Here is a 72,089-nt window from a genome sequence, read left to right as displayed (position 1 = left end):
GTTTGTCACGACCCAAACCAGGTTGCGACTGGCACCCACACTTACCCTCCTATGTGAGCGAACCAACCAATCTAAACCTTAACATTTCAATGTAATAACAGCAGAAAATAATGCGGAAGACTTAACTCATTAATAAAATCAATTCAATAACTATCAATATTCAACATCTATTATTCCCAAAACCTGAAAGTCATCAACACAAGAACATCTACGATCAAATGACTAAACTAAGAGTATTCTAAAAGCTAAAAGTACATAAGAAGCTAGTCCATGCCGGAAGTTCAAGGCATCAAGACTTGAAGAAGAAGATCCAGTCCAAGCTAGAAGCATTAGCTCACCCTGAATTTCCGATGTAGTAAGACTGGCTTGAATTACTGTTGAGTTGAAGACGATGGCACGTTTGCTGCACTCCACAAATAAATAAGAAGAAAACATAAAAGTAGGGGTCAGTACAAAACACGGGTACTGAGTAGATATCATCGGCCAACTCAAAATAGAAATCAATATATACCGAGTAATATCATAAAATCAACTATGATACTCAACATGTAGCAACAACAAATACTATATCATTAACAATAACCGTCAAGTTCACACATGAGGACTCAAGCCCCAATACCATACTCATTTGGGAATCATGTTCGATAGATTGAGTATATTAACATCTTTCAAGATTCATTATCTTTATTTCTCTTGTGTCGGTACGTGACACTCCGCTCCCTCATATTCATTATTCCTCTTGTGTCGGTACGTGACACTCCGATCCCCTAAATCTACGTGTCAGTTCGTGACACTCGATCCCCTAATTCTATGTGTCGGTTCGTGACACCCGATCCCCTAATTCTACGTGTCGGTTCGTGACACCCGATCCCCTAATTCTACGTGTCGGTTCATGACACCTGATCCCCTAATTCTACGTGTCGGTTCGTGACACCCGATCCCTTAATTCTATGTGTCGGTTCGTGACACCCGATCCCCTAATTCTACATGTCGGTTCGTGACACCCGATCCCCTACATGTGTCGGTACGTGACACTCCGATCCACTAATATCATTCTGTAAATCATCAAGCCTTCTCTTTTCCAAGGCATCCTCAATCCCATTACTTTAATTCATCAAGCCTTCTTCTATACCAAGGCATCATCATTAATAATGTATATTAAAGTTTCTTTTCAAGATTTGGGATTCAATATTTTCATCATGCTTATCTTATCACAATCACATAATCATATTCATGCAAACATACAATTAAGCATATAGTAGGGTTTACAATACTACCAATACATATCATTCTCTATTAAGAGTTCACTACGAAAGCATGAAAAACCGTAACCTACCTCCACCAAAGAATTGAAATCAAGCAAGTTAATCCTCAAAGCTTGGTGTTTTCCTCCTCTTCTCGATCGTTTCTCTCTCTCCCTTCTTGTTCTTTATATTTTCTTATTCAAACCCTCTTTCTTTTACCCTAATTAGTATATAATTAAGAATAAAAGATGGCAATAATACCCCACTAATTAACTTAGGGTGACCTCTTTTAACCCCCAAGAATTTGAGTTATTAATATAAACCCACGAACTTTATAATTAAGGCAAGAACAGTCAAAAACGTCCCTTAAAACTTAACCAGAAATCCGATTCTGCCTGGGATTTGTGCAACCTGTGACGGGCCGTCATGCCTGCGACGGTCCGTCCTGCAGGTCGTCGCAGAGTTCAGAGACCCAATATTTCCACCAAGGGTCTGTGACGGTCCGTCACACCTGTGACGGTCCGTCCTGCCATTCCGTCACAAAGTTCAGAGAGTCGATTTTCAGTACCCAATTTCAGATTTCCTAAGTGCTTTGAAACGAGACCCTGCGACGGTCCGTCGTGCCCATGACATTCCGTCGTAGGGTCCGTCGCTTCTGCCAGTTTTTCCAGAATTGAAGTCAGTTGCTCAAAACGACTAAACGGGTCGTTACATTAAACCACTAGGGTGACTTAGTAAATTCCTTTAAGAGGTTTCAGAAATAAAATCTGAAGTTGAGTCCAGCAAAGTCTGCATTTGGGGCACCCGCGGTAAAGCTATTGGGATTCTTGTTAGCAGGAAAGAAATAGAGTTGGATCAATTGAAGATAAAGGCAATCCAAGAGCTACCTTCACCCAAGACTAGGGAAGATGTGATGAGATTCTTGGAAATTTTGAATTACATCAGTCGGTTCATAAATTAATCCACAGTGATCTGTGAACCCATATTCAAATTACTGAAGAACGATGTTTCCACAAAATGGACAGAGGAATGCCAAAAAGCTTTCGATAAAATCAAAGAGTACTTGTCCAACCTAGCAGTGTTGGTCCCACCAGAACCTATAAAATCTTTGTTATTGAATTTATCTATCATAGATAATGCGTTTGGATGTGTATTGGGCAACATGATTAGATAGGTAGAAGAGAGCAAGCCATTTACTATCTGAGAAAGAAATTCACACCACACTAGGCGAGATACACCTTATTGGAACGAACTTGTTGCGCTTTGACTTGGATTGCACAAAAATTTAGGCATTCATTGTCTACATACACTACGTACTTGATCTGAAGAATGGATCCACTCAAGTACATTTTCCAAAAACCAATGCTTACAGAAAATTTTGTTGAGCGAGTTTGATATCGTGTACGTGACACAGAACGGCATCAAAGGACGATCCCTTTTTTATAACCTCGAATAAAACCCGATGGACAAGGATTACAAGCCACTCACAACCTACTTTCCCGATGAAGAGGTGTTGTTTGTAGGAGAAGACATATCACAATCATATGATGGATGAAGGATGTTCTTTCATGGAGCATCAAACTTTGTTGGAGTTGGAGTAGGAGTAGTCTTAGCTTCAGAAACAGTCCAGTATTATCAAATCTCAGCAAAGATTAGTTTCTATTGTATTAACAATATGGCGGAATATGTATCGTGTATTCTCGGACTCAGGATGGCTATTAACATGAACATCAAAGAACTCTTGGTGATAGGAGATTCTGACTTGTTGGTTGATCAAGTGCAAGAATAATGGACCACTAAAAATTTAAAAATCCTTCCTTATTTGCATTACATAAAGTAGTTGAGTAGAAGGTTCAAATAGATTGAGTTCAAGCATGTCCCTCGCGCTCAAAATGAGTTTGCCGATGCTTTTGCAACATTGTCCTCTATGATTCAGCATCCATACAAGAGTTACATTGACCCTATCGATGTAGAGATACATGATCAACATGCATACTATTTTCATGTAGACGAGGAATTGGATAGAAAACCCTGGTACTCTGACATTTTAAAATTGATAGAAGCAAAAGAATATCCTGAAAATGCCACAAGAAAGCATAAACAGACTTTGAGGAGGATGGACAATCATTTCTTCCATAATAGAGAAATCCTATATAGGAGAACTTCATATTTAGGATTGTTGCGGTGTGTTGATGCCGCAGAAGCGACAAGGCTTTTGGAAAAAATATATGCAGGAACATGTGGACCTCACATGAACGGGTCATCCGTGACTAAGAAGATTTAAGAGTCAAATATTTTTGGTTGACCATGGAGAGATAGCATCCGCTATGTCCAAAAGTGTCATCAATGTCAAGTGCATGCAGATTTTATAGGGGTTCCTCCAAATGAACTAAATGTGATGGGCTCCCTTGGCCATTCGCCGCTTATATATATATATATAAATATATATATATATATATATATATATATATATATATATATATATATATTAGAGAGGCCAAAACTAAAATAAAAATAAAAATTAGACAGGCCATTTCTAAACGAACCTGAATCCAATTGGAATAAATTAATTTGGTAATATACACATTCCCCTTATTACTAAATTGTACAGATCTACATGGTAATTCCAAAATAGAATAATAAGATGCATTTTTTTACCAAAAAAGTGAAGGATTCAATTTTTCGCATATATAATTACAAAAAGAAAATCTCCACAAATTTATTTATTTTTTGTCTTCTAGCATAAGAATATGAAGTTTTCAACATTATTCTAAGTTTGTCACATAGAACATTTTCTTAATCCGTATAATTAAAAGATCTGTGTAGTTGGTTGAAGTACTTAATAAGTATATCATTAACTATATAGAACCATTATACTAGTAGTAATGAATTTCACCTGTTATTACCGATTACATTTGCTTATTTTAATATTAATTACAACCAATAACATTTTTTGTATATAAATCACTTATTAAAATTAATTTTATAAGAAGGATAGATTAATCTGTTGCGTAAAAGACATGATTTAAAGATTATAAATTTATAATTATAGAATGCTTTTGTATTTGTACTTATTAAATGAATCTTTTTAGACACTAATAAATGACTTGAAACCAATCTACTCGTATAAGATATTTCCTTGATTTCTTCATGTGTGATTACTTTTCCCTTAGTTAGTGAAAATCCCAACTTTGCGATATGAAGTAGAAATAAATTAATTTCATTTTTTTTGTATATGCAGGCTGGTAAGTCTACAATAGTTTATGAAGCAGTGAATCACATCATAAAGCTCCAGAATACTTTCGAAAAAGATGAAAATCAAAAGCTACAAAGGCTAAAAGAATATAGCATAAGGTTGATGGGTCCACAAAAAGTTGGTAATAGTTGGGAGAAGTATGTGGGTGATCAAGGATCAACATGTAATTCTAAAGCTATCACACCAACGAATCCTGGTGCTAGTCCCCTTATTTCAACAAGTTTTTAGACATGGAGTTCACCAAATGTTATACTAAACGTATGTGGTGAAGATGCACAGATTAGAGTGTGTTGTCCTAAGAAGCAAGGGCTATTTTCCATCATTTGTTATATTTTGGAGAAACATAAAATGGACATTGTGTCTGCTGAAATATTGTCTGATAATTTCAGAAGCATGTTCATGATCCAAGTTCATGTAAGTCCTTTCATTTTCTTCAAAATAATATATGATCATTTGAACATTGTGAACTACGGTTTTTGGTTATCACACTCTTCAATTTATTTTAGGTGTCTTTGTTTGATTGATCAAGATATTGAAGAATGACAAATGTTAATATATTCTTTTGAATAGGGTGTTTGAGAACTATATAATTGTTTATTTTTTTATAATATTTATCGTCACATGAAATGGAAGTAAAGTAAAGGAATATATGTCTATCTTTTTTTAGAAATGCATCCTCCCACCTATTCTCACCATGATGTTGAAATTCTCTATTGTCTACTACACATAGTTTAGTCATAAATTATGTTTAGAAATTATTTATATTGATTTAGCTAGTAATTGTTTAGCATAAATATATAGTTTTTCTAATTTTACAAGATCATATGGATAACGTGTTTACATATATATTTAGTTAGTATATTATTACTTCTTGGTTATAAAAACATGTTTGATCGATGTATATTCAGGCAAAAGGTGGAAGTGACGTAACTCAATTCTCGGAAGCATTCGTAGTGGAAGAAAGGTTTAAGCAAACTGTAATTGATATAATGTCCTTGACAACCCCTAAATGAACAATTGAGTTTCAAGCTAATTAAAGTTCAACTAGTTATAGGGGATAGACGGCTGTTGCCGTAAAGGCTATATAGTTCATCCTGTGGAGTATGAAAGGTTGTGACCATAAAGGATATTTTATTTACTTTTGCATTTCTTTTGTGTATCGCCGTTGAGGCATTCTCTATTTACTTTATATTTCATCCGGTAAGAATGAATAATTGTAATCGTAAAGGATATTTTATTTTCTTTTATATTTTGTGATGAATGAATATCTCTGTATCGGAAGAATTAAAACTATGTAAAGTTTATTCCAACAATATTTATAAATTTAACAGCAAAAATATTGATTTATGTGTTTGCTTTAAGGGTGTGTTTGATATGGATGTGTAACACCCAGAAAAACTTTGAACTAAGACTTAAGTCATTCATCGTAGTGAGTGAGATTTTATATAGGAATCAAAAATTTCTATAGTATTAAGGTCAGTTCACTAGATTTAGCACCTTCAGTTTCAAAAAAAAATTAAATTGGAAAAAGGCAAAATCCGAAATTTGGAGAGTTAAGTATGAGTTTTTGGTCAACTTAAAATGATCACAACTTCTAGTACAAGATGAGTTAGGTGTGCTAAAGATACCATAGAAAAGATCCTTGAATTATCTTTCTAACGCCACCGAGTTTGCTAATTTTTGAGTTCGGATGAGTGAGATATGACCTTTTGAAGTTAGGTTGTCAAGTTAAGGAAAGTTAGCCTAAAATATTAGCGGTATTTTGGTCCTTTCCTTACCCAATCAGATTTAATTAATTTTTACTAATATTTTAATGGTCTAATCCTTTTAGATTCAGTTTTATAATCCTAATATATACCTACAGTTTTAGTTTAGAGTTCAAGAAGAGAAAAAAAAAGAAAAGAAGAGAAAAAGGAAGAAAAGAGGAAAGGATGAAGGTGTTCATCGACGTTCTTGATTTTAGTTGTGGATTTTCACCACGGGTTTAATACAAAAGAGGGATGTCAGCTTCCATTGTGTTGGATTTTTTCACCCACATTCCAAACATGTTATTTTCAATATATTTTCATTCTTAAAAAGTTGAACGATTTATGTTCTTGATAGGTGTTCTTGAGGTACATTGCAAACCTTGTCTTGTTGGAGTTTTGATAATTTTTTGGGATGAAAGTGATTGTTTGGAGAGTTTTTTTTGAGTATATTAGTGTGTACTTATGTTGTTTAATTGAATCTAAGTAAATTTTGATAAAAGAAATAGATTAAAAGCGATTTAGGGTCAGAAAACGAGAGGTCAAATTCGTCAAACGCTTGCCTGGGGAGATGCTGGCGCGGCATGCCCCAGATTCGCGCAATGGGCTGGGGAAGTGCGCCTGCAGTGCGCCCGAATTCAGACTCTGATGTTAGGGGCTGGACCACCGCGATCGTTACACGCCAGGGTTGCTTGGCCCCACATTTTTTTTGTCTGTTGTCCTTTTTGAGCTCATTTAAAGTGTATCGTAGTTCTTTTTATTTTAATAACTTTAAAATACTTCTTAAAACTTACAAATCATTCATAACATGAATCATAACCTTAGAACAATAATTAATATTCTACGTAAAGTTATGATTAAGTTTTGAGAGTTCTTTGAACATTTTGAGAGTGTCCCTTTGAGTCCTTTTGAAGAGTCTTCTACAACTTCTAATAACTTTTTTCAAGTCTCAAGTATGTGAGAATGAGAGTGATGAGAATGTATTCATTATTTTACAGTATCACCTAGATCTTTCATATCATGAACCATAACTCTTGAATTCATAATTCACATTTAAGAGAGAGTTAGGAGTAGAGTTCAAGAAAGCCTTTGAGTTTAATTGTGAATTCTTTGAGATCCATCATTGACTTGAACTACGTTTTGAGGAAGTAAATAATAGAATGACAAGAGTCATGTACATGAGTTCCAGGTAGTATGTAGACCTTTGAGTCGAGTTTTTCATGACCATAAATTCCGTATGGACTTCACAAATTGAGTATCTTTGAGAGAAGTATTATCATTAAGTTCTAAGTCTTGAGTAATAAGTTTCTAACACCTTTTAAATTTTATTTTTAATCATGGAACTATTGCATATTACCCATGAAGTCCTTGATTTGAATTGTTCATGCCTATTATTTCGCATGAAACCTATAAGTACAACAGTCTGAGATAAGGAGTTTGAGTTCTCGAGTGGAGTAGTTCATGCTCATAATTCTGCATCAACCCTCCAAGTATAAAATCATGAAATCACTAATCATGATCTTTAATTCAATAAATGTTAAGAATCAAGTTAAAGTAAAGTTTTCAAAGGTTTCAAGTGTCTTATTTATACGTTTTAATTTCATTTTAAGGCTCAAGTTTCGAGTTGAAGTAAGAGTAAAAGTTGAAGTCCTTCCTTCATGAAATATAAGGTAGCTAAGTATTATCTAAGAGTTGATTTAAGATCAAAAGTTTCAAGTTAAACAAATAGTAAAGAGTTGAGTTCATTTCTCAAAAGTTATGAGGGAACTAAGTATTCCAACAGAGACTTTGGCTAGTTTTTAGTAAAGAGGAAACTATGATTTCCAAGTGATCTTTTAAAGCTATGTTTGAGTAATTACCTCAAACTAGAGAAGAAGCTGTTTTAAAAATATATGAATTAAATATTTTGGGGGTAGTATTGAGCACCGATATGGGGGCGCAAGTTCATATTAACCCAAACCCCCATAAACGATGTAGTCAGCATGGACAGAAGAATGGTCATACTTTTTAGATGATTCCTTAGTACTTTTTTTTAGCATAGACTAGTGGATCAACTTAGTATTTCAGGTTCTATACTGACAGTCTTCTTGTAACATGAGGTAAGACGTTGTACCATCTCTTAGGCTCATAGTGATAGTTGTTGGCTAGAGATTCTCCCACAGAAACTGTATTACTTTTTAATATAAGTAAAGTTGAGTTTGTTATTGCATTTTCTTTAACTAACTAAGTTACTTTTAATGTTTTATAAAGATTTTTCTTTATATATAGCATGTGTATTATTGCTTTATATTTAGTTGAGTATACATAGTCGAGTATCTAATCTTTAATTTGAGCAGTTTTGAGTATACTTGAGTGTTTTGAGTATTCCTTTAGTTACAAGTTTCTAAATGAGGTAAGTATGTTTTTCTTTTTATTAAGCTCAATCCTATGTTTTATATAACTAATAATAAGCTAATAAACCAAGAATAATTATTTTTTGAAATAAGTGGAGAAATCTGGAAAATTTCCCAAGTATAAGAGTGAGTTTTTGGTCATTTTCAAATAGTCATAACTCCCAGCTCAGGAGGAGTTAGTGTGAATTATTTATATGGTTGAAAATCCTTGGGAAGCTCTTTCAAATGGCGCCGAGTTTTCGCATTTTCTATGTTGTATGAGGGAGATATACCTTTCAAAAGTTGATCTGTTGAACTGAGAAAAGTCCAATACGCATTTTAGTACGGTTAAAGTAGTCTTTTTACCCTAGTATTTTCTAATCCGTTTGGAGGGTTTATTAGGAGTAAAAACAAGTCCCAATTTTGTTTTAGAAAAGTTGAGAACGCTTACGGATTGGGAGAAAAGAGAATATAAGAGGAAGACCAAGATTTCTTCATGAACGCTAAGGTTTCACTAGTGGAATTCATCGGGGTTGAACTCTATCAAGGTATATGAGATCTTTTTGTGTTGGGTTCGTTCACCCACACACCAACATGTTTAAAGTAGCATGTTTTTTATTGATTGAATGATAATTCTTGAAGTTCTTGATGAACAATTATTGAATCCTTGTTGGTAGAGTTGTAGTGTACCTTTAATGGTTTTGATTCGTTTTTCCGGGTTATTTTACGAGTCTAAACTATTGCGTATTGAGTATACTAGTGATCCTAAGTGTTGGGGGGAAATCCATGGAAGTTTGGGAGGTTTATAAATTAAAATCGGATAAGAAAAGTTGGAAAACCTTTGTGATAGGACCTGGGGTGCCGCACCTACAAAAGTCCCTCAGGACAGACTCTATCCGTCAGGCTCGGGCGCCCCGCGCCTCTTAGAGCGCCAGGGTCACCTAGAGTTCCGATTTCTCCTCCATCTTTTTGTACTAGTTCCTATGTGATCTACCTATTATTCCTAGTTGACTTCAACACTCTAAATTACATCTAAACACCATTGAATCATCCATAAACATGAGATCATGATCCTTGAATTCATCATCCAATTCAAGGAACGTTAATATCAAAATCAAAGAAGCTAAGAGTCAAGTCTACAAGTCAAGAAGCGAGTCAAAGTGAGTCCTTAATGTTTCCAAGAGTCTTCAACAAACCTTTTTAACTTTGTTTAAAGACTCAAGTTACAAGTTAAGCGAGAGTAAAAAGTTGAGTTCATTATCAAAAGTTGTAAGGGGACTAAGTAATCCCTAAGAGTTACAAACTTTTTCACATTTAACAAGTAAAGAGCCATCGGGCTAGTTTTAAGACAGAAGTAATAGTTTTATGAAATGAAACAAGCAGGGAAACTATGATTTTCAAGAGAGCTTTTTAAAGCTATGTTTTGAGCACTAATATCAAATCACAGAATCAGTATGTTTTAAAAACATAAGAGCCAGTATTTATTTTGGGAGTAGTATTAAGCACTGTTTTAGTGATGTGAGTTCATAGTAACTCAAGTCTCCATGTAAACCATGTAGCATCATGGTTAGAATAGGTTCATACTTTTAGATGAACACTTTTCATAGTATACTAGTTGATTCATTAGGAAGTTAAGGTCCTATACTCTGACAAGGTTAGGATGGCCGGACAGTGTGGGCTAATGTTGTATCATCACTATAGCTCTTAAGTGATTGTTGTCAGTTAGAGATGCTCCCACAAACGTATTGTATTTTCATATATATCAGTTATATGTATTTTTGCATACATCTCACATATTATTTGTATACTTGTATACATTAAAATTTTACAATATGTGACAGTCAGTTTTTCTTTATATTGTATTTACTTTTAAACTGCATTTATTGAATAAGAGTTACAAAATTGTAAGTTGAACATAGTCAAGTTAAGTTTTCTTTCTTACTCCTTTTCAAGTCTAAGTATCGTGTAGCATTCCGAAACGCATACTTGTAATTCAATGTACTGATGCCAATTGGCCTGCAACATATTATGATGCAGACACAAGTAACTAGGATTGACATCCAACGCACTGTTGATCCAGTTGAGCATCCCAGTGTCTATTGGTCAGCCTCCTTGATTCCAGAGGATCCATTTTATTGTTTTCTAGTTTATTTCATTAGGATGATGGGGGCCTATCCAAATATCCATCTCAGTTATTAGAGGCTTCATAGACAGATAGTCAGTCGATTGTTCAATTTAATGTCTCTTTTATCTTACATTTCAGATGTTTTTTTACTTTGAGATTCAAGTGACATTTGGATATGTTATTATAAATTGAGTATGTTTCCTTGAATATGTTCTTTATTGTTTATATTAAGTTATGTAAGTCTTTCGCTGAGTTAAGTAAGCCAGACAAAGGGTTCACTCGAGGCCATCAATGGTCACCGAGTGTTAGTCCTTCCCAGGGTGTAGGCTCGGGGCGTGAAACTTTATGCTTTAGATTTCCTCATACATGCTCATATATTCCACATACTGATCCAGTTGTCCTGCATCTTCTCATGATGTAGACACAAGTATTCAGGATCATCAATAGGAGCTTCACTGATACATGTGAGAGTTTGAGTTAGCTATAGTGAGCCTCCTCGCTTCCGGAGGATTTCATTTACTTTAAGTGTAGTCAGGATGTCGTGGGTATTGTCCCGACTTTCATCTTTATCAATTAGAGGCTTCATAGATAGTCAATTTAGTTAAGAAGTCTATATTATTCCTTTATTTTATCAAATATTTTAAAGACTTAAGTTACCTATTTTATGGCGAGTTCAATATATTATTTTATTCAGAGTTAATCTTTAAAGTTAAAGCTTTGTATTTGAGTTATTGATTTTATTTATTTTTAATCTTTTGCATGCTTAAGTTAGTATTTCTCCTGCAGTTAGCCAAGATGAGGGTTCTCTTGGGGACAATCAAGGGTTATTGAGTGTCGTCCACGTCCAAGGTGTAGACTTGGGTCATGAAAAACTTTGTATCAGAGCACAAAGTTCAGGAGTCCTAGGGTATCTATGAAGTTGTGTCAATAAGGATCTTATTTATGGTTGTGAGGTTCCCACTTGTATAAATTAGGTACTACAGACATTTAAGAAAGGTTTCCCTTCTTTCATACTCTTAGTCGTGCAATAGAGTTTTGTCATAGAGATTTATTCTAAATTATGTGTTCTTAGATTCATTTATTCGACTACCCACCATACTAGAGGTGGTTGAAAAGTAAAGTGTAAAGATTCTTATGCATTATTTGTCCTTAGCAAGAGACTTGAGAAAGTGATGAGACTCCAAATGTGCTAGACAGAAGCCCTAGAGAGTAAGTTAAGTGTTCAGTTTCAGTGTAATGCACCAATAATAATATGAATCGTGCATTTGAGCTAAAGGTGAGTTGTACCCTTTTCCTTAATCCTTTTTTCAACTGAGATCCTTATGAGAAAGTATGTCTAGAGTTTGGGTAATGTTTTCATCCCAAAAAGATAGAATTGATGACGAGATCATGAGCACTAATAGTGAAAGAAACCAGAATTAGAGGAAAATATCCTGAGGTTTAGTAATCCAAGAAAGAGAGATAGTGATGAAGCAAGCCATGTTAATATAGTTATGCACCTAGTAAGAAAATAATGAAGAGTTTTACCTTATGGATAGACTAAGTAGTGAAGAGTTGTAAAGAGCTCAGGTTAGGAGGTAGAGTAAGTGTTGCAAGTCAATATGAGTTATAGTATACCTTAACTAGAAAGAGGTTATGGTGGTGTGTCACTGTGTTAGTAATGACCAAGTGTAACTAGTGAATATATAGATAAGCAAGGGTATTCATAAAGTGATAGATCTAATCTAGCCTTGTGAATTTTGAAAGGAGAACCTCATGGTATTGAGAGGATGATAGAGTTATTTTAGAGATAATGCATAGTAAGAAAGTAATGGTACTTAAGTTGTGAAGTAGGAATGTGATGGTAATTTTAGTTTATAGACTGAGAGGTAAGGATTGACTAATTGTCATGAGTACCTAGCGGAAAAGTGTTCCTAAATTGCTCTATTCGTATCAAGGTATACTATAGTAACCCATCCATCATATTGGTATTCGGGTTTAGTAATAAACATTAAGCTTGAATTTGAGATGAGTGTGATGATAAAAATAATGGCAATATGAGGGTGATGATGTTAGTCTAGATATTTGAGCTAGAAGACTTGACATATAATAGGTGATGAATTGAGATGTTAGCTGCAATAAATATGAGTGGTACAAGTGAGAGACCTTAACCTTTAGATAAGGGCAGTGAAGTGTCGCTAAGTCATAAGAGTAACAAGAGTATTAAGAGGTGTACCGTGAGGGTCTGTTAATAGAAGAATTTAAGATAAACACATAAGAAAGAGGTCTTGGTACCAAATTATGGAGAGTTTGGTAGTCTTGAGATAAGGTTCTCCCGAGTGTTCGAGTAAAAGAGGATGTAGACTAGTTAAGAGATGATGGAATAGGTCCATGTCTTTCAAGTGTGAGTTTTATACATAAGGGGGAGAAGACAAGTTGAGAAATCAAGAACTGTTTTAGACTAAGATAGTAATAAGTTCCAAGGAGTAGGGGAGATATCCTTTCGAGGCCCTTTAAGTAATAAAGTGATGTTAGAAAGAGAAGGGTGATAATCTTATTGTGTATGATGGCGTCATAATTCTATCTAAGGTTATTTACAAAGAGGAATAAGAGGATTCGGTTTTACTATGATAAACAGTTAAATGATAGCCCTTAATTTGATTAGAAAGAGTTGGTTAGTAGGAGTTCATGGAGTTGTTAGATTACTAAGCTTGAATGTTGTGGTAAAGAGTAATAGTCTTGGGAGGTGAATCCCTATAGAGAGGTATAGAATCTTAACTGAAGTATTTGGTAGGAAGATTGAATATAGTAAGAGAAGACCTTTATATATAGACCTTAGTAAGAGTAACCCGTTCCATACCCAATCCACACGTCATTCGAGGAAAATGATCCCAAGGGGGAGATATTGTAACACCCCAGAAAGTTTTTTGAACTTAGACTTGAGTCGTTCATCATAGTGAGTGAGATTTTACCAAGGAATTATAAATTTATTAAGTATTAAGGTCAACTTACTAGATTTAGCACCTTGAGTTCCAAAAAGAATTAAATTCGAAATAGGAAAGGATGGAGGCGTTCATCGACGTACTTGAGTTTAGTTGTGGATTTTCTCCATGGGTATAGTCTCTAAGAGGTATGTAATCTTCCATAGTTTTGTTTATTTCACCCACAAGATAGACATTTTTTTTCAGCGTAATTTCATTATCAAAAAGTTGAAGGATTTAAGTTCTTAACAGGTGTTATTGAGGTTCGTTGTAGATCTTGTCTTGTTGGGGTTTTAATGATTTTTTGAGATGAAAGTGATTATTTGGACTTTTTTTGAGTATATTAGTGTGTACTTAAGTTAAAAAATTGAATCTAAGGAAAACTTGAGAAAAGAAATCGATTAAAAGTGATTTAAAGTCAGAATACAAGAGGCGAAATTCGTCGAGCACTTGCCTGGGGAGATGCTGGTGCAGCGCGCCCAAAGGGCTGGGAAAGCACGCCTGAAGTACATCCAAATGCAGCCTCTGATCTAAGGGGTTGGCGTCCTGCGCCCTGAACGTGCCAGGGTCGCCTTCCCCTACACTTTTTCCATTGTTTGTGTCGTTTGAGCTCATTTAAAGTGTATTTTTACTCCTTTTAATTCTAAACACTTTAAACTACTTCGAAGCTTATAAATCATTCATAAAATGAATCATAACCCTGAAACAATAATTCAAATTCAAGGTAAAGTTAAGATTAAGTTTTGACAGTTCTTCCGAAACTTTTAAGAGAGTCCTTTTGGAGGGTCTTCTACAACTTCTAGTAACATTTTCAAGACTCAAGTGAGAATGAGAGTGATAAGAATGTATTCATGATTCTAAAATATTACTTAGATCCTTCATATAATGAACCATAACTCTTGAATTCATAATTCACATTCAAGAGAGAGTTAGGAGTAGAGTTCAAGAAAACATTTAAGTTCAATTGTGAATTCTTCTAGATCAATCATTGACTTGAACTATGTTTTGAGGAAGTAAATAAGAGAATAAGAAGAGTCATATACATGAGTTTCATGTAGTATTTAGACCTTCGAGTCGAGTCGTTCATTCCCCTAAATTCCGCATGGGCTTCACAAATTGAGTATCTTTGAGAGGAGTAACATCTTCAAGTTCTTAGTCTTGACTAATAAGTTTCTAACACCTTTAAAATTATATTTCTAATCATGGGACTATTACATATTACCCATGAAGTCCTTGAGTTGAATTATTCATGTCCATAATTCTGCGTGAACCCTATAAGTCGAACAGTCTAAGATAAATAGTGTCGTTGAGTTCTCTAGTTGACTAGTTCATGCTCACAATTCCGCATGAACCCTCCAAGTTGAAAGTTATGAAATCATCCATAACATTAGATCATGAACCATCAATCCATACTTCAATTCAAGCAAAGTTAAGATTCAAATTTAGAAGTTAAGAAGCAAGTTAAAGAAAAGTTCTTAAAGTTTTCAAGAGTCTTATTTAAACGTTTTAACTTTGTTTTAAGTCTCAAGTTTCAAGTTAAAGTAAATAGTAAAAGTTGAAGTCTTTCCTTCAATAATATAAGGGAATTAAGTATTCCCTAAGAGTTGATTTAAGATCAAAGTTTCAAGTTAAGCAATGAGTAAAGAGTTGAGTTCATTTCTCAAAATTTATAAGGTATTCCCTAAGAGTTACAAATGTTTTTACATTTTGAGCAAGAAAGAAATCTAGACTTCCAACAGAGCGTTTGGCTAGTTTTTAGTAACGAGGAAACTATGATTTTCAAATGAGCTTTTAAACCTAAGTTTGAGCAATTAACTCAAACTAGAGAAGAAGTTGTTTTAAAAACATATGATCTTAGTATTATGGGAGTAATATTGAGCACCGATATGGGGGCACAAATTCATATTAACTTAAAACCCCATAAACGATGTAGTCAACATGGACAGAAGAAGGGTTACACTTTTTAGACGATTCCTTAGAGTTTTTTAGCATAGACTAGTGGATCCACTTTGTAGTTCAGGTTCTATATTGTTGGAAAGGTATAGGATGATCCTTTTGCAACATGAGGTAAGACGTTGTACCATCGCTTAGGCTTGTAGTGATGGTTGTCGAATAGAGAATCTCCCACAGAAACTGTATTACTTTCTTATATAAGTAAATTTGAGTTTGTTATTGCATTTTCTTTAAGGAACTAATTTGTTTTTACTGTTTTATAAAACTTTTTCTTTATATATAGCATGTGTATTATTGTTTTATATAGAGTTGAGTATTTATAGTCGAGTATCTAATCTTTAAATTAAGTAGTTTTGAGTATTCCTTGAGTTTCAAGTTTGTAAAGAGTAAGTACATTTTCCTTTTTATCAAGTTCAAGCCCACGTTTTATGCTTTAGATTTTCCCACACATGCTCGTACATTTTACGTACTGAGCCAATTGGCATGCATCTTCTCATGATGCAGACACAGGTATTCAAGATCATCAATAGGACCTTCATTGATACATCCGAGTGTTTGAGTTAGCTATGGTGAGCCTCCTCGCTTTCGGAGGATTTCATTAACTTTTCAGTCTAGTCAGAATTTCATGGATCTGGTCCCGACATTCATTTTTTCAGTTAGAAGCTTCATAGATAGTCAGTTTAGTTAAGAAGTTTGTATTACTTAGTTATTTTAATAAATCTTTTAAAGACTTAACTTTCCTATTTTATTGCGAGTTTAATATATTGTTTTATTTAGAGTTAATCTTTAAAGTTAAGGCTTTGTATTTGAGTTATTGATTTTATTCATTTTTAAGCTTTTGCATGCTTAAGTTAGTCTTCCCCTTGTATTCAACCATGAGGAGGGTTCGCTTGGGGACCAATAATGATTCTTGAGTGTCAGGCATGTCTAAGGTGTAGACTCGGGTCGTGAAAGGATGGATGTTTATCAGTTCCAAGAACCAAGTTTTAGTTTTCCTACTCTCACCTACTTATTTAATTTTAAAAAAATTACATCATAGGAGTACTTTTGTTCTACTTCTTAAAATTCAAATATGTCGAGACACAAAACGTGAATCACATTTGTAATTATGATTTTTCAAAAATTGAAGGCCTATTATGATAAAATTTAATTCGATTTTAAAGTGCTTATAATTATTATTTTGAGTTGCTCCTAATTCTTGACTATCATTCTATAGTATTTTTCTAATTATGATGTGTAAATAATCTTGAGAGTAAAAAAAATTCTTACCTACCAAATAGCATAAATAAGCAGTAAATTGAAATTACTCATTCTTACTCCCAACCAAACGAGCCCTAAGAGATAAAAAAGTCACGTTCCTTAGCTTTTCTTAAGGGGGTAAGATAAAAAGTTATTTATATTTTTTTATGTAAAGAGGAATTCTCTTTTTACTCTCTTGATTTTTAATTGAAGTATATCATTATGAAATTAGTCTTTTATCAACCAGATCTTTATACTTATTCGTGTTCCCCTTTTTTCTTATTTGCTCATCTCGTGGTGCTATGAAGACTAATATATTAGTTGTTTATTTGGTTAGTATTTAATTAGTTTAATATTGAGGTTTTTACTGTCCCAACACTTAATTAATCCAAATATCAATATGTATCACATATGAGCAGAAACACATGCCTAATTATAGTAGTTCTTTTGATAATTAGCTTGTGAGTATAGCTTCTGGAATGGTTAAGGATTTTTATTTGCTAAGGGATTGTTTGGTAGGATTTATAAGAAATAGTACTATTAAACAGGATTATATGATGCTTGATATATTTGTCGCGGAGTTGCATGATAGACATAGAGGCATGAGGCTCGAAATGATAACAAGTTTTATGAGGTAATTAAATATGGTTGTGTTTTTCCATCACTAAATTTTGTAATACATTTCTCATATTGTATCACCCTTTACAGATTTTTTTTTGTTTTATATCTTGATTTCATGAGATCAGAGATTGATCTTTCAAGGTTTTTTTTATTATTATTAAAATTGTAAAGGTGTTGGTTCAATTTATCTCTTCTACTTGCATTCCTTAGGAATTATTGGCGTTGGAATATGAGCCGTGCAATAACCTTTTGTTTCCCTTATAATTGGCCCAATGACTATTATTCATTTCAAAAACTTAACCATCTTTTTTCTTTTGTTTTGCAATTACTCGTACACATATTTTTAGTGATGTTTACATGTGACTTAAGAAAAATTATACTCTTGTATTGATTTGAAATATGATCTCTAACCTATTTAAAATATTTATATTTATTTTAGTTACCTATTAAACCATAATTGTATTTAGCTCCAATTGTGGATTAAAATACGTCTCTTTCTATATATTGGATCTCGATTGTTTTTATGGTTAAAAATTCCCTTCCTTAAAACATATTATGAAACGTTATACATCAATTTTTAATTTAATAGTTGCTTTGATTTATTGGTACAAATGAATATAAGACTCATCCTGTCTGAATTTATTGATTGTTGGGGATGGATTTTTAAGGACTAACCATTATGTTGTTAAAGGATTATCATTAAGAAGCTGAGTTAAATCAATAGGAGTTTGTTTGAATTGATTTTAATCTTTGTTAAAAGGATCCATTAAGAATAAAGTCAGATTGTATATATTAAAGATATTTTTGAACCTATTTTCCCTTCAAAATAGAGAATTCACGTGAAACTATATATTGGAGTTCGATGAAAAGATTGATAATGTTAGTGAAAAAATATACAAGATAATAAAATTTCAATATTACAATTGAAAATAAATGAAGAAATTTATATGGACCAACCCGAGTGTTTTGTTGAAGCAAGCCAAGAAAGCAAAGTATGTAAACTTACTAAATCCCTATATGGCTTGAAACAGGAACCAAAGCAATGACATGAAAAGTTTGATTCCTGCATGATTGAAGATGATTTTAAAACAAATGAGTGTGATAAGTGCATATATCATAAGTCTTGGAATAATTCACATGTAATCATTTGCTTATATGTTGATGATTTGTTGATCTTTGGATCTAACATGAATGTTATTGATTAAGCTAAAAAAGTTCTTAGAAGCCATTTTGATATGAAATATCTTGGTGAGGCAAATTTCATTCTTGGAATAAAAATAACAAGAACATGTGAGGGGATTTTCCTTGACCAATCACATTATGTTGAGAAAATTTCTAAAAAATATAACTTTCATGATTGCAAGCAGTTTCTACTCCTTTTGATTCAAGTGTTCACTTATTTTCTGTTAGAAGTGAAAATGATGTACTAAATCAAAAGGAATATGCTAGTATAATCGGAAGTTTGAGATATGTGACTGATTACACTAGGCCTGATATTGTATATGCAGTAGGAGTACTTGGCAGGTTTACAAGCAACCCAGGTAATGAACATTGGCATGTTATAACAAGAGTTGTGAGATATTTAATTGGAACGAAAAATTGTGGTTTGTTCTATAAAAAATATCCTGTTGTACTTGAAGGCTTTTGTGATGCGGATTGGAACACTTTGTCAGGTGATTCTTGTTCTACCACTGGTTATGTCTTTACTTTAGGTGGTGGTGTTGTTTGTTGGAGATCAAAAAAGCAAACTATAATTGTTAACTCTACCATGGAGGCTGAACTAATTGCTTTAGCTTCAGCTAGTGAGGATGCGAATTGATTAAGAGATTTATTGTTTCAAATTCCTTATTTTGAAAAACCAATTCCTCCTATTTTAATTCATTGTGATAGCACCACTGCAATTGGTAGAGTTCAAAACCGTTATTACAACGGTAAATCCAGACCTATAAGGAGGAAACACAGTAATGTAAGATCGTATTTGACAAATGATACCATTAATAATGATTATGTGAAATCTTGTGATAATCTTGCAGATCCTCTTACGAAGGCCTTAACAAGATTCATAACAATTTGGTTCCTTAACACAATGAGCGATCACATCAGTTCTCGATTTCAAGGAGAACATACCATTACGAAAACAATAATGGACTTTAAAATTGCACTAATTGAACAACGTCTCATCAAAAGAATTGTCCAGCTCATCCAAGAACAATTTTCTAGATTGGAATTGACTCCACAAAATCAACAACTAACAAACTTGTGTCAAATAGCTCCCAGATCAACAATTCCCGCTACAAGAGGCAATACACTACCTACGTATAATGGCACCAATAACCCATTACTTGGGGCACATCGTTGTGAATATTTTCTTGAAAAAAATTGCATACAACGAGAGCAAAAAAGATTGTTGTGGCTGGATGTCACATATTCGGACAAGCACAATTATGATATTATCAACTTAAACAAGTGAAATGTTCAATTAGTTGGGAAGAATATCAACGATTTTGACCTCATGAAAATAGCAACCTGATGGGAAAATTAGTCATGCTTCAGCAAATTGATAAACTCAAAATTTATCAATGTTAACTTTCAGCTAGGGCTGGAATTGGATAAGTTTATACTGATACAGATTTTTTGGATTATTGCCCCGAAAATTGAGCATGAGGACAATCTCTTTAACAAGAGGGGAGTAATGTTAGGGATGCGCTGGAAGTCATCAATTTAAGTATTTCATTATATTTGTAGTTGCTTTATTATTATTCTAGAATTTTTAGAGTTTCATAAGGATAAGGTTAAGTTATAATTATTAGTTCGGAAAAGGGCCTAAAATACCCTCAAAGTATTGGAAATGACACAAAATTACCCTCCATCCACCTATTGGCTCCAAAATACCCTTCTCACCCACCTATTGGCTCCAAAAGACCCTTGTCATCCAAATTTTTTGGTTCAAAATTGATCACTTATTTAACGGTTTTAAATTTAAACTATTTAAATAGGTTTTGTAAATACATGGCGCTAAACTATTTTTTATAATTTAACTTATTAGTATAATTTATAAATCAATCCACTATCCACCCATTACTAATTAAACCCCTCCAAATTAATAAACCCGTCACATTATTAATGCAACAACAGAAAAATTACTGCCAATTGAGTATTTTTAAAAAATTTGAGGTAAAAATATCTATTGAAGTAAATTATCATAAATTCAATTTCTAAATAAAAATTATCGATAAAATTAAAAGTCTGACTATGTTCATCTTAATTACTCTTACGTCTCTATTATGTGATGTTACTTCATAGGTAAAAAAAATTAAAATAATATATTAAAGGTTTTAAAACAAATCATAAATATTTATAAAATTATATTAAAAAAGGTGCATGAATTAATTCGGGATGTATTACTTCTTTACCTTTAATCATAAATTTCTAATTAAATCTTGAAAGTGTCCTCCTAAATAAGCGGACCTAAATTTTATTGGGGCTTCGGTTCAGACACGAATAATTTTGGATGTCATTGTTCAGGAATCTATAATTTTATCGTGTTTTAGTAGTGTTTATGACAATTTTGATATTATAATTGGATTATTAATTGGGTGGGATTTAGTTAGTGATGAATAAGTACTGGATTCGTTAATAAAATATATAAATAAATTAAACTATAACCAATAGTTGAACGTCAAGTATTTTAAAAAATATTTATAGAGTTTAATTTTAAAAAAATTAAATGAGTGATCAATTTTTAACTCAAAGGTGGATGGCAAGGGTATTTTGGATCCAATAGGTAGATGAGAAGGGCATTTTGGAGCCAATAGGTGGATGGAGGGTAATTTTGTTCAATATTTCAAGGGTATTTTAGGCCCTAATCTGTTATTAGTTTGGAATAGAATCTGGGTCTCGTACTTCCATAAGTATTAGACTTCCTATTTATGCAATAATACTCCTATTTAAATGGGATTTTATCAAATAAATCGATAAGTCATGTTTCAGTAAAAAGCAGAAGATTAGAATTCTCTCTCCTCATTGAACTCTAAGGTTTCAGTCTCCGTTTGAAACTCTAAGGTTTCAACCTCCCTTTGATGAGCTGTTTTATATATTGCCCGATGAATAAATCATTCCTTAAAGATTAATAACACATAACTTATTAGTAGTCTAACCGAGTTGAACAGGTCAATCATCTCCACTTCTTCCAAAGTTGTTAGATCAAGAGGTTTCATTGTTCTTTTGTTTTATACAATTGGTAGGTCAGTGTTACAGTAATTTTTGAATTCAAAAGTTAGTTAACAAAGTTACTTAACCATTGTTAAGTTACAATAATCAGTGTAGTTTTATCTAGTTAGATGTTAGTTGTAACAGAATCTTTTAGATGAAATAATTCAATCAAGTCTTTATAGATAGACTTGTAATCATTAGTTACATTCATGACATCTTTCTAAACTCTTTCTTTCCATTCTTCTTCTTCTTCATTACTAACTATTTTCTTGAGAAACTCCTGAAATAGTACTTTGAGCCTCGAATTCATTGTGAATTTCTAAATTGAGTAACATTGGTATAAAAGCTATTGTATCCTTGATTTAATGGCGAAAGGAACAAAATCTGCTAGTAATTCTCCAATAGAAATGGGGAATTAAAAGAAATGATGTAGAATTTTGCAAAAAAATAAGAACGTTGGCAGTGAAAGTTATAAACATGAAGAGATTGGATCAAGTGATCATGGAATCGAAGGAACAATTGGTCACTAATCAAGAATCTGAGAGGGTGGAAACTCTAATGGAAGGTGTTCCTTCGACTGCAAAACGTTATGATGAAAGAATTCACCACTTTGAAGGGAGAAGACACAAACCTAGGAATCCTACCAGTTACAACAGAAATCATTCAAACTTCTCAAGATGATTCCAAATGAAATTCCTCATGTTTATAGGGGAAAATCTGAGATCGTGGCTGTTCAAGATCGAAAAAAATTCTCCATGCAGAATGCAGCTACTGAGGAAAATGTAACACTAGTTGCAATGCAACTGGAAGGAGAAGCCATCCAATGACATCTTTCTTTCATGAGTTACAGATAGTACTTACAACAACTACTTGGAATGAGTATTTGATGGCTATGGTGGAGATATTTGGGATAGATTTTGATGATCCCATAGAGGAAATAAAAAAGATCAAACAAGTGGGGAGTGTTAAGGAATGTCAATCAGTGTTTGAAAGACATCTGACTAGTGTGAATTTGTCACGAGAGAATGCAATCAGTTGCTTTATTGGAGGGTTAAAACATGGTCTGAACATTGTTGTGAAAATCACCAATTCGACTTCTTCTTCACAGATATACACGACTGCAAGAATCATACTTAACTATTTTGAGACAGCAAATATCTAATCAATCTCAGATTTGTGAAAAATTATTCATGTACAAAAGGATTGGTAACAATAAGCCTCTGTTATCTACGCCTGATACAAATACTGTAGTTTTTCTAAGGTAGTAAATAGAAGAATTTTGATCATAGAGGACATAAATGAAAAAAGGTCTAAGGGGTTATGTTGCTTTTGCAATGAAAAGTACACGCCTGAGCATAAGTGTAAAAATTCCAAGCAGTTGTATTTGTTGGGAGTGGAAGAATTAGAAGAAGGGTAGGATTCAATGCAGGAACAAAGTGGAGAATTACAAGAGGAACAAAATGAACAACTAGAGTTGGGCTACCCGTAGAAAACATGGAGATCTCTATGCATGCGTTAAATGTATCTTTGGGATTTAGAACTTTGAAGGTGACTGGTTATCACTCAAAAATGGCATTACACATACTAATTGATATACAAAGTTCTCATAACTTCATTGACCCTGATCTGGTCAAGCAATTGGGGTGTGAAGTGAAGTCTATTAAACCTGAGATGGAAGACGCAACAAATGGTAGCATGCAGGTGGACAAGATGACATATGTGGCTTGGTTACTACAAAGAGTGGAGCTTTCTACTGATTTTCTATTATTACCTTTAGGTTCTTTTGGATTTGTGCTGGGGTCCAATGGCTATTAACGTTGGGTGATCTCAAGTTGAATTTCAGAAATTTAACTATGGAGTTTTGGTACATGGGAAGGAAGCACTTACTCAAAGGGTCTGGCAGTGAAGTATTAACTCCTAGTGTTCAGTAACTGACTAAACACTCTGGAAATCAGTCGCAGATTTGTATGATTCAAGTAATTCCTCAGGAAAGTGATGAATACAAATGACATCCATTGAAAGTAGCATATGATAAAGATCGTGAAGAAGACCCTACAATACTAGAGATATTGTCAAAATTTTCTGCATTATTTGAAGAACCTATTGTTTTACCATCTTCTAGAGGTGTATTTGGTCATAGGATATTGTTGCATTCTGGAGCTGAAACTTTGAATAAGAGACCTTATAGATATACTTCACTGAAAAAAAATATATTATTGAGGTTCTTGTACAAAAAATGTTGGATCAAGGGATCATTCAACCTAGCTACAGTCCTTTTGCATCACCAGTAATATTAGTGGGCAAAAAGGATGGAACCTGGAGACTGTGTAGACTATAGAGACTTGAATAAGTTTACTATGAAGAACAAATTTCCAATACCTATTGTAGAAGATATATTGGATGAACTATGAGGATCCAAAATATTTTCTAAAAAGATTTCAAGTCTGGATACCATCAATTAAGAATTCCAAAGGAGGATGTTCCCAAGACTACTTTTAGAACAACACTCTAGACATTTTAAATACTTAGTCATGCCTTTTGGTATATCAAATGCCCCTGCTACATTTCAAGGTCTGATGAACACTGTGTTCCAAAATTTTCTGAGGAAGCATGTCTTGGTGTTTTTTGATGACATAATAATATATAGTAGAACTATGGAGGAACACACACTACATCAGTCTATTTTTTTTAATAAATGGTTGAGCATAACTTATTTTCCAAGAAAAGCAAATGTTTCTTTGGTGTCCATATAATTGAATACCTTGGTCACTTTATCACGTCAGAAGGTGTTTCAACCGATCTTCAAAAGATCAAAGTTGTGAGGTATTGGCCTGTCCTAACTACTCTTAAGCAATTAAAGGGCTTCTTAGGCTTCATAGGTGTCACGACTCGAGAGAAACCCCTAGTCGTAATCGGCGTCTTCGACTTCGAAGAGGTATTAGACAAGCCCTTAGCATTCATCATTGCGTATAGGATAAAATAAAAGCATAAAAATTTAAAACATTTCAATTGAAGTTCACAATACAAACTAACTTCTCTCATATTACCATTTAGACATAAGAGAATGAAACTTGTGGCTTAGACCTTACATCAATAACAAGTCTTATAGTATGAAATACAACATAGTCTTTCAATAAGAAAGTTAACTAGATTTAGAATCAACGCATTCCGTCCTCGGACTTGAAGACTAGCCAACTTGGGAATAGCGAATCCAAGTTTCTTGAAGAAGTGACTAAAACCACCTCAATAGCCCGAAGCTACACTTATGTAGAAAAATAGGAGAAATATGGGTTATCACGAACCACATATATTAAGTATGGAAAATATACAAGTAAAACATATGAAACGTGTACAAAGTGAAATTTAGTTAAAAGCATGTTATATTCACTTCAAAAGCCTTTATGCACATTCCCAGGACACATAATCAAGTCCATAAAAACAAGACATATCGATAATCATGAGTAACATCACAATATATCCATAATTTTTAATCAATACCTCATAAGACCTTGCCCATAACCACCATTCAAGCCTACTAGTGCAATGTATATGTGAAGCCCTATAACCCCATATACACCAAGCAACCCATCAAGGATATCACAAGCATCATCACTTACTTCATACATCCTCATAACAAGTTAAACCAACATCATTCATAAGAAGTAACACCAACATAACATTATTCATATCATTCATGCTTAAAGAACCACCCTAGAACTCTTCTTAAGACCCATTTATGGAATGTATAGGTAAAGTCTCATACCCTTACCTACACTCAGTAGCATCCCTTAAGAAGTCCTAGCTAGAGTTCATCTTCTTACTTTCCTTTATTTATTTTAACATTTGGGAAATCTTGCCATAACCGACATAGACCATGTGAGCTACATGGAATCCCATGTCATCCCCTCACACTAAAAAGAGGGTGCCTTTCTTGCCAAGGTAGGGCATAACATTCACGATAGCATCTAGGTGGATCCACTAGCTAAGATTACTATGGAGGCACATAGTTAAGGAACTAGAAGGTTGCTACTAGAAACCCTCTTTATGCTAACTAGCTTTGTAATTTCCACCTCATGAGATAATATCGTCTGAATTTCACAACCCAAAGTGCACCCTAGAAATTAGGGCATCCTCAAGTCTCCATATGGAGTGCTCGACCTCCCGGAGGTCTTGCACAAGCCCTTAGACATCATTCATCATATATATATATATATATATATATATATATATATGTGTGTGTATATATATATATATACACACATATACATACATACATACATACATACATATATATATATATATATATATATATGAAAAGTAGTGCGAAGTTAAAACTTTTGACAATAATAGAACAATAGTTAAAATCTCTTTTATAGAAACATACTAAAGACTAAGTCTACTTGTAGCCACCTTAGACACATGAATATCTTATATATATATGAAAAGTAGTGCGAAGTTAAAACTTTTGACAATAATAGAACAATAGTTCAAATCTCTTTTATAGAAACATACTAAAGACTAAGTCTACTTGTAGCCACCTTAGACACATGAATATCTTAGAGTCACAACCCATACATCAATAAAATGGAAAATACCAAAGTCTAATACAATATCTTTTGAAAAGTAAAGCTAAACATAATTATGTCCTTGAATTGATTGAGGACATACCCAATTGGCTTGAGATAATGCTATTTCCAAGATTCATTTACAATATACTCCTTACTTGCCACCTACACCTTTAAATATAAAACAATATATGGAACTAGTACACTGAATGCACTAAGTATGATGATATGCAATAAAACCATGCTAAAACAGACATTTACTTTATTACATGTTATGTATGCTCTTTTGAAGAAAACATCATAAAACAAGTAGAAGAACCACTTCTAAGTCAATTTTCACATATAAGACATATTCAAGTAATTCACAATATAAAACTATCATCAGTTAGAAACCATATAAGCATATAGACCTCCGACCAAAGGTTATCCTAATACTTACTTAAGTAAGACAAGAAGAAACCGCTCATACACCCACTTCAACAACACCTTAGTAATCCTTAGGAGTACCTAAAGTAATATTATTCCCTATTCATCACTTAGAATCTCTACCCAAGGATACTCTAAGAATCACTTGAGTAAGCCATGAAGAGACTGCCCATACACCCTCTTCAAGCCTACCTAAGAAATCCTCAAAGCTACCCTAGATAAGAATATTTCCATTCACATGCTTTAACTTAAGTCATCATCATTCATTAAGCCAATTAAGATACAATTAAGAATTTAGAGGACTTCACATAATAGTCTTGGAGGACCTAGGGAACCCTCATCCTAGCATCTTCAAAGCCTACCTGTGCCATGTATATATAGCATCTCATTCCACTACCTACACTTTTTAGAACTTCTCCGATAGTAGAATGCATCCCACATGATGAGACTAGGTATTAACCGACATAGACCATACTAGCTAGGTATGGAATCCGAATTCTACCCCTACTTCGAGGAGTGTGTTCTACTAGCAAAGGGTAGAACTAGGAAACATCCCATGTTGGTACATGGTTAAGGAATATCAAGGGTTTCTTGGTACTCTAGTCTCATCTTATGTAGAGTCACTACCACAACCATATTCACTCGGTGTTTTGAATTAGTTCTCATAGAGTAAGTTCAATCACAAGGTATATGAAAAGGTAACACTTCTTAATCTTACCAAACCATAATACCTCTACTAAGGATGGGTCCACTAGGTATGCCACTCAATGGTTATAAGGATAGATCAATGACTTACATAGAGATGATTTCATATCGTTCCAGCCAACCTATCCCTAAGTCATCATTCACTTAAGAAGGATACCATTTTCAACTTCAAAATTCTATAACCTTCTTTCTTTATTGAAGGTTCCAAGTTATTGACTTTCTTTACATGTTCAAGGTCATATATCAATTATTCGTACTCATACATGACAAAGGTGCTTAAACATACTAAGTCAAGAGTTCACATTCACATAACTTGCATGTATCAAGTAGAGGGACATAAGTCTACCAATAAATACATAACATCATCATCTTATCACATATTCAATAATATTAAAGTACCATATAGGGACAACTAAGTCTACATAACCATATATACTAGCAACACATATAAAGACATCATCATAGTCTATCATAGCCACATATTGCCAATTAGAAGAATTCACACTTTAACCTCACATATACATATACACACAACCATATTTCACCTTGATCATTTATACAAGCTACAACATGATAACATCACAATTCACATAATAATGTCGACAAGGCCATGTACATAACAATTATGATATATAAACACTACCACCATAAGTGGACTAGACCAATCAACAATTTAATAGAAATTCTTCACAATATAGAAGAGGTTCTCACCACCTTTCCATCATAATCATCACCATTCCCTACCCTTTTAAATCAATTCACTTCATAAAGGCTCTTACCAATAGTCATGTACACAATTATAAGGCAATAATCAAACCATACCAATGATCCAACAATATGCAATATGAATATCATCAAATTAATGTAGATTATAAATAATTCTATCATTTATGCCTAATTCAATAGCCCAATACAACCTACACATAAATTCACTAATATCAAGTCATAATCTAATCACCCACATTAGAGCCAAAAATAGGAATTCATGAAAAAACATGGGTTCATGGAGTTTTTTATCTAAAAACATTCAATTAACATCAATTATATCATAAAAAATTTATTTAAATCATTTCATGAAAAAATCCATGGCTAGAAGTCAAAAACAGGAAATTCTATGTTGTGAAAGTCTTGAAAAACCTTTGGAATTTGGATCCTTGAAGGAAAGAGGATTAAATATGAAAAACCATACCTTTAATGAATATTATCCACGAAAATTATGAATAAATGGATAAATCAATTTCCTGCCTTCATCCTTGCTCCTAGCTTCAATGTAGTCTAGAGAGTTCTATTTTGATCTTGGGTTTTGATTTTTTAATAATGAATTCTAAACTAGATTTTAGACTTGTAAAGTAACTTAAAATACGCAAAAACACTTAAAATAACCTTCCAAAACATTATTTGGATGCTAGGTGAATTTCCTGAAATGTCCCTAGCTTGGGCGAGACACCTAAAGAAAATTGCAGGTGTCAATCGACCGAACCCATCCACGAGGTGCCGACCAACCAAAGGACCGTCTTGCAGGTCCATGGTTTTGGTCAGAGACTCCTCAAAGGGGTATAATATCCCACCACTAAGTGTGTGGCTTTCCCCAATCAATGGGGTGTACACTAGACTATGGTCCGTCATTTGAGCTTATTGATTGAGACTGCTTTTGGCAGTTTTATGCCAAGGTTTGGGTCCTCTTCAAAAACCCTTAGGGTGGTCCTTTTGGATTCGTGCCGGGAAGTTTTAAAACTAAACACGTTCATCTAGATGTTAAGAATGTCTCCTATCAATTTGGAATCCAAAAAACACGTTAAGAAAGCAAAGGCACACTAGAACACCCTAGCCCATCTAAAGGCTAAACTTTGAACGTCTTAATCGTTATTGGACGTTTCACTTCCAATCTTTTCCAAAATCCTAAAACTGAATTATAACACTATAATTCATCATTTTTACACCTTATCAACTCATGACATGCCTGTTAGTCTCTACTTTAACCTAGTTCATTTTTAAGGGTGTTACAGTGAACCTCTCTTCCTTTGTGAATGAACATTTTGCATTGTTTAGTTCACTCGGTGCTAAGATAAATTTCCTTTTTGAAGTGTCGTAATTCTTTATTAAATATAAATTCATAGTATAGGTATTACGGGCTTAACCCCTAATATAACATGTACATAGTTCATAGGTTTTAGGATGAGAAAGACATTCCATCACAAACACAACATCACGTGAGAACACTACTTCATAACATAGTCATAGGATGTGCATAGAAATTTACCTTCAATTCCACATAAAAACACACCCACCATCATATCACAACCATCACATTCATATCATGATAATGCATTCATCAATCTATCATGCATACTTCAAGTAATCAACCTTACTAAAGATAAACCAACAATATACCAACAATACTATAATAGCATGTTAATAAGCTTGAAGGTCTTACCCGTGACCATCAATATACCCGTTCAAGATTTTATCCTTAATTCATGATATTCATCCATCAAATAGGTTAAAATCACATTAGAATAGTTAATTATACAAGAACAGACCAAATTACTTATAACCTCTAATTATCATTTAACACAATTCAAGAATTAGAGTTAAGAGGAGAAATATTCATGGTTCTTTAGATAATCAGGTAAAAATCCCTAATTAATACTTAAGTTCATTCACAACATTCATATTAAATCATTATTAATCAATTATAAAACAAATAAGTCAAATTTGAAAGAGACTTAAGAAATAGAGTAAACCTGGAAATTAGGAAGAACATTGAAATCAATTTTGAAAGAACCTCTTGGGAAAAGAAGTGTCAAGAGTGAAGAGTTCCCATACCTTGTTAATACCTAAAAATCAACGGAGGAAAGTATTGTTTTTGATCCCTACTCGAAGATTTAACCTTCTTCTTCAATGGAGTCTTGGGTAGTGAAAGAATCTAGAGAGAAGTGGGAGCTTTTGGGTTTTTGAGTTATATAGTGCAAAATTGTATGTCTTACTTAAAACAATTAATATACCTAAAATTACTAACCATAATCGTTTTTAAGTGTTAACTAATTAATTAGCTAAATACCAACTACCCCCACCTTAGCTGTGTGGAGACAGTGAACTCATGTGCCATCCACGAGTCCCCGTTCATGGGGCATAGATTGATCTACAGACCGTGCTGGTCACTCGTGGTTTGGGACTAAGGGATACAGCCAAGGGTCCTGGTGAGGAGACTCAGTCTCAATTCATGAGACCTTTCTACAGAGCGTGAGTCGATCCACAGACCGTACGGCACGTTTGTGGTTTGTGACTGAGGGTGAACTTTTTTTTTTGAGAGGGGTGCTGGGTGAGGCTTAGTCCTGACTCACGAATCCCATTGGTGGGGCGTGAGTCAATTGAATGCTCGTGGTTTGAGTCTCGTGGATCATGTTGGGTTTTTTTATAGCTTTTAGAACCAAGGGTTGGGTTTCCCTCAAGGACCCTTAGGGTGGTCCTTAGGAGTCGTACCTGTACATTTGGACCCTAAACATATTATTTAACATATTTAAATCGTACTTTCAAGATTTAGTCCTCATAAGACTCTTAAAACCACATACAATACCTAAGAACACACTAGATTACTTTTATTAGTTTTTGGACATCATGGTCGTTTCTTGATGCTTATGCCCTAACACATCCAAATTAAGTTAGTTACACTAGGTTAGGTCTAGAAGAACTATTTTGGTAATTTTAAAGTCATTATTCATCATGTAAGACTCTATATTAGGTCATTAGAATTATGGGGTATTACATTATCTCCCCTTTGGTAACATTCATATCATAAATGAACTAAAACATTAAGTTCACAATTCATCCTAAGTATTTAATCAAAGGAAGACATTTCAACTCCAATTCACAACATATAACAGTATGAGAAGTAGGAATTACGTCTACCAAATCAAATGTAGGCTATACATCATTTATCATGTTCATAGGAGAAATTTCCTTCTACACATAATGACAAGTCAAGATCACAACATAGCTTCAAAATATCAATTTTTTTCACAATTAAGCACATTCATGAATTCCACCGCATAAGTCAAGAGGAAAGTAAAAATCATGAAAAACTTCAAGACATGCACACCATATAAGGAAGATCATGGCGAAACTCATTCAATATACATAACTCTCAATTCACCACAAACTCAAGAGGAACTACTTACCTCCAGTTTGAATAGAAGTAGGAGGGAAAGATGAGAATAGTGAGACATCATATTGGCCCCAGCCTCCCAAGTAGCACTTTCCACTAGGTGGTCCTTCCATAGAACCTTTATGGAAGTTACTTCCTTATTCATCAACTTCTTCACTTGTCGGTCTACAATCTCAATCGGGACATCTTCAAAGGAAAGGTTAACATCAACTCTTAAGACTTATAGAGGAAGGATACACACCGGATCGCCATGCACCTTTTGACCATTGAAACATGGAAAATCGGATGAACCGTAGCCAACTCCATAGGTAATTTTATATCATAGGCAACACTTCCCAGACGTTTCAAAATCTCATATGGCCCAGATATCGGAGACTAAGTTTCCCCTTTTTACCAAACCTCATCACCCCTTTCATGGGTGATATCTTCAAATAAACCAAATCACCCATCATAAATTCAAGGTCCCTTTTTCTATTGTCTGCATAGGATTTTTGTCAACTTTGGACCATCTTCAACCTTTCTCTTATAAGTCAAACTTTCTCACGGACTCATAAGCTAGTTTGGTACCTATAAGAACAAACTCACCTAACTCAAACCACCCAATGGAGATCTACATCGTCTCCCATAAAGGGCCTCAAATTGATCCATAGCTATACTTGAGTGGTAGCTATTATTGTAGGAAAATTCAATCAATGGCAGGTTATTCCAATTACCCTCTAAACTCAATGACACATGCCCTCAACATACTTCCTAGGGCTTGGATGGTCCATTGCGCTAAACCTTTTGTTTGGGATGAAATGTGGTACTAAATTTCACCTTGGTACCTAGTCCCTTGGAATGCCTTCCAAAAATGAGAATTGAATTAGGGAACCTTATCCGAGATGATAGACAAGGGAATCCCATGTATTCTCACAATATCCTTGAGATACAATTAAGCATAATCTTCAGCCGAATATGTAGCCTTGACGGGAATAAAATGGGCTGATTTGGTCAACATATCAATGATGACCCAAATCGAATCATGTTGCCTTCGAGTACGAGGAAAACCCATAACAAAATCAATGTTCATATACTCCCACTTCCAAGTGGGAATAGCTATGTTTTGAGATAAGCTTCCCGGCCTTTGATGTTCCAGTTTGACTTGTTGACAATTTAGACATTTGGCCAAAGAATCCGCTATATCTCTTTTCAAACCATCCCACCAATAGATCTCCCGCAAGTCATGGTACATCTTGGTTACTCCCGGATGAATAGAATATCTCAAACTATGGGAGGCCTCTTCAAAAATTTGTCTCCTTGAGTCATCCACATTTGAGACACACAACCGACCTTGATATTTGAAAACCCCATCTCCCCCTTGGGAGAAAGCCTCAACAAATTTACCAAGTATGGATTCTTTCAACTCCATCGACACGGGATCAAGTTGTTTCTTAGATTTCACATCAACAATTAAGGAGGATTCAGAGCTATGTTGGACCATGAAACCACCTTTTGGATAATCTACAAGTCGTACTCTTTACTGGGCCAACCTATGTACATCCCAGACTAACTCCTTCTTCTCATCTTCTACATGGACTAAAATACGGCTCAAAACATCCACAACTACATTGGCCTTGCCGAGATGGTTAAAAACACACGTATCATAGTCCCTCAAAATCTTTAACCATCTTTTTTTGTCAGAGGTTCAATCATTTTTGAGTGAATACATGTTGGAGACTTCTATGAACGGTGAACACATCTACATGCACCCCATAAAGATAGTGTCTCCATATTTTCAAGGAAAACACTACGACCGCTAGTTCAAGATCATGGGTTGTATAATTCATTTCATGTACTTTGATTTTCCTTGAGGCATAACTTATCCCCTTACCATGTTGCATACGGACACAACCCAAATTTACTCGGGAAGCATCACAATACACTACAAACCCTTCGATACCCTTTGGTAAAGTCGGAGCGGAGGTAAGCTTATCCTTTAACTCTTGAAAGACTTTCTCACAGGCTTCCTTCCATTCAAACTTGACCTTCTTGTGGGTAAGGGTTGTCAATGGAGAAGCAATGGAGGAAAACCTCAATAAATCTCCTATAGTACCCGGCTAAACCCAAAAAGCTTCGAATATTGATAGGAGTTAGGGATCTAGGACTATTCTAGATCGCCTCTGTTTTCTTCGGATCAACCTCTGTACCCAGACTCGACAAAATATGACCAAGAAAAGCAACCGATCTTATCCAAAACTCACACATACTATACTTAGCAAAAAGTTGGTTTTCCTTGAGGACTTGCAATACTATCCTCAAATGACTCATCACTTTTGGAGTACACTAAAATATCATTGATAAAGACAATCACAAACAAATAAAGATAGTTCCTAAACACCTGATTCATGAGCTCCATAAAAGTCATCAGGGCATTAGTTAGACCAAAAGACATCACTAAGAACTCATAGTTACCATATCTTGTTCGGAATGCTGTTTTAGGAATGTCAACTCCTCTTACCCTAAGTTGGTGATAACCTGACCTTAAATCAATTTTTGAAAAGTAACTCACCCCTAAGAGTTGGTAAAAAAAATTCATCAATTCTAGGGAGAGGATATGGTAACCTTGTCAATTGGTGATAGTCAATACATATTCTAAAAACCCATCTTTCTTCTTCACAAATAATACTAGCGTACCCCATGGAGATATTCTTGGTTGAATAAAGTCCCTATCTAGCAAATCCTTAAGTTGTACTTTCAATTCTTTCATTTTGTCCAGGGCCATCCAGGAAGGATGGACTGATATGGGCTGAGTATCCGGTAATAAATCAATACCAAAATTTATTTCCCCTTCGGGAGGAATCCCGAGAAATTCATTAGGGAAGACTTTTGGAAAAGTCTTCACTACAAGAACCGACTCTAAAGTAGGAGTCTCGGACCCAAGGTCCTTGACCCTTACAATATGATAGAGACATCCCTTAGAAATCCTCTTACAAGCTTTGAGATATGAAATATTTCAACCTCTAGAGATTGAACTTCCCTTACCATTCTAAAATGAGTTCATTAGGAAATTGAAATTTGACTACCCTTTACAATCAATGGAGGCAAAACAATCATGCAACCAATCTATCCCCAATATGACATCAAAGTACAACATATCTAGTTCTACTAAATCAACCAATGTGACTCTACTGGGAAATAATATAGGATAACTCCTATAGACTCTTTCAGAAACAGCGGAGTCACCCACCAGGGTAGAAATCGAAAAAAGGTTCTTTTAAGACATGAGGGAGCACACTAAATTTCATAGCCACCAAATAAGTTACAAAAGACAAAGTGGCACCGAGATCAAGTAATGCATAAACATAATTTAAAATACTTGCAACATACCGGCAACAACATCGGGAGAACCCTCTTGATCATCTCAAGATTTGCGAGCATAGAAGTGATCTTCTTAGGAGCATCGAAATTAGGACCACTTTCTTGCGCTTGGTTTCTCTCCTTACCTTGAGTATTTGTCATGGGACAATCTCTCAACATGTGGCCACTCTTTCCACAACCAAAATAATTGTCTGTACCAACTAGACATTTACCATATGCTTCTTGCCACATTTGGCACGACTAGGTTTTTCACCTTGCCAACCACCACCTTTTCCCCTTAGGCTTAGGTTTAGTAACCCTACCTATGTTGGATCTTGGAAAATTGGAAGGAATTTGGTTGGAGAACCTCTTTTTCAAGGCTTGTCTTGGATATTAAACTTACCCTTAGAAGTACCTCCATCATGGGGTCTTGCCCTCTTGGAATCCCTATTCCTCTTCTTAAGCGTAGTCTCCTCAACTTGAGAATGCACCATCAAACGAGAAAGGTCTATGTTCTCATTAAGCCTTGCTACATGAAACTCTTCCGTATGTTCATCCGATACACCGTCACAAAACGACTCATTTCATTTCTAGGGTTAGACACCAAGGACGAAGCATACTTAGAAAAGTTAATGAATTTCAAAGATCTTGAACATTCATACCTCCTTGATGAAGGTTGATAAATTCTTCAACTTTTTCCTCTCTTTTATCTCTTGGGAAGAACCTATCAAGAAACACCTTCCGAAAAACTTCCCAACTTATGGAATTCCTATTATGTTTTCATTAGGTGTACCATGTTTGAGCCACATCTTTGACTTGATATCTGACTAATTCAGCATTCTTATTCGAAGTTACCCCCAAAGCATACAAAATCTTATAAACCTCATTTAGGAAGTCTTGAGGATCCTCATTCACCTTAGACCCAAAGAACATCGAGGGATTCATTCAAGAGGACTTCCTCAACAGTGAAGCCATGATACTAGCATTTTAATTCACATCGGGTCCAATTTCCTGATTATCTTGTGTCGTCATAGTTTGAGCTTGTGTAGTTATGACGAGCTAAGTAGAAATGACTTGAGAAAAGTTTATGGGAGTCGCCTTATCTCTCCATCCGTTATAATCGAAGGATTGATCTGAACTTGGCCACCCAGAGGAATTTGCTCATTAGGAGGAGCTTGGTTTCCTTAGGGAAGAACTCCCACATTCGCAATCTCCTCTTCCACCCATTTTGCAACTGCTCTTCTAGTAGTCATATCCTATATCCACAAGAAAAGGATTAGAAGTAAATGACACATTAAGTTAAGACTCTTTGGCACGACTCAAGAATATCAAAAGAAGTGAGAGTTCCTAAGCATTACCTAACCTCTCATCCATAATTATGGCGCGCTTCACACCCATGAATAAGACTCTAATAGACATGGTTTATGCGACATCAATCCTAACATTATTCAATATTATGCTTTGATACCATATTTTTCACGACCGAGAGCATTCCCCAATCGCAACCAGTGTCTTCAACCTCGAAGAGGTCTTCGACAAGCCCTTAGCATTCATAATTGCATATAAGGTAGAATAAAAGAAGAAAAAATAAAAATTTTCAATTGAAGTTCAACTTTACTTTATATATCAAAATAGAAACTAATTTGTCTCACATTACCATCTATACATAACAAAATGAGAATCGAGGCTTAGCCCTTATATCAATAACAAGTCTTATAGTATGAAATACAACATAGCGTATCAATAAGGAAAGTGAATTAGATTTAAAATCAAAGCATTTCATCCTCGGACTTGAGGATTCACCAGCTTGGGAATAGAAAATCCATGTTTCTTGAAATAGGGACTAGAACCACCTCAATAGCTCGAACCTACACTTATGTAGAAAATAGGAGAAATATGGGCTTGTACAAACCACATCTACTAAGTACTGAACTATGCAAGTAAAACATTTGAAATTTGCACCAAAGGAAATTTGGTTAAAAGCATGCTATATTCACTATAGAAGCCTTTATGCACATTCCAAGGACACATAATCAAGTCCATACCATAAAAACAAGACATATCCATAATCATGAGTAATATCACAGTAAAGCCATAATTCAACCTTTCATATTTGAGTCGATTAATCAATACCTCATAAGACCTTGCCCATAGCCCCATTCAAGTCTACTAGTTCAATGTATGTGTGAAGCCCCCATAACCTCACACAAACCAAACAAACCGTCAAGGAGATTACAAGCATTTTTACTTACTTCATAACATCCTCATAACAAGTGAAGCCAACATCATTCATAATAAGTAACACCAACGTAACATTATTCATATCATTTATGCTTGAAGAACCCACCCTAGAACTCATCTTAAGACCCACTTGTGGAATATATAGGTAAAGTCTTATACCCTTACCTACACTATATAGCATCCCTTAAGTATTCCTCGCTAGAGTTCATGTTCTTACTTTCCTGTATTCATTTTAACATACGAGAAACCTTGCCATAAAAAACATAGACCATGCGATCTACATGGAATTCGTGTCATCCCCTCATACCGAAATGAGGGTGCCCTAATTGCCAAGGTAGAGCATAGCATTCATGATAGCATCTAGGTGGATCTACTAGCTAGGATTCTTATGGGGGCACATAGTTAAGGAACTAGGAGGTTTCTACTAGAAACACTCTTTTTGCTAACTAGAATTGTAGTTTCCACCTCATGAGATAATATATTGTGAACCTCCCTTCCTTTGTGAACAAACACTTCTCATTATCAAGTTCACTCAGTTCTAAGTTAAATTCCCTTTTTGAAGTGTCTTAAAATCTTTATTAAACATCAATTCATAGTATAGGTCTTAGGGGATTAAACCATCATATAACATGTACATATTTCATAGGTTTTAGGATGAGAAAGACCTTTCATAACAAACCCAACATCTGGGAGAACACTACTTCATAACATAGTCATAGGATGTGCATAGAAATTTACCTTCAATTCCACATAACAACACACCCACCATTATCTCACAACCATCACATTCATATCATCATAATACATTCATCATTTTATCATACATACTTTAAGTAATCATCTTTACCAAAGATAAACCAACAATACTATCATATCATGCTCATGACCTTGAAGGTCTTACGCATGACCTTCAAGATACCCATTCAAGATTACATCCTGAACTAATGATATTAATCCATCAAATAGGTTAACATCATATTAAAATAGTTAATTATACTAGAGCATATTCAACTACATAACCTCTAATCATCATTTAACACAATTCAAGAGTTAGGGTTAAGAGAAGAGGAATATTGATGGGTCTTTACAGAATTATGTCAAACCTTAATCAATACTTGAATTCATTCACAACATTCTTAATCAATCATTATTAATCAATTATATACCAAATAAGTTAAATTTGAAAGAAACCCACGGAATAGAGTAATACCTAGAATTTAGGAAGAACATTGAAATCAGTTTTGAAGGAACCACTTGGGGAAAGGAGTCCCAAGAGTGAAGACTTCTCATACCTTGTTAATCCTTAAGTATAAATGGAGGAAATTATTTCTCTTTATCCCTACTAGAAGCTTTGGCCTTCTTCTTCAATGGAGTTTTTGGGTAGCGAGGAGAAGTGAGATCTTTTGGGTTTTGGAGTTATAGGGTGCAAGACTTGTTTTTCTTACTTAAAAAACTTTCTAATCATAATTGTTTTGAAGTGTTAACTAATCATTTAGTTAATTACCTAACTACCCCCAACTTAGTTGTGTGAAGACAATGAGCTCATGTGTCATCCGCGAGTCCCCATCCATGGGGCGTGGATTGATCCATGGCCCGTGCTTGGCACTTATGGTTTGGTAATGAGGGGTGAAGCCAAGGGTCTTGGTGAGGATACTAAGTCTCAACTCATGAGACCCTTCTACGGAGCACGAGTCGATCCACAAACTGTGTTACATGTTCGTGGTTTATGACTAAGGGTGAATTTTGTGAGGGTTGTTGGGTGAGGCTAAGTCTTGAATCACGATTCGCATTGACAGAGTGTGATTCAATTGATGGCTCGTGGTTTGAGTCTTGTTCATCATGTAGTTCTTTTTGACAACTTTTAGAACCAAGGGTTGAGTCCTCCTCAAGGACCCTCAGGGTGGTCCTTGGGGAGTCGTACCTGGACGTTTGGACACTAAACATATTATTTAACATATTTATACCAATTTTACAAGATTTAGTCCTCATATGACTGTTCAAATCCCATAAAAGACCTAAGAACACACTAGATCACTTTTACTAGTTTGCGGACGTCATGATCATTTTTTTTGACGCTTATGCCCTAACATTTCCAAACTAAGTTAGCTACACTAGGTTAGGTCTAGAAATACTATTTTGGTCATTTTTAAGTCATTATTCAGCATGTAAGGCTCTAGCTTAAGTCATTAGATTTACATGGTTTTACAATTGGTTATTACAGAAGATTTATACAGGGATTTGGAGTTATTTGTAAACCTCTTACTAATCTAACTAAAAAAAAGATAAATTCAAATGGCACCGCACAGCTCAGGAGACATTTTTGCAATTAAAGGAAGCTTTGACTCAATCTCCTATATTGTCTTTACCTAATGCAAACAAAACTTTCATTATTTAAATTGATGCTAGTGGTTATGGAATTGGTGTTGTCCTTATGCAAGGGACATCCTATAGCCTTCATTAGCAAAGAATTATCTCCAAGACATGCTGCTATATCAGTTTATGATAGAGAGTTATTGGTCATTGTCCAAGCTGTTACTAAGTGGTCTTAGTACTTGTCAAAGGTTTATTATAAGGATTGATCAAAGAGCTCTAAAGTACCTTATAGATCAAAAGTTGCATACAAACTCATTGTTATTGTGGTTAACAAAGTTGATGCCATTTGACTATTCTATTGAGTACAAAAAGGGAGTCAAGAAAAAAGTTGTTGATGCAGTGTCGAAAGTTACTGGGGCTGAGTTCTTGCTTTGGTGATTTTCCCAACCAACAATGATCTCTTTCAACCTATTGTGGATAGTTGACATTCTGACCCACTTACACAGTAGATTGCAGATTTTACAAGATACAAGCTAATCCTGACTTTCATAGGTAGTTTGCCTAGTTGCAAGGCCAATTAAAAAGGAAAGGAAAACTAGTGATTAGCAAGGTGCAGTGTTTAAGGAATCACATCATGTCCCTATGGCATGTTGTCCCTCTAGGAGTCATTCAGGTGTAGAAGCTACCCTCAAAAGTGAAAGGTTTCATTCAAAGGTGTGATGTTCGTCAGAAGAACAAATCTAATTTAGTTGCTTACCCTAGGTTGTTATAACCATTACCTATTTATGAGGTGGTGTGGTCTCAAATTAGTATGGACTTCATTGATGGTCTTCCCAACTCTCATATGGTCATTTCCTCCTACTAAAACATCTTTATACTGCTCAATCAATTGCTCAGGTGTTCTTTGATACTATTGTGAAATTACATGGCTTAACCAGTGATAGAGATGTTGTGCTCCTGAGCTGTTTTTGGTAGGAGCTATTTACTCTTCAAGGGTTATTATTGCATACATATACAACTTATCATCGTCAGTCTGATGACAAACGGATGTTTTGAATAGATACCTTGAAACCTACTTAAGATGTTACTGATGCTTCCAATTGATTGGCTTGTTTGCATATGGTTGAGTATTGGTATAATACTTGCTTCCATTCATCCATATAAAGCCTTATACAGCAGGCCACCTCTCTACATCTCCCTTACTTACCTAGTGAATCAGCTTCTGCCGAAGTTGACACTACCTTGGTGAATAGAGAACTTAAGTTGCAACTCATTAAGCATTATTTGCATAGAGCTCAACTCCGAATGAAACATTAGGCGGATTCCCATAGAAGTGAAAGGCATATTATTGTGGGGGATTAGGTATGTTTTAAGGTGCATCCTTACAAACAAGCGACTATCTCTCATCACTCTTTTCATAAGCTTGTTGCTAAATACTATAGTCCCTTTCAGATCACTAAGAAGGTTGGCCCCGTGGCTTACCTGATTTGTTGCCTAATTCTGTCAAGATTCACCCAACTGTACATGTCTCATTGTTAAATAAGTGTTATGAATTTCCTTCCAACGTTTCTTATTCACCGACTGTTGACTTAGCCAATCCAAATTGCCCTACTCCAAAGTCTGTTTTACACCAACGAATGGTCAAGAAGGGCAACAAAGTTGTTTAGGTATTGGTTAAATGGGTTGGTCTTCCCGCTGATGTAGCCACTTGGGGATTTACTACCATCTTGAAGACGAGGTTTCCATTCTTTGATCCTTGAGGACAAGGATCTTTTGTATTGGGGGGGGGGGGGGAGTACTGTTACAGAGGAAATTCAAAAGTTAGTTGACAGAGTTATTTAAACACTGTTTAGCTATCATAATCAATGTAGTGGTAGTTACGTTTTAGTTGTAACTGAATTTGCCAAATGAAATAAGTCAGTCAAGTCTTTATAAATAATACACCGTAATCATCAGTTACACTCATGATATGGAATATACATATTTCTCTTCCTCTTTCTAGACTCTCTCTTTCTATTCTTCTTCTTCTTTTGGTATTCTCAAGAAACTCCTGTAACAGTACTTCGATCCTCTAACTCATTGTAAATTCCTGCAATCAAGTAACAGCCAAGGCTTGTTCTAGTCAAGTATAGTACTCTAGGCTTGTAGATTAGAGAGTGTACAATTATCACGATGACCTTGTTAACCTTTTATATATTTTTGTGATTTTAGATATAACGTGATTTTAACAATGTGCATAGTATTTCGTGATTATAGATATCACGGTGATTTCAACTATGTGCATAGTATTTTGTGATTATAGATACGATGATGGTCAGGATGGATCACATAGCGTTATATCATGATGACCTCACTGATCCACATAACATTCTATGAGCATAGATATTACAACGAAGGAGGATCCATGTTAAGACAAACATAAAGTTGTGAATATGTCGCTCAAAGAGGGGTCCCTAAATATATATCAGATTCCTCCAATGTACAAGTACAGAAAGGATCCACCACAAAAATGAAGGGAAGAAACCCATGTCTAGAGCTAATGACACTGTAGAATCATTAATAACATTCATCGCAACTACAAAAATTGTGGATCTCTAGGGGAGATCAGGACAGGCATGAGAGGAGAAAGAAGAAGATAAAGAAAAGGATGCCACTCAACCGCGAGTGAGGTCATTGTTTCAAGCTAAAGGTCCTCGCTGATGTATATCTCTACCAGCTGATTCTGGATATGTCAAACCTCATTCCAGCAGTGGTAATTTCTCTATTCCTTCTTCTCTAGAACTCTAGTCACAAGACCAAGAGCGATGGTTCTTCCTGATGCTCTGAGGGACACCCTTCCAAGACCCTTACATTTAGAATGCTCTTCAACACAAATTATCCCTTGCAAAACTACCTGATCCATGACAAACAAATTAAAGTTGAGATCTCTTTTATAGCTAGCATCTTCCCTGCACCCATTCCCACCAAAGACATTTTTTTAATATATATTTACTAAAACGATAAAATATAAGCATATCAATAGACATATAGTTGCTCTTGAGAGAAACCTCAATTATAGCATTCTGCTTTGCTAGAAGACATCTAGGTGATTTCTTGGTCTCCTTTCCAGTCTTTGGATCAAGCAAGGACAAAATCCTCACAACTCTTGCAGCCTCCTTAACATGGTGTACATGAAATTCCAACTGCACATTTTCAAATATTCAGAGCTCTTGAGTTATTAGCTAGAAACAGATGTCATGCAACTCTCAATTTTGATGTAAAATGACAAGAGCTGCTACCTGAGACCCAATTAAAATTGGAACAGCAATATCCAGGAGAAGAATCTTCAGTTCCAAATGATTTGTAACAGCAATAGGATATTCAGGGTGGCACAGCACATCCCCTGCCATTACACGATTCACATCTATACCTTGTAGATTAACAGTGACATTATCTCCAGCTTTTGCACTGTTACAAACCTGAGAATTATGTTCCAAAGAACGCACAGTTGCCATTTCTCTTGATGGAATAACTAGAACCTGGCCATGTTAAGAATTTAGCGTTAGGAAAGACTATTATCCTTCCAAAAAAAGTCAACGAATTTCCATTCTTGTTACAAGGTCAAATCTTGTAGAATAAAAAAAAATAATCCACATAACAAAAATATCACCAATGGCGCATTTATTGATAATGTTAAATAATTACTGTCCACTAGATGACTGCACTGTACAAGCATTATGATCACAATTGCAGTAATAACCTAACAGCATGTCCCAACAAATCCCTAACAAGATGACTGCACAAGTATCTGTTAGTAATCTTAGTCCACTTTATATCTATCACTCTGTTAACTTGAGCCCTTATACTCTAAGTCACGGTATCTTACACAACAGGGAGAAAAAGAAGTGTCTTTGTGTTTCACCGTGTACCTATCTCATTATTGTCAATGTGCAGATGTTCCTTCCAAGACATGAAAGAAAGACATAAAACATTGAAGTAATCAAAACCACCTCAGGTTTCAATCCATGCAAAGCCTAGCTCAAACAACAACTGTCTTGAACTCCCATCCCCTCAAAACAAACACACCCCAAATAAAATTCAAAATACTTTAGCATATACAGTACGAAAAAAGTTACACTCGGAGAAAAAAATGTAGTAGCAACTTGATAGAAAATTAGGATACAAGTTTAGTTGCTTAATGCCTCATTCAGCCCCTCCTAATGACAGCACGGTATTTTGGCAGGTAAATCTGGGTGATGGTCAGACTGATGACATGATCTATAGGCACCGGTATAACTCCCTGTACAGTTATTACTCTAAAAGTTCAAGCCCTCTAAAAACATGTATATCATAAAGAAGTATCTTGTTCTAGATATGATACTTGAAGAATTTAAATGTTGAGGGTCAAAAAAAAAGGAGAAGGATCTCTCTTGCATTAGCGGGTAATTGAGTACCTTATCTCCAGTTTGAAGAGCTCCTGTCTCCAACTTCCCACATACTGACACCTGTCCTTGTGAGGGTAATTTAACGAGATCACATATCGGCATTAATATAGGCTTCGAGTAATCTCTCTGGGGAGGTTGGAGAGAGTCTATGGCGTCTAAAAGGCATGGACCTTGAAACCTGAAATAAACCTTCAGTATTATCTACAAAAGACAATGGGGGCTTCGCGAGCTATTTGTGCATGACACTAAATTACCACAGAAATTTTGACTCAACAGCACAATCATCATTTTATCTACTAGCTCGCAAATTTGGTTTGTCAATCTTGAGAAGACTTTAAATGTTTCATTTCCAATTGCATTCAGTTTAACTTATATCTTTTTTAAGTAACCTACTGTTCTACTGTTCTGCCTCAGGCAATCATAAAACTTCTATGAAAGCATTTTCTTCTAAACGACAAACGTGATAAAGTTGAAGACAGTGAGTCACACTATGCTTCCAAGTAACGCTAGCAGTTGCCAGTAAACTAACCAGGACAACAATCTTGCATCAGAAGGACTTGTCACCAAATTTTGGTTTTCCATGGCGCTCAGGGGAATCCACAATACTAATGAATCTTTAAACTTACAAGCCCGGAGAAATGTTCCTAGTTGATTCTTAATTGTATCAAACCGTTCTTTGGAGTATCCCACTACATCCATTTTGTTAATAGCAATTATTATCTGATCCACCCCAAAGCTTTTGATAAGTTGTGCATGCTCCCTTGTCTGACCTCCACTAACATCAATGCCAGCTTCAAATGCACCTATTGAAGCATCAACTACAAGAATGGCAGCATCCGCTTGTGTTGCACCTGATATCATATTTGGGACAAAGTCTCTATGGCCTGGGGAATCAAGCAGTACAACGCGGTAACTTTTTGTGTTAAAGTAGGCAACAGCCACTGTCATAGTTATTCCTCTCTCTCTTTCCTCAGCACTCTCATCCAAAGCCCAAGCATAAGCAAAGGACCCTTTTCCCTGATTATAGATAGGATATGTATCAATCAGCTAATCAAGATTTGACAATGTCCTAACAAAATGGATAAAAAGCGAACAGAAAGATTACTTGCTGCTTGGCCTCTTTTTCATATTTGTGCATTTCCTTCTGAGATATCTGCCCCAAAAGGTGTAGTAGTCTTCCTGACAGTGTTGACTTCCCAGAATCAACATGGCCAACCTACATTGTGAAACTTTTGGAGTAAGATCAGCGGATTAGACATTCTAAATGTTTGACATCTTGAATCACATAAATGTTTTGACTCACGATTGCAAGATTTAGCTGGTTCAGTTTGTCTTCTAATTGATCAGTGCATACAATTTTCTGAGGTTTAGTCTGTGATCTTGAAGGTGCAATTCTACTCTCCGCATTGCGAGGATTTGATGATACAGACATATTGCCCACATTGCTCATGACGCCATGATATCCTCTAGATTTTATAGAAGAACCTCTATCCTTCATATTATCACGTCTAACCTTCGCTGTTGATGCAGAAGAGCTAGTAGGCTCTTCAGAAACCAATTCTTTTTTAACTTCGCCAGCTATTTCCTTTTTACTAACATTTGACTGTTCGACTTTGTCGCTAGTTGCTGCAAAAGGAACAGTAATGTACACGAAAGATGTCAAGCTCTCAAAATAGAGAACAGGATATAAAATATTAGGAATTAAGACTACGTATTTTTTGTTGGTATTATTGGAGAGGTACTATAAAAGGTGGCATCTTTCTGCATATGAATTAGGGAGGGAAATTGCCAAAAGTCAGTGCATAAAAATTTCAGTTTCAATCTACTCTACATTCTCAATGACAAAAAGGGAAGAAAAGTCAGCAGGAAGGTTCCACTAAACAGGTAAATAGTTTCACCAATAAAAAAATACTAAAAAAAATGAAGAAAAGTTTGCAGGGAGGTGTCATTGAACAGGTATATAGTTAATGCCCCCAAATAACGAAATTACAGCCAATGAACATGGTCCTAGAAAGCACCCCCTAAAGATTCTAATAAAAAATTAGGACAAAGTCACGAAGATACATAATATGGCCACTGAATAATCTGTGTAGTTTCTACTTCATTATGAATATGGAATAGGGACTTCATGAAGAGCTATCCAAGAAAATCAGGACAAAGGAGGAAAATTTTGAAGGATTAAATAATGTTAAACTGGAAAGGGAGACAAGGAAAGGAAATGAACCAAGTGAACCAACATAATTTCATCTGAGTGAGAAAATTAAAAGACAAAAGGCATTTCTGTGTTCTTGCCTTCCTTTTTGGTAGTGGATATTGTAATGACCATCCTGGTCATTTCTTTTTGTGTTATTGACTTCCTTTCGTCGTTTAGAGAATTCCTATAGCAATCCAAAAACATTTATGACCTGTTAGGACTGATAGTGCGGTCACTTGGTCGTTCTTTAAAATTTTGTGCAAGTTTCTGTATTTTGGAGGTTTTGAAACTTAAACGGTCGACTTCGGTCAAAAGTTCAGAAAGACGGCCTTAGAATGCAATCTGACAGTTCCGTTAGCTTCGGAATGATTTGGTTTAGAAGGATCTTTGGTGTGGATCCCGAGGCTTTTGGGCTCATCCTGAGCCCCCTTGTGTAATTTGGCTTTAAACGGGGTTCGGTGTGGGATCCACTTTTTGTCAGAAACGATCTCGGTTGAAATTCCAACACCTCCGTTGAGTCCGGAATGCCGAAGTTGGCGGGGTAACATATATCCTTTGTGTGCATGGGGTTCAAAAGAATCTCGAGAACCCTATTGGGGATTTTCAAGTTGGGCAAAACCAGCTGATGTGCATCAAGCTGGTGCAGCCTAATTTTCCTCTTCACGATTGTGGGCTCCTAGTCGCGTTCACAATCACCAATGGTATTGATCTCCCATTAGTGAGGCCTAAGCCGCATTAGCGGAGGCCTGGTGAGTTGCCTTGTGCGATCATGGGCAAGCTACCACGTTCGCGAAGGCCTGGGCGGCTAGCCTCTACATTTGTTAGTCACTTGTTTTCTCTTCTTCGGTTCTTTTCTCCCATTGTATCTGTTGAATTGCTATTCTTATGCTTGTCGGTATTGTTTCTTCCTTGTACACACTTTGTTGTTCCAGATTAGGGTTGACTTACCTACTCGTGGCTTATAGTAGGAGCTATCTGACTCAAGTTTCTGGTAGTGACAACAACACCAACAGTACTTTGTTATTTTAAGACTTGTATACTTTTTAGAGGCTCTTGTATCTACAACACTAGGTTTTGGGTTATATTTTGTTACTTTTCGCACTTTATGATTAAGAGATCAGTTATGACTTATTTTGTCTTTTTACCTTTATATTTTCGCTAAAATGTTAAAAATGGACTAGAATTGGATAAGCGTTCACCAATAGGATAAGGTGTGGGTGTCGTCACGTCTTTTTGATTTTTGGATCGTGATAAAAAAATTCAGCTTCGGTAGATTGCATGAGCCACTTTGCTACTCTATTTCTCATTAAGTAAGTTATCAAATTAGGCCTATCCAAACCCCCAACAATAACAACAACAAATTAATCCCAAAAATAAGTCTGGGAGGGTAAACCATACGCATCTTCTCTCCACCTTTATGAAGTAGAGGTGGTTTTCAATTGACCCTCAGTATCCCTTCTCCTTTATCTGGGCTTGGGACCGGCAATGTGAATGAGCTCCAAACGCCCAACAATATCTCCCTAATTCTTTCTCCAACTTCACTTACCCTGTGGTAGTGGTTTCAACAGTGGAATCGAGAAGAATCATCTCTCTTCCTCCTTATTGCTCTTCTCTTGAAGAAGTGATGGTGTAATATTGAAATAGGAATCCAACTCTCAAAGAGGATTCATGCTGAAATAAATCCCTAGGGAGCATATATTCCAATTCTGTGTTGGAGAACACCTATAAAAGACACACTTAAAGGCTTTGGGACCAGGTTTGCCAAAATTCCTAGTGTGAACAAAATACACACCCAAACAACTTTAGAGGAACAATATATTTATTCTCACCGGACTCTATAAATTGAAATTTAAAGTGGCATTTCTATTGATAAGATTGACAACAACTAGAATGACATCCCCAGTAGCTCGTCCTTTGGTAGATTCATGGTAAACATAAAAGATCTTGTCATTTCAAACAAATGCCTATTTTTCCCTTCTAGTTAGCTCATGTTGTGCATAAGTGTAGGGACAACTAGTTTAATGGATTATTCCATTGAATTCTAGATAAACACCAAATCTTTTATCCATATATTTGTGTCATTATCCATTCACGAATTATTATGCCTCAGCATACTGCAGATTTGTTGAGTTGTTGCATTTGAAGAGGAGGACCAGAAGGCATGGTGGAGAATAACCCCACACTGCATATGGTAGAGAGTTTGGAGAGAGAGGAATAGAAGAAATTATAAAGATATTTCCAATTCCATTCAAAAGTTTAAGTGGATTGTATTGTATCTATTTGTTTTTGGTGTAAAGAAACAGGTTTAGAGGAAACAGAACAGCTTGTAGATTTTTCAAGATCTCTTTAAGAATTACTTTTTCTGTTACTACTTTTGAAGGTCCCCGGTAATAGAAGATTATTTTTTTTAAAACTTAGTAGTTTCCTGAAATACAGGATTACCACATTACTATTGTCCGAACAAAAAATAAAATGATTACGCTAGGAAAAGGAAAATAAGATCTCCTAAAGTTGTGTTAATTGATTAAAACAATCAACAAGCACACTTTAAGAATCATATTTCCCAACTAGTAGAAGTTTCATGCTGAAGTGGAGATAAGTTTAATGACTTCTTTTCTAGGACTAACATGCAAATTAACCTATCATTTCTAACTCAAGATTCATCCTTAAGACTTTGTACTTCCACACAAAAGAAAGCTTTTTAAATTGGCACGGAAAAAAGACCAAATTGTGATTGAATCATGTAAGATGGTCTAACATTGCTCCCCATTAATTGTTGAGGCCACCCCTGACATTGGAAAATTGGGCTAATACTGTCCTTCTTGATAAAGGTCAGCTATTAAAAATTAATTTGTCTGATCACTACCAATAGTTCCCCATGCATCCAAAATGTAATAACTAAACCACCCTACCTCTTGACTTTGTGTACCACAAATATATCAAAGCTCGTCGAAGTTAACGGTCCTCTTTTTTTTTCTTATAGTTCTGTGCTTCAAAGTGAACAGCATTTTGATTTCCAATGCGACATGATGCAAGTACAAACTTGGACTTTATAGACACCATAGAAACTATGCATATGCTACCAATTGAAGGAAATAATTTACTCTCTGGAGAAGCAAGGGAAATTCACTAAGAACTACCTAAATTGGGAAAATATAAGTACCATGTCAATAGATGATACAAGATATTTGCATAAGGACCATTGATGACGTCTTAAAATCGAGTAACCAGAACAAAAAGGAGAACTCCCACAACCAAATTTACCACCACATTATTTATTACTATCTATTGAGGGGAGGAAAATATGCAAGGAGAAACAAAATGCAACAAAAACATTATCTACAGAAAGTCAGAAACAGTTCTTTCCAACCCCCAAAAGAAAATTGTTTGTGAATCAATGTGAAATCTGTAGGAGACATATAGCCAGTTGCTAACCTGCGCTAGCTTTGCCACCGCCGCCTTTGATCAATGGATTACGCAGGACGCCACACATATCACATAAATTTGTGGTATCTTCATTATCAAATGTGCAAATAGGACAACACCACACCCCAGCCTTAACTAGTTCTTGTTTCGGATTTCCACATACATCACATACATTCATACTAGCTCTGTTATCAAATGTGCAAATGGAACAACGCCAGATGTCAACCTTGACCAATTCCTGCTTTGTATTTGTTTCTAGGACCCTTCCTATTAAAATTAAGCTTTTAGTATGTAAGGGACATAAACTACTGCTAAGACCAATAGTTCTGGTAAAGTAACTATAAGCATGAAAAGTTTGCAAAAAAACAAATGGAAATTTTCAACAAGTAAACAAATGTTCCCTTTGCACTCATTTATGTCACAATATGACTTGGTACAAATCCATGAGTAGAATTTATTTATATAAAATATTTGGAGATGCAGTCTATTAGTAGTTAAGAAGTTAATCTGACAATAGAAACATCATATTGGGGTTTTGATACCAATCCACCTCTCAAGACGTACTTTAGAAGAAAATATCAACAAAAGAATAAAGAGTCTGCTACAACAGTTGTCTAGCAGTTATTATTCCTAGTTTATAGTTTAGTGTCAGTCTTATCCTTTTATGTCCTCTATAGATATGTAATCAGGATTAGTTATTAGTATTATGTAAATAAGAATCAAAACTACTATTTTCTGGAGTCTTGTCCTCTCCATACGGACAACTTTATCAGTATAGTTGTGTTTAAGATACTTGCACAAACTATTTTCAGTAAATCTACTTGCTTTGTTCTATTTTGTCGGTTCTTTACTTCTGGTTACATATGTTGCAACATTGAAGGCCCAGACTAGTTGCAAGTTGAGGGGCTGATTTGGTTTTTGGTATCAAATGGTTAGCTTCTCTCAATACAATTCAAGCTAATTGGAAGGATATGTTCATAATTTTCAATAGGCAAGGGAAGCGTTACAAATTGCAAGGTGTGAGATCGACAGATTCAGCCACAACTTCTCTCCAACCTTTTAACATGGTATCAAAAGTTTCAGGTAATGCAATCCAAATCCTTTTACATGAATTCCAGTTTGTGTTTTCTGAACCAACATCTCTTCCACCATTTAGAGCACATTCTCATGTTATTCCTCCGTTACCAAAATTCTAAACCTCCAAACATCAACCTTATCGTTACCCACATGGTCAAAAAGCTGAAATTGAGAACCAAGTTGCAGCTTTATTAGAATCTGGTTTCATTCGTGGTTTGTCCTAGTTCAAGTCCCTTTGCTAGTCCGGTTCTACTAGTTTAAAAAAAATAACTCTTGGAGGTTTTGAGTGGATTACCTTAGCCTAAACAAAATCACTGTCCCGGACAAATATCCAATTCCAAATATCAATGAATTGTTAGATGAGTTACATGAGGCCACAATTTTTTCTAAAATCAATCTTCGTTTCGAATACCATCAAATTCGTGTCCAACCTGATGATGTCTATAAAACTGCCCTTCGCACTCATTCAGGCCATTATGAGTTCCTTGTAATGCCTTTTGAACTTACGAATGCACCATCCAAAAATCTTCTTATGATCCTTCATCAAAAAAATCTACTTATGATAATGAATTGCTGGCTTTGGTCCTTGCATTGCAAAAATGGAAGCATTATCTTTTAGGTCGGCACTACTGACCATTATAGCCAAAAGTATTTCTTGCATCAACGGGTGACTACTGCTGAACAACAACGTTTGTTGTTTAAGTTATTGCCTTTTGATTTCACTATTGTCTATAAGTTAGGAAGTGAAAATAAAGGAGTTGATGCCCTATTTCGTCGCCCTCAACATGCTGATTTTTTTTTGGTGATGCCTATTACATTATATTTCAGTGATTTGGCAGAAGCAATTGAAGCTGATCCATATACTAAGCAGATTCGAGATCAACTCTCTTCTGATCCGTCGTTTCATCCTGATATCTCGTTGCTTGCTAACCACTGTTACTACAAATCTCAGTTGGTTATTCCTGATTATCCTGAACTCAAAGCCAAAATTTTAGCAGTCACATGATTCTCCAACAGGAGGGCACGGAGGTTACTTGAAAACTTTCAAAAGGGTATCTGCAAATTTTTTTCTGGCCTTGTTTGAAGCATGATGTTAAGTCCTTTGTCAAGAATCGTTTGACATGCCAGTAACATAAATATGAACCATTAGCTCCAGCTGGTCTCTTACAACCTTTGCCCATTCCTGACAGAGTTTGGGAGGATATCTCCCTTGATTTCATTGTCGGGTTTCCTCCTTCTAATGGCTTTGATACTGTTCTTGTGGTGGTTGACAGGTTTAGCAAATACAACCATTTTCTTGCTTTATCTCATCCCTTACTGCTAAAAGGTGGTTGGGGTTTTTAGTAAGAAAACTGTCAGGTTGCATGGCTTACCGCGCACCATTCTTTCAGATCGTAATATTGTCTTCACAGCAGGAACTTTTTTGCCTTAGTTGCACTCGTCTCCATAGGGTACTTCCTGTCATCCCCAATCTAACGGTCAAATGGAGGTGGTCAATTGATGCCTTGAAACTTACGTTGTTTTGCTCATGACAAGCTCAAATCATGGCTCCAATATCTACCTTGGGCTGAATATTCTTTCAACAGTTAATACCATTCTTCAGCCAATATGACTCCTTTCTAGATTGTGTATGGGAGAGAACCACTACTCTAATATCCCTTTGTTCATGGAGAAACTAAAATTGTTGAACTTGAACAGCAGCTCGTGGAACGAGATCAAATGTTAGCAGTACTACGTGCCAATCTCAAGAAGGCTCAATCCAGAATGAAGTCTCAAGTTGATTCCAAGCGGCGTGACTTGTCTTTTAATGTGGGTGATGTTGTTTTCCTTCGTTTGCGACCTTATTGGCAGAAGAGTTTAGTCAAACGTCTTAATGAGAAGTTTTCACTTCGATATTTTGGACCATACAAAATTGTTCATTGAGTTGGTCCTGTTTCTTATGAATTGCAGCTTCCTAAACATCTAACATACAGCCTATTTTTCATGTCTCGTTGCTTCATCCTGCTCGTGGTTGTTCTGATATTGCTTCCCCTCCACCCGTACCACTATCGGGTGAATTGAAATTTATGGTTGAACCTTAAAAAGTTTTATCGTATCGTTGGGTGAAAGAGTCAGGAGTGCCAAATCTGGAATTACTTATTCATTGGCGGCGGCGGCCTATAGAAGAGGCTAGTCGGGAAGACTATGAGTTGCTTGTTGTTCAATTTCCTCTGTTCTGCCTCGAGGACAAGGCATCTTTTCAAGGAAGATGCACTGATACCAACCCGCTTTTCAAGACGTACTTTAGAAGAAAATATCGACAAAAGAATAAAGAGTCAAGGTTTCGACAAACAACTACTACAGCAGTTTCTAGCAGTTATTATTCCTAGTTTATAGTTTAGTGTCAGTCTTATCCTTTTATGTTCACTATATATATGTAATCAGAATTAGTTATAGTATTATGTAATTAAGAATCAAACTACTATTTTCAGGAGTCTTGTCCTCTCCATACGGACAACTTGACTTTATCAGTATAGTTGTATTTAAGATACTTGCACAAAAAATTTTCAGCAAATCTACTTGCATTGTTCTATTTTGTCGGTTCTTTAAATCTGATTACTATCAGGTTTTAAGTTTTGATTGTTCAGAATCCTTGAAAGAGGTGAAAGTTGTATAAGATACATTTACTTGTGGAAGTGTCGAGCAATTTGAAACATTTCAAAACAGAAAATGGTGTCATCTAAAGTTGAAGCTGGCAGAACCTTTTAAGAGTCATCTAACACTTAGTTTGGATCATTGTTTCATAATGTATTGTATTGTATTGTATTGTACTCTATTGTATGGTAGATACAATGTTTGGCTAGACTGTATTGTTTGTTGTTGTTTAATAACATTTCTAATTGTTTGGTTTGATCGTATCGTATTGTATTGTAATTAATAAATTTACTAAAATATCCTAATTATTCTAGGGTAGGAGGTTTGACTAGATTTAAATAATTAAGATAAAGGGTAAAAACGTATTTTCAACTATTATGTAAATATATAATTGGAAAAAGTAATTAAGTAACAATGAGAACACACCAAATTGGTTGTTCCATAAAATAGGGGTTTTCATTGTTACGTAACAACCAAATTTAACAATATAATACAATACATTTTAAGTAACAATTGAAACAAACATTGTAGGTATAGTAACTATACAATACAATACAATGGATAACAATGATCCAAACATAGTGTAAGTGATTAAGCTTTTGATATTCAATAGCCCTTAAACAGTTTTGGTAACTGAAGAAGCATTTATCCTTTCATGAATCCCTGTTAGTAGTCCAGTATGTATAGTAACTCAATATTTTCCACCAACATATTACAAGACCATATTCAACAACCAAACAACGAAAGCAGAATAGAAAACTATTCTAATCGTACAGATTCAAAACAAATTCTGATAATGCTGGATGTCCAGATATTCAAAGCAAAATGGACACAACTATAGCAAGTCGCATTGCAGTTCAATAGACAAACACAATGCGTAGCTTGCTTGCATTTGGAGAAAAACTACAATAGTTCTAAATAAAAGATGACTATGGGGAAAAGTACCTCAGAATTATCATGAAGTGGTAATCTTAATATATGATTTAACATTCTCTGAACAGAGTACATCTTTAAATATGAAGCACTGAGAAGGGCTGGAGGGACACTCACCATTTGTCTCTGCATATTCATGTCCATCGTCATAGTCATAATTGTAATCTTCATAGTCATAAAAGTCTTCCTCATAATCAACCCCATAATTTACCTTACGAGGCATGGTGACACTTTAAGATATGCCTAAAAAATAAAAATGAGATTGCATATCACTATCTACTCAATACAAATCCAGGTCATCACAGAAATGTGCAGTATGAGCAAGTTAATTCCTACAGCACAAACAAAATACATTGTGCCTGTTTCACCCTTCAATTAAGAATGTAAACATACCTCGAAGATAACCGTGTCAGCAAGTAAACATTTCAGATACGATTCAACCACCAGGAAATGCTCAGCCAAGCAATACCATTAATCCACAAAAACAGTATTACTGGGACGAACTGCTCTTACTATCCTGAGCCGGTAAATAAATCTACAGTTTCCTGTCTGACAAAATAAGCCACCAGTTCCAAATTTTCAATCGATTGGAACAAGCTTTTAAAAGTAAGATGGAAAAGTTTTGTTTCCTTATTAAATCTGCACACATGAAAACACTAATAGATGTCTTTTATCTAAAAGTTTACTTGTGTTTATCCTTATTTGATTGAAGGGATAACATTTCCATTTAGTACTAATTTTCTCCATTCCCAAGGAGAGTTGGTGACAAAGTTCTCAAGTTCTTGAAAGGAACTATATATACTAATATAAGTTGCAATGTAAACCTGAACTCTACAAAGCATTAAGCATTCGATTGCTACAGAAACCAGCACAGAGTTAACAAGGACACATTACTCCTGCTTAAAATGCCATTAACTGTGTTATTCGACCTGGATTCAGGATCACTAATTCCGAACAGAGCAAGAACTTAACCATGACAAGTGAATTGGATTGGTGTGAACACATTGTGCGGGTAAGTATTTACCCCGAACAGAGGCTCGTAAAACTGCTGACGGCTGATAAACGTTTTAGGAATTTTTAATCAATCCTAAGATTAAGAGGCACTTTATAACATCTGCTAGTCCAGAAATTACAAACATACTATCTTATTGATCAAAAAAAGTTTCATTTCATCAGTAACAATGTAAACACCTCCAAGTTAATTACTTCATCATACTTACAAAAAACTCCATTAATGAAAAATTAAAGGGTTTAATAACCCTACAACCCCTCAAAAAAAATGCAAATTAAAGATCGAAATTATAGCGAAAGAAATAAAAGGAAATCAATAAGCAGGTAATTGGGGTTTCTCCGACTTACATGTTCGGAGCTTAGTCGAAGAATTGTAGTTTAAGCTTACCTTAGTTCCAACTCCGGTGAAGTGCGTTCGTTCTCTCACACAGATTTTAAGATTTCAAAGGGGCATTTAGTAATAAATGCCTGTCACTTGAAAATCCCAAAACAAAAAAAAAAATTAATAAAACCTCACTAAATATTCATCATTTATAATAATAATATTTTTTTCCACTTAATTACTTTTAGAGCCTGTTTGGCTCAGCTTAAAAGCTTGTCAAACTGACTTAAAAGCTGGTTTTTAACTTACTTAACTGTTTAGCAATACTCAAAATAGCTTATTTTAAGTTAAAAAAAACTTATTTTAAGCCAAAAGTTAAAAGTTGGGGTAGGGGTGTTTTTTTTTTTTTAGCTTATAAGCTGTTTTAAGTTGACCATATTTTTATGTTTTTTCCCTTAATATTTTTATACAATCTCCAAATTACCCATATAATCCTAACATCTCTTTCTTCTATTTTTACCTTTTCACGTTTGGCATAACAACTTCAGCACTTTTATCCAAACGCATAACTGCTTATTTTAAAAATAAGTTTCAGCACTTTCAAAAGTACTTTTTTAAAGCTGCTTTTATTAAGCTCATCCAAACGGGCCCTTAATACAATTTTAATACATAGTACAAAGAACAATTTATTATTTACATATACAAGTTTCATTGATGAATAATACATTTATTACATATTTTAATACACTTATAATACAATGTGCCGATTTCTCAAAAACAAGCATAATATATTTTTAAAAACCAATTATAATACATATATATTGCATACATAATTCACTTTTAATATATATTGTATTACTAAAAATGATAACAAAATAAAATGTTCAAATCAGTAATTATTTGTTAAAAGGTATCCATCCAAGTAATTTTCCAAAAAAAATATACTTAAAGTACGAAGAATACATCAAAATTACTATATCTTACTAAATTATATATTATATTTATATTAAAAAACAAATTCGTTATGCATAAAGTACAATGTATACGTCTGATTTATTGTAATTTTTTTTAAAAATGATTCATTGTAAATGAACTCAAGAATTCAATGATTTATTATAAAAATAAATTCATCATACATATGTTCATTGTTTCTTAATAATAAAATATTGGTCATTGTATCTTTACTAAATATATACAATGTATAATGGTGAGAGGATAAGCTAGATAAACAATATAAGGAATTTCTTGAAACCATATCCAAAAGTGACTTCTCATTTAAAAGGTGTCACAAAATCAATAATGACAAATCAAATATGTAAAGCATCATCTGAGTACAAAACATATCTACATGCACTCAAAAAGATTTGAAGTTGTGGCAACACCGGACCTTTTGAACGCAATAAGAAAAGTTAGAGATGAGCTTCAACCAAATTTAAATTCATAACAAAAAATAAAGCAAAATAGAATCATATTTCTCTAAATTATCTTCAATATATTTATACTTTTAAATAATCATTAAATTATAATCGAAAAAGGGCCTAAAATGCCCTCGAAGTATTGTAAGTGGTACAAAACTATCCTCCATCCACCTATTGGCTCCAAAATACCCTTTTCACCCACCTATTAGCTCCAAAATATCCTTGTCATCCACCTTTTGGTTCAAAATTGATCACTTATATAATGGTTTCAAATTTAAACTATTTAAATATTTTTTAAAAGGAAAAAGGACAAATATAGCCCTGAACTACCGTAAATGGTATGCATATACCCTCCGTCATTCTTTTGGAACATTGGTGTCCCTATCGTCCATAAATTAGAACATATATGCCCTTCACTCTAACGAAGGGGGCAGGGGCACCAATGTCCCCAAAGTATGATGACGGGGGCACATATGACGACAGGGGCACCAATGTCCGAAAAGTATGACGAAGGGTATTTGCATACCATTTACAATAGCTCGGGGGTATATCTGTCTTTTTTCTCTTTTTAAAATACTTGGCGCTCAACTATTGGATATAATTTAATTTATTAATATTATTTATAAACCTACCCATTACCCACCCATTACTAATTAAGCCCCACCCAATTAACAAAACATGTTCAATATCAAAATCACCCTAAACACTACTAAATCACGACGAAATTACCGATTTCTGAAAATGACAATCAAAATTATTGAGTCCGAATTGAAGCCCCAAACCGCTTATTTAGGACACTTTCAATAGGATTTTGTTTCAAGCTTAAATTCAAAATTTATAATTAAATGTAAAGCAGTTGTACCTCTCAAATTAATTCATGAACTTTTGAATATAATTTTATAAATATTTATTATTTGTTTTAAATATTAAACTTTAATTTATTCTTTTTTAAGAAAGTTTTCTATTAAGTAACATCACATAATTGAGGCGAATGAATAATTAAGATGAATATAGTCAAACTTTTAAGTTTATCGGTAATTTTATTTAGACACTTGTATTATAATTTTGATTACGGACTTGAATGTATGATAATGTACTTCTATAGACATTTTTGCCTCAAATTTTTATAAACACTCATGTGTAGTAGTTTTCTTGTTGTGCATTAGTAATGGAGCGGGTTATTAATTGGGTGGGTAGTAATTGATTAATAAATTAAATTAGTAAGTAAAATTATAACAAATAGTTGAGCGTTGTGTATTAAAGAATATTTAAATAGTTTAAATTTAAAAACATTAAATAAGTGGTTAATTTTGAACCTAAAGGTGGATGCGAAGGGTATTTTGGAGCCAATAGGTGAATGAGAAGGGTATTTTTGCGCCAATAGGTGGATAGAGGGTAATTTTGTACCATTTCGATACTTTAAGAATATTTTAGGCCCTTTTCCGATTTATAATATTAATAGGATCTTATACTTATATAGAAGTTTTCTAAAAATATATTATCTTATCAAAATGAGTGGGTTTTTTTATTGGCGCAAGTCGAAATCGAAGGAAAATATTATCTTAAAAAGATTATTAATATATCAAGTATTAATTTAGTGTTGTATACTTTTTCAAAATATTCTATAATACTATACAATTTTATATTTGAGGAAAAATCATAATTTATAACATAAAAGATGTATAAATATAATATATAGACTACATTAAAATTGTCGGAGAAAGATATGTTGAGAAACATATAAGTTTAATAAAAAATAAAACCATTAAAATCCATACATGCAAATAGGGTGTATAAGAAAAATTGATAAAATAGCATCATATTGATGATCTAAATCAAATAAAACAAGAACTTGAACGGTGATTTGATTTGATTTGTCATTGAAAAAAATTTGACCATATTTTACTATCTGAAATCAGGTCATGATGATATTATCATAAGCCCCTAAGAGTAATGACAAAATTTAATTAACACGAGATAAGCAAAACTAGAAATAATTGATGAGGAAGCAATAATAAGACAAGAAAGGACCCATGACATAAATATGTACAAAACGATACAAAATATACAATAAGGATATGAAAATGATCAAAAAGACGAATACACAAAAATTGAACACCAGATCTAATGTCAATGGTGCAAGAGCGTCTAATAGCTATGTCTAACAAAATGCAAGAATACATTGACAACACAAAAAGAAGGAGAAACAAGTCTCTGGATGCCAAGAGCTCATCATGATCCAAACAATAACGACCTCGAACAATCTAAGATTAGTCGGGATTGTTTGCACTAGGTATTACATTAGAAAAAGATGTAGAAATATAATATGAGTATCAAAACATATATAGAGTACTCAGTAGACATTAAAGATCAATCGAGCTCAGAAAGATACAATATATTACAAGGAACATGATAGCACTGACACTATAAATTGTTGGAATGTATGCATCCACTAGTTGTCATAGGACCAAGCCCTTAACACAATTAAGATGAACAGAAGAAAATACTAAAAATAAATATAGCACATACAACTTTACATGAAAAACTCATTGCTCAAGGGAGTAAAACCACGACCTGTCTCACAGGATTTTCAAACTAATTTTACTAATCTTCACAAGCAAAAGTAAAACAAAGTTTACAACACACATGAGATTAACCTCCTAATATATATTCTGAGAAATACACTATCACTCAATAAGCCAAATCAATGCCTGCATTACCCACCATACACACTCAACTGATTAATATGAACTTTAACGTAAGACACAAAGTTGCCCCTCAACTAAGTTCTTATAGTGATTCACCAAAGTTTTAAAACGTTTCTAATAAAAGCGAAATGAATCCTACTATGTAAGCACAAATACAAGAAATTAAATAACAACTGATTCAGGAAGCAATTAGTTTGTCTATGAGGTCCCTTGTTGTTTTTGTTGAAGCTTGAATATCTCTCTTTGGATGAATGAATAATTTATTGTTTGTCATGTTGACAATATCAACCATAAAGTATTATTGACCGTTGGGCAAAATAACCTCGTCCATTCTGATTGGCATGATACACTGACAACCTCACCAATCTCTGACGCAATAGCTTTCCAGTTGTATAGCACACAGACCTGGACAAGCATACTCTGTAAAGAAACGGATTCCTATATTTGTGATAAAATCATCATAACATCTAAGAATAGTAAGACTTATTATCCCCCCCTTTTTTATGATGAAAAACAAAATTTACACTGCCACACATGAGTTTAACATTCATTCAACATGCATTAGTTCCCCCTATCGATAGTATTCCATTAGTTCACATTTTCACTGGTATCCATCTATACCACCTCTTCTTTTTTAAACTAAATTTCCTAATTTCACAGTAAGATAATAATCAAGTTCCCCCTTTTGATATCATTGAAAAGTAGTACCAGTAAACATATGTAGGATAAGTTACAATAAACAATTCATCAGATTACAGAGTTGACCACAGAAGTCAGTCAAAACAGTACACTGTATCACTAGAGTTGGACAAAATATCAAAGAAAAGGGAGACTACACACATTTAGGACGGAGAGGGAAGATAGTGAGGGATCTCATCAGCAAAGTCACCTGCTTATTTGCATCAACATGAGCTTGAATTATTTGCTTGTTGAGAGCTTGAACGTCCTCATTGAGTGAGGCATTTGTCTTCAGCAGTTGCTCCTTTGTATCCACAAAATTGGTACCAGGTCCCTTAGAGATAGACCTCTGTAATTGAGCCTTAAGTTGTGCAATCTCAACCTTCTTATCATTTAGGATTACTCTAAGGTCAATTAACTCTAGTTTTAGAGAGGCAATCTACTCTAGAAGATTTGAACATGAGACTTGCCTTTAGTTTTTCCCTCAACACATTTGCACTCCAAGAGAGTGATAACAGAGAACATTTGCTTGATGGTACCAGGTACTCATTGATCAGGAAGCACTTCAAAATGTTTGAACACATGGTTCAACAGATATCCATAAGGAAATTCATGTTTGGAAGACTTCTAAGTTATCACCCTATGCATGTGTTCGAGCATTATTGCAGGAAGATTGATGGTCTCAAAATCATCCTATTATCCATAAGAAACAAATCAATAGCAGATGCTACAATTGTCTTTTAATTCATTGGTATCAAAACCTTATTGATGAACTCAAACAATAACTGGTATTCTCTTTTGAGAAATTTCTTAGGCAGGCCTGCTTGTTTGATGTTCCCTCACTTTGTGGCCTATTGAGCAAACTCACTTGAGAGTTTTCAGCCTTCAATTGATCGGATCCCGTCTGCAGGTACACCCATAATAGTGCCTAAAATTTCTTCATTCAAAGAAATTTTGAACTTTTTAATAGTTGTCCTAACCCCCATCACTTAGAAGCTCCATCTAGTAGTTGAATTCATGCACCTCTAGTTCATTCAAGTAAGGTGTTGAGAGTTCAAACAAGTGTTCCCAACTTTGCAGAAAAACAGAGTCAAAAAGAGTAGTCATACCAAATTTTGTAAGATTTTCAAAATTGAAAACTCTGCCATTTAACCTTTTGTTTCTCCATTTCTACAATGCGCTCTTCCCTAGTTAACACCTTCTCCTCCACTAGATTCTGAACAGGGGCACTAGGTCCCTTAATTGGTTTTGTTACAAGCCCTCTTTTAATCTCCTTCTTCACTTGTGATTTCTTTACTGACTTATGACCCCCTTTATATTTAACCAATTCAAACTCTGTTTCCTTCTTTCTTTTATCCAAAATTGTAGTAATATCATCAGATTTTGTCTCACTCGACCCTATAGGTAGAGGTGTTGAGGTAGGTTCCTTAGACACATGACCCTCCCTTATTCTTTTCCTATTTTTTCTGTTTGGGTTTTGTTTGCGTCTATGACACTTCCTATCACCTTTTAAACCTTTCCTCTAATAGAATATCTTTTCTTATATCTTTTGGTGTGAGACTCTACCATCTTTCCCTTAACCTTTATTCTTCTTTATCATTTAGACTCAGTGGACTCATTTTTGAGTTTAGTCTCAATGACATCGTCAACTGCTTTTGAATCTAGGACAACCATTATCGAGGTGTTAGCACCTCGAACCCCTGTTCTACGCCACACCAAAGAAGATTATTCTTTTTCATTGTGAAAATCGAATGACTTGAGGGTTTGGTCGAACACACGTGGAGCACTATGAGGGACCTGTTCCAACGATCTCAACTCTTGTTACAACAAAGTTGGTTGAACATATCCTCTAAGGGTGGACAAACTTTGTACGACCATAATTCTTTTGTTGTATCTAAAATATTGTACTTTGGATCCTTGCCCTCAGGCAAATCCCCTTTAAATAGCCACTCAGACATGGTAGATCACACAACTCTAGACTAGGCTTCACAACTGACTCGACCTTGGAATTTTAGGATTTCTAACCGGATAGAATTAAAGTGGAGGAACAAGGTAAGTCTTCCCCAGATTAGAGTGTAGGAGACGCCACCACTTCAATGTGGGTGTTTTATTTCCAGTCTTACAAACCCCACATGCTGGTCACCTAGGCGGTACTGGCACTCGAAGACCATTGTTGACCTCGAGCGGACCCTTGTCCTGGCTTACTTAACTCAGTGGAAGACAATATTCATTATCTATAATGATCAATGAACTTAACTAAACTAAATAATAAAATAACTAAGAATGTTTAACAACTTGTCCAAAAGTGGAAACCTAAGTCTTAACAATAAGAAATGGTAATGAAAAAACACAAAGGACTAACATCTGAATGTCTATGAAGCCTCTAAAACAACTGAGATGGATGTTGGTACAATCCCCACAACACCCTAATGAACTAACTAGAAATCAATGAAAATAGATCCTCAAGAATGTAAGTAAGCTCATCGATTGACTTTGAACTGCTCATTGGATCAACTGTGCGCTGGAATATCGATCCTAGTTACCTGTGTCTCCATCACGAGACTATACAGGACAACTGACATCAGTAGATTAAATATACGAGTATGAGAGTTGGAATGCTAAAACACATAGGATTCAAAGAAATTCCGAAAGAAATACTTACCTTGGATCTTCTCATCTCATAAATACTTAACTGATCTCATTTCATTATAAAGCAGTTTAAAACAAGTGCAATAAAAAGAAAAAAGAAAACTGTTTGAACATGATGTCAGCTCATAATTATAATATCATCAAAGACATACCATGTTCTTTCTCAAAGTCTAATTGTGTAATACATGAGTGAAGTCTCATATCTTCATTCATACTAAGTAGAACCCCTTGAAAAATCATGCAATTACTGTTGTGGGAGTTTCTCTAATCGACAACCATTATTTAAGAGCTACAATGATGATACAATATTTTTCCTTACGCTGCCAGGGCCATCCTATACCTTTCCACTAGTATAGAACTTAAACTTCTAAGTGGATCCACTAGTCTATTGTGAAAAGGGTTCATATAAAAAGTATGAACCTTTTCTACCCATGGTGGATACATGGTTTATGGAGACGTGGGTTATCCGAACTCGTGCTCTTCTCCAATACGGTGCTCAATACTACTCCCAAAATATACTAGTTCTTTATGTTTAAAAAACATAACTTCTTTTTGTAGTTTGAGATAATTGCTCAAAACTTAGATCAAAGGCTATCTTGAAAATCTTAGTTTCCTCTCTTGGTTAATTGTGAAAACATTTACTTTTTATTGAAAACTAGCTCAAAGGATCTTTTGGAAATCAAAGTTTCCTCTTTACTAAAAACTAGCTCAAAAGCTCTTTTTGAAATCAAATTTTCCTTTCTTGTTCAAACGTGAAAACATTTTAAACCCTTTTGGAATACTTAGTCCCCATATACTACTTTCAATAACTTAACTTCAAACCTGGACTCTTTTACGCTTTATAGATCTTTAACTATAAGTCTTAAAACAAAGTTAAATGCATTTGCAAAAGACTTCTTGAAAAGACTCTGTGAACTTCCTAGACTTGGTTCTTGACTTTCCTTGAATTTGAAGTTATGGATGCAAGGTTAAAATTCATGTTTCTGGATGAATTCTATATTTTTAGAAGTCGTTTAGAGTAGTTAGAATCATTAGGAAGTATTAATACACTTTAGAAAGTCTTAAACACTCTTAATGACGAAAACTGGGTGAAAAATTCCGATCTAGGCACATTGGGGGCGCAGCGTGCTAGCGACAAAATTCAGAGGACCCATTTGGGCGCACTGCAAGCGCACTTCCCCAGAATCTCTGGCAATGATGGGCGCGCCGCGCCTGACCTTCCCCAGGTATGCCTGACGAATTTCTTTTCTTTTTTTTCTGACCTTAAATCATTTTAATTCGATTATTTTTCTCAAATTCACTTTAGATTCATGTACCCACATCATATACATAAGGATTTAACCCAATTAAATTAATAAGAAACACTTTTATATCAAGAAACTATTAAATCTCAACTGATGTTCAAGAACGAAAGCAATTCAAGAAAAACCAACAAGAACATTCAAATTCCAATCTTTTTAGAACTAATTCACGCTGAATCAAACACACTTGGCACATGGGTGATCAAGAAAAACGTTATGGAAATCTCACATACCTCTTTAGGGATCACCGTCTACGAAATCCTCAAGTTGAACTTCAACGATCTTGACAAATCTTTGTACGCCCTTCTCATTTCTCCTTTTTTCTCCTTTTCTTTTCTCTTCTCTTATAAACCTAACTCTTTTGGTAAAAGTGTAAGCTAATCTAATTCATCTTAAACCTCTAACTTAATTACCAAAAATGAAATAAATTAATAGGGTAAGGAAAAGACCAAACTACCCATTCAAAATCTGGATTGGACTTTCCTTATTCCAACAACCCAACTTCCAAAAAGCATAACTCACTCATAAAAACTCAAAATTGTGCAAACTTGGCGGCATTAGAAATGTCATTCCAAGATCTTTCCAACCATATTTTATGTGCTTCTAACGCATCCTGAGCTAGAAGTTATAGTCGTTTGAAGTTGACTAAAACCTCAACTTTTTCTAACTTAAACAAATTTCTAGATTTTTTTATTACTTCCAAAAATAACTATTTTTAGTTTTTAGCTTCTTCTTAGTTATTTCAAATTGCGAGATGTTACAATATCATCCCCTTGGGAACATTTGTCCTCAAATGAGATTACTCTTACTAGGCTAAGGGTGTAACATGCAACATTCAATTCAAATACCCACAAGCAAATGCAAAACAACATTCAATAAATACCAAGAAAGGTATTAGTACCTAAATATGGAATTTCTCTGGGTTCAAAGAGATGTGGATCTATTCTGCATTAATACACAACCCAAGCCAACTGTAAATGCATCACAATACATCACAAAACTTGAGTATATTATGGTAAGGTCAAAGCTAGGGCACTAGTCAACCTATTTTTCAATTCCTGAAAGCTTTTCTCACAAGCTTCAAACTATTGAAACATAATTGTCTTCCCATTTAACTTGATCAAAAAGGATGAAATAGATGATAAACCCTCTTTGAACCTTCTATAGCAGTCATCCAAGCCCAAAAAAATCCTAATATCAATCGAACATGTGGGTCTAGGCCAACTCTACACTGCCTCTATCTTTTGGGTATCAACTCTAATTCCATCAACGGACACTATGTGGCCCAATAATGCCACAGATTCAAAACAAAACTCACGTTCAGTGAAGTTAGCATATAACTCCTTATCTTTCAAAGGCTAAAGAACTATTTTGATATGGTTAGCATGATCTTCTTCATTTCTAGAATAGATTAGAATGTCATCAATGAAAATGATAACAAATATATAAGTAAGGCTTGAATATTCTATTTATAAAGTCCATGAATGTTGTTGTGCATTAGTCAACCCAAATAATATGATAAAAAAACTCATAATGACCATACTGGATTCTGAAAGTTGTCTTTACAATATCACATTCCCATACTCTTTATTGATGGGAGCCAGATCTAAGATCTATCTTAGAAAAACAGGTGGCACAATGAAGTTGATAGGATAAATCATCAATCCTTGGAAGAGGATACTTGTTCTTGATGGTAACATTTTTCAACTGGTGGTAATATATACACATCCTAAGGGAACTGTGAACATCTCGCAAATTGAAATAGCTAGGAAAAAGCTTAGAAGTTAAAATTGTTTGTTTTGGAAAGAATTAAAATCTGGGATTTTTCTCAAGTTAGGAAAAAGTGAGTTTTGGGTCAACTCCAAGTATCCATAAGTCCTAGATCAAGATGAGCTAGGTGTAGTTCCAGATATGGTTGGAAATCCTTTGTAACAATCTTTCCAACACTGCCGAGTTTGTAAAATTTTGAATTCGGATGAGTGAGTTATGCCCTTTGAAAGTTGGGATGTTGGATTAAGGAAATGTTCAATCGGGAAACTAAAAGGTAATTTGATCCTTTCCTTACCCAATTAATTAAATTCATTTTTGGCAATATTATTAAGGGTCTAAACTAAACTTGGTAAGTTTTTACGCTTTTGGAGAAATGTTAGGGTTTTGGAGAAAGAACGCAAGAGGAGAAGAAAGGGAAATTGAGTCAAGATCATCGAGTTCATCTAGAATAACTTGTGGATTTCGTCAGGGGTGATCCCTACCAGGTATGTGAGTCTCTCATTGCAATTGGGTTCGTTCACCCACGCGCCAAATGTGTTTAATTCAGTGAAATTAGTTTTAAAAAGGGCTGAAAGTTGATGTTCATGATTTCTATTCTTGAATTTAAGTGTGTTCTTGAATTAAGTTGAATGTTGGAGTTTTGAGACCTTAATTGTGGAGTTTTAGTGTTGCTTTCAGTTAGGTTCATGAGTATTAATGCAGGGTATCGATATCTAAAATTATTTTTGAGAAGATATTCGAATTTGGGCAGAATTTAGGGTTGAAAAACGAAGATTGATGAAATCATACTTGTAATGTCAAATAAGTCTGCATCATGGACTTGTTCTCTCTGTGAATAAAAAGTCATTTTGCATTTCGGACAAAACGCAGTCTCCTCTATCTAAAAATTTAATTTGGCCAATATCTTCTCGGAGAATCTCTGCATCGCGAACTTGCTCCACGATGGTGATTTCATACATTTTCTTTAGTTTAGGTTTCTTAAATCATTCCTAAACATCAAGAGTTTCTTCCAAACACAAATCATACTCCTTAAATCCATAATAAAATTCAAGGATCGAGTAAGAATCAAATTCAAATAAGAGACAAGAACAAAGTTGAGAGTCAATTCAAGTAAAGTTCATCAAAGTTTTCAAGAGTCTTTTTACAAATGCTTTAACTTTATTTTAAGACTTAAGAGTAAATTCAGTAAAGAGTAAAGTTGAAGTAATTTATTCAAAGGAGTATATGGGGACTATGTATTTCCAAATAGGTGTAAAATAAATGTTATCACATTTAAACAAGAAGGGAAACTAAGATTTCCAAGAGCCTTTAGGCTAGTTTTCAGAAAAGAGTAATAGTTTTCTAAACGAAGCAAGCAGGATACTGAGATTTCCAAGATAAACTTGGAGCTACGTTTTGAGAATTAATCTCTAATTACAGAAGAAGTATGTTTATCTTTTAAAAATAAGAGTGGGTATATTTTTGGAGTAGTATTGAGAACCGAATTGGGAGAGAGTTCAGACAACTCACAACCCCCATAAACCATGAAGCAACATGGGTAGAAAAGAATCATGCTTTTTAGATGATTCCTTTTCAAAATAGACTAGTGGATCCATTAGGCAGTTTAGGTCTTATACCTTTTTCTTGGTATAGGATGCGCTGGTAGTGTGAGGTAAATCATTGTATCATCACTGTAGCTCTTAAGTGATGTTTGTCGGTTAGAGAAACTTTCACAGAAGTTATTGTATATTATATATGTTAGCTCATTTGTATTTTTACACACATCTCAAAGTCAAAGTTATTGTATCTTTGCATACATACAGAGTTTGCAATATGTTTTATACAACTGTTATTTATATTGACTTGGTTTTAAATTGTTTTACATTGAAATGAGTCAGTTATGTTAAGTTGAGTTAGGTAAGTTCTTCAGTTCCTTCAAACTCTTTCTAGCCTATGTTGTTTAGCATTCCAACTTGCATACTCGTACATTCAATGTACTGATGCCAGTTTGCCTACATCGTATTATGATGCAAACTCAAGTAACTAGGATCGACATTCCAGCGCATAGTTGATCTACTGAAAAACTCAAAAATAGTTGGTTAACCTCTTTTTTTTCTGGAGGACTCCCTTCTATTGCTTTCAGTATATTTCAGTTTTCTTAGAATGTTGTGGGGTTTGTCCCAACATCCATCTCAGTATTAGAGGCTTCATAGATAGACAATGACATATTAGTCCTTTATGTTTTTTAGTATTACTCTGAATTGTTAAGACGTGGGTTGCCATTTTTGGCCAAGTTGAATTTCTGGTATTTTATAACATTCTCAGTTATTTCAGTATTCAGTCACTTTGTGCTATTTATATTTATTGCATATTGTCTTCAACTGATTTAAGTAAGCCAGACCAACAATTCACTTGGGGCCAATAATTTTCTTCGAGTGTCAGCCACGTCCGGATTGTAGACTCAGGGCATGAAAAACTTAGTATCAAAGCACAGAGTTCAAGAGTCCTAGGGATTCTATGAAGCATGTCTGTAGAGTCCTAGTTATCAATGTGAAGTGCGTCACATCTATAATTAGAAGGCTACAACATTTAGGATTTTCTTTACTTCTTTCGTACTCATTTCATACATTAGAGTTTGATCTCTAAAAGTTTCTTTCTAATTCGTGTGTGCATGTGCTTTCAGAAAATCATGCCTAGAAGGAGTGTTGAGGAACAAGAGATACCAAATACACTAGAAGTGCAACCTCAAGGGGAATTTATTCATGATGAATTCCGTGCAGCTATCCAGATGTTAAGTCTAGTTGCGACCTATTAAGCTGGACAAAGATATAATCAACAAGAAGTGGAAAATCATTCAAGGATCTGTGAGCTTTTAAGGATGAAATCCCCAAGCTTCAGAGGTTCAAGTGCCACTGAGGATCCAAAGAACTTCATTGAGGAGCTGAAAAGGGTATTTGATTTAATGAATGTTGCTGAGGTAGAGAGGGTGGAGCTAGTTGTATACCAAATGAAGGGTGTCGTTAGAATCTGGTTCGACAAATGGAAAAAGAATAGGGTTGAGGATGCGCTAGTAGTGAGTTGGGATGTATTTGAGATTTCTCTCTTGGGGAGTTTCTTTCCTCGTGAGTTGCGAGAGGCAAAGATAAGAGAGTTTTTCACCCTTAATCCAGAGTGTATAAATGTTCATGGGTACAATTTGAAATTCACACAACTTTCCTTCTATGCTTTGGAGGTGGTTGTTTTAATGAGGAACATGATGAGTTTATTTGTTACTGGGTGGTCTTGTCAGTCAAGCAAGGAAGGCAAGACAACTATGCTTATAGGGGATATGAACCTAGCAAGGTTTTATTATTCATGTACAACAAGTTAAGGGGGATAAGATGAAGGATAGAGAAAAGTTTAAGAATAAGAGGACTAAGACATCAGGGAACGAGTTTAGGCAGTAAAAGAGTAATGCTAACCGGTCATCCCTCCAAAAGAAGCAAAACGAACTTGCTTCACCATCTGCAAGTGCACCTGCTCCTAAGAAATAAAATGAGTACAATAGTCAAAAGTTCAAAGAAAAGCCATCCTATTATCAAGAAAGTATTTCACAAATGGATAGTAGTCCTCCTGCATATGCTAAGTATGGCAGAAACCACTCAGGTATTTGTCGTAAGGGATTTACTGGTTGTTTCAAGTGTGATCACAATGGTTATTTTCAGAGGGAGTGTCATGAGAACTGAAAAAGTAGTGGAAATCAGAGCAATAAGGACCAATTTTCTCCAGTTGCTCCATCAGATAGAGCTTCATCTAAATGGGATACTTCTGGTGCTGGCGGAGAAACAAACTGCTTATAGGATATCGATAGGCGCCAAGAGCAAGAGAGTTCACCAGATGTTGTCACCGGTATAATTCAAGTCTTTGAGTTATTGTTTATTCTTTGCTAGATCTAGGAGAAAGTTTACCTATTTAAACCTCTTATGTTGACATGAATTTTGATGCTACCCCTAGCAATTTAGTGAACCATTAAGTGTTTCTACACCAGTTGGTGAGTCCATTCTAGAAGAGAGAGTCTGTTGTGATTGTCCCATTTTTGTCAATTACAAGAGTACCATGACTGATTTAATTGAATTGGACATGGTAGACTTTGATGTCATTCTTGGTATGGACTGGCTTCATGCATGTTATGCCTCAGTTGATTATAGAACTCAAGAATTAAAAGTTCAATTTTCAAATGAGCCAGTCTTAGAGTGAAAAAGTAGTTCAATAGTGCCTAAACGTCGTTCTATTTCATACCTTAAGGCAAGAAAGTTAGTTTTAAAGGGTTGTATCTCTCACTTAGTTTGAGTTGATGATTCCAGTGTTGAGAGAGAGTCAAAGAGTTTCCAAAAGTCTTTCCGCCATAGATCTTCTTCTAGATAATCATCCTATCTCTATTCCACCATACAGAATGGCACCAACAGAGCTAAGAGAGTTGAAAGACCAGTTGAAAGATCTGTTAAACAAGGGCTTTATTCGACAAGTGTCTCACCTTATGCTAAGAGATTTGAAAGACCAGTTGAAAGATCTGTTAAACAAGGGCTTTATTCAACAAGTGTCTCACCTTGGGGAGCTTTGGTCTTGTTTGTGAGAAGGAAAGATGGTTTCCTTAGGATGTGTATAGATTACCATTAGTTGAACAAGGTCACCATCAAGAATAAGTATCGTATCCTAGATTTTATGGTCTTTTCGATCAGCTATAGGGTACATCTTGTGTATCTAGGATTGACCTCAGATCAGGCTAAGACTAGTTGAGGATAAGGGAATGTGATATTCCAAAGACAACTTTCAGAACCATATATAGGCATTATGAGTTTTTGGTCATGTCCTTTGGGCTGACCATTGTGTCTGCAACATTCATGGATTTTATTAATAGAGTCTTCAAACCTTATCTAGATATGTTTATTATCGTCTTCATTGATGACATACTAATTTATTCGGAACGAAAAAGATCACGCTATTAATCTCAGAATAGTTCTTCAGACTTTGAAGGATAGAGAATTGTATGCCAAGTTCTCTAAGTGTGAGTTTTGTCTTGAGTATGTGGCATCACTGGGTCACATAGTTTTTGGTGATGATATTAGAGATGATACTCAGAAAATTGAGGCAATGCAGAATTGTCCTAGACTCACATCTCCGACTAATATTAGGATTTTCTTGAGTTTAGCTGGCTAATATAGAAGATTTGAAGAGGGTTTCTCGTCCATTTCATATTTTTTTGATGAAGTTGACTCAGAAAATAGTGAAGTTTCAATGGTCTGAAGCTTGTGAGAAGAGATTTTAGGAATTAAAGAAAAGATTGACTACTGCCCCAGTCTTAACCTTATCGGAAGGTACTCAAGGTTTTGTGGTGTATTGTGATGCATCTAGAGTTGGTTGGGGTTGTGTTTTTATGCAGAATGGCAAAGTTATAGCTTATGCCTCCAGAAAGTTGAAAGTTCATAAGAAGAGTTACCCAACCCATAACTTAGAGTTGGCTATTGTAGTATTCACTTGAAAATATAAGCGTCGTTATCTTTATGGTATTCATTTTGATGTGTTCACCGATCACAAGGATCTTCAGGTGGTGTTTAGTCAGAAAGAATTTAATTTCAGACAGAGAGAAAGGTTATAGTTACTCAAAGATTATGACACGAGTTCACTTTATCACCTTGTTAAGGCTAATGTATTTTTGATGCCTTGAGCAAGTTATCTATGGGTAGTACCACCAATTTTAAGCAAGTTATCAGAAGTAAAAGGCGGGAAAGACCAAGACACTATCTTGAATTAAAGGAAAATTTTCATAAGCAAAAAGTGATGGCTTTTGAACAAGGGGGAGATGGTGTATTGAGATATCAAGGTAGTTTGTGTGTACCGATGGTAGATGATTGAATTACTAGAAAGTTTCACCTATGAAAGGCATTATGTTAGTAAGAAGGGAAATCAGTGTATAGAGAAGCTACTTGAGAAGCTAAAGAGGATAGGAAGAAGAGATACCCAAATCTTTTCGAATCTCAAGAAGTTCCAAATTAAAGTACTAATCCTTTTCTTGGCATTAATATTAAGTTGGCATGTTGTGTTTATATT

General features: G+C 34.8%; 1 protein-coding gene across 4 annotated transcripts; it reads right to left on the bottom strand.

The window, feature by feature from the left end:
• Positions 1–41,911: 41,911 nt before the first annotated feature.
• LOC101256564 (uncharacterized) lies at positions 41,912–55,699 on the bottom strand. Of its 4 annotated transcripts, none has more exons than XM_004252183.4 (11): positions 55,566–55,699; positions 54,560–54,715; positions 54,284–54,409; positions 49,532–49,789; positions 45,206–45,528; positions 45,008–45,118; positions 44,432–44,919; positions 43,912–44,080; positions 42,757–42,996; positions 42,526–42,660; positions 41,912–42,371 (listed from the first exon to the last, which is right to left on the bottom strand). In XM_004252183.4, exons 3-11 carry the CDS (start codon positions 54,387–54,389, stop codon positions 42,240–42,242), a joined length of 1,962 nt encoding a protein of 653 aa, XP_004252231.1. In that variant the 5' UTR covers positions 54,390–54,409; positions 54,560–54,715; positions 55,566–55,699; the 3' UTR covers positions 41,912–42,239. The 4 variants fall into 4 exon arrangements, with proteins under 4 accessions (XP_004252231.1, XP_025884342.1, XP_004252232.1 ...); XM_026028557.2 differs by having other exon boundaries at positions 55,526–55,602; XM_004252184.4 differs by lacking the exon at positions 49,532–49,789.
• Between the last annotated feature and the right edge of the window lie 16,390 nt (positions 55,700–72,089).

The sequence above is a fragment of the Solanum lycopersicum genome, chromosome 12, assembly GCF_036512215.1.
Source record: "Solanum lycopersicum chromosome 12, SLM_r2.1".
Lineage (NCBI taxonomy): Eukaryota > Viridiplantae > Streptophyta > Magnoliopsida > Solanales > Solanaceae > Solanum > Solanum lycopersicum.
This window is presented reverse-complemented; position numbering and strand designations above follow the sequence as displayed.

What these genes read in the sequence shown, in the direction of transcription:
- LOC101256564 (XM_004252183.4), bottom strand. Translation starts at nt 54,389, where the DNA reads ATGCCTCGTAAGGTAAATTATGGGGTTGATTATGAGGAAGACTTTTAT. An exon ending in CTCTTCAAACTGGAGATAAG is followed by an intron (nt 42,997 to 43,911) that starts GTACTCAATTAC and finishes TAACATGGCCAG; the next exon opens with GTTCTAGTTATTCCATCAAG. An exon ending in CAATTTTAATTGGGTCTCAG is followed by an intron (nt 42,661 to 42,756) that starts GTAGCAGCTCTT and finishes GAAAATGTGCAG; the next exon opens with TTGGAATTTCATGTACACCA.